The sequence below is a fragment of the Medicago sativa genome, chromosome 6, assembly GCF_051527215.1.
Source record: "Medicago sativa cultivar Bolivia chromosome 6, Bolivia_mono, whole genome shotgun sequence".
Taxonomy (NCBI): Eukaryota; Viridiplantae; Streptophyta; class Magnoliopsida; order Fabales; family Fabaceae; genus Medicago; species Medicago sativa.
Genome location: NC_140754.1, coordinates 40,263,541 through 40,335,629, shown reverse-complemented (window position 1 = coordinate 40,335,629; position 72,089 = coordinate 40,263,541). Strand labels below are relative to the sequence as shown.

General features: G+C 35.7%; 2 protein-coding genes across 2 annotated transcripts; both read right to left on the bottom strand.

The window, feature by feature from the left end:
* Positions 1–21,589: 21,589 nt before the first annotated feature.
* On the bottom strand, positions 21,590–45,250 carry LOC146915111 (uncharacterized). The gene is made up of 15 exons (XM_085721242.1): positions 45,145–45,250; positions 44,910–45,067; positions 44,756–44,806; positions 44,494–44,658; positions 43,931–44,008; positions 43,464–43,509; positions 43,321–43,364; positions 43,164–43,232; positions 42,861–43,044; positions 41,782–41,853; positions 41,461–41,646; positions 41,247–41,340; positions 41,065–41,153; positions 40,875–40,981; positions 21,590–22,066 (listed from the first exon to the last, which is right to left on the bottom strand). Exons 1-10 carry the CDS (start codon positions 45,248–45,250, stop codon positions 41,843–41,845), a joined length of 912 nt encoding a protein of 303 aa, XP_085577368.1. The 3' UTR covers positions 21,590–22,066; positions 40,875–40,981; positions 41,065–41,153; positions 41,247–41,340; positions 41,461–41,646; positions 41,782–41,842.
* Positions 45,251–60,576: 15,326 nt separating this feature from the next.
* LOC146915110 (uncharacterized) lies at positions 60,577–64,973 on the bottom strand. Its single transcript, XM_085721241.1, has 14 exons — positions 64,868–64,973; positions 64,633–64,790; positions 64,479–64,529; positions 64,217–64,381; positions 63,654–63,731; positions 63,187–63,232; positions 63,044–63,087; positions 62,887–62,955; positions 62,584–62,767; positions 61,505–61,576; positions 61,184–61,369; positions 60,970–61,061; positions 60,788–60,876; positions 60,577–60,704 (listed from the first exon to the last, which is right to left on the bottom strand). Exons 1-10 carry the CDS (start codon positions 64,971–64,973, stop codon positions 61,566–61,568), a joined length of 912 nt encoding a protein of 303 aa, XP_085577367.1. The 3' UTR covers positions 60,577–60,704; positions 60,788–60,876; positions 60,970–61,061; positions 61,184–61,369; positions 61,505–61,565.
* Positions 64,974–72,089: the final 7,116 nt, after the last annotated feature.

The window sequence follows — 72,089 nt, the reverse complement described above, 5'->3', positions numbered from 1 at the left end:
CTGTTTGACAGGAGGACATTCAGGTCTTGTCGGTATCCGATGTTCCACAATCTTGGGATCTAGACCCAGCATATCTTCATAGGACCATGCAAAGACATCTGGATAATCATGGAGAAGCTGAATGATCTTCCTTTTCACTTCTGGCTCAAGTGCAGCACCAATCTTGATCTCTCGCTTGTTCTCTTCAGTACCCAGATTGATGAGTTCAATCTCTTCCTGGTGAGGCTGAATGGCTCTTCTTTCTTGCTCAAGCAGTCGAGTGATCTCATACGGTATCTCTTCATCATCATCCTCATCTTCAGCTTCATATACAGGGAATTCAAAATTTGGAGGAACCATAGGGTCACTGTGTTCAACGGGCTTATTGTGGTTCAATCTGCATAATATGATTGGGATGATTTTAGAAAAAATGTTTTTTTTTCATGCAGATTTTTGAAATTAATAAGAAAATACAGATGTTTTGGTTTTTTATGGCATTACCATTATTTCCAAGAAAAGGCACTAAAAAGTAAAAAAAAACAAAGATTCGTGAGAAAAACGACAACTTTTATTGATAACGGCAATGCCGAAACAAACATGCCCTTACAATGATATCACTTTCGCCTTGGGCAGAGCGAAAGGATTGTTATTTTGAAAACAAAGAAAACGCGAGCAACAAGACACATTACATGGAAGCATGCATGACTAAAGGAACATCAATGGCTCCCCAATTTCTCACAGTGCCTCCTGGTACAACAAATGTAGGCACATAACTATTTTCAGCAGCATCTTCAGAAATAGCATTGATAAACCCAGCACTGTAGAAGGTTCCTGTTGAAACGCCAGAGGTTGGGGAGAATCCAAGGCCCTCTTTACGCTTGTTTTCCAGAATCTGAATCACTTTGCCCCAGCCGGCAGCTTGCCCTTCTTGAACAGCCTTCTGGGCGTCTTTCAGTGAAGCCATAGCAGTACCAGCTCTTCGAGGCTCCGCGCCTTTAACAGTCAAGCCTTGAAATGACGTCCCTTCAGCGGACCCTGCTTCAACACAAGAGAAAGATGACACTTGGCTAACCAGATATGCTTCTTCACCATGTACAGTGACAATCTTACCGTTCTTCATGAACTTGAGCTTTTGATGCAAAGTAGAAGTGACTGCTCCAACGTCATGAATCCACGGTCTTCCGAGGAGACAACTGTAAGAGGCATTGATATCCATGACTTGGAAAGTAATTTGAAATGTCTCAGGGCCAATGGTGATTGGTAGATCTACTTCCCCAAGAACATCTTTGCGAGATCCGTCAAAAGCTTTAACCAAGTAGCTGCTTCCCCTCAAAGAGATTCCGTGATGGCTCAACTGCCTTAGTGTGGATTCAGGCATTACATTCAGGGATGATCCAGTGTCCACCAGCACGTTGGATATCATGTCAGATCTATAATGTACTGAGATATGCAAAGCCAAGTTGTGGCGTTTCCCTGCTTCGGGGAGTTCATCGTCACCAAATCCCAAGTTGTTGCAAGCGGTAATGTTACCCACTATTATGTTGAATTGCTCCACAGAGACTTCATGATCAACATAGGCCTGCTCCAGTATCTTGATCAACACCTTCCTGTGAGCTTCTGAGCTCATGAGCAGAGACAAGATGGATATCTTGGAAGGAGTTTGCAGCAGCTGGTCAACGATCCTATAGTCACTCTTCTTAATAAGCCTCAGAATTTCATCCAGATTAGACTCTTCAATAGATTGGCCTGATGGGCCAGTGCTCTTGTCAATAGGAGGGTCAACTGGTGGGGTTATGGTGGCGATAGGTGTGACCACCTTCTTTTGAAACAAGGGTGGACGGACTTTCCCGCTTCTCAAAGCTGTAATTTCACTAGCAACATTATCAACTGTAGCTGGGGATACCAGAGGCACTTCCACTCCATTCTCAATTATGGTTGCATTGTACTTGTAAGGAATTGCTTTTGTAGAAGCGTAAGGTACATGACCAGGTAACCTGATCACCAAAGGCTCAACATTCCTTGTCTTAGATACACTTTCAGCGGGAGAGTCATGAAACACTGGCACAATCACACATACATCACTGGTAATCAAGTGCTTGTCATCCATCAGACTCTGGATATCATCTTGCACCACACGACAGCCCATAGGATTTTGGAGACATTCTGAACAGGAAGCATGATCGTGATTGAACAATGAAGCTTGACAAAGCTTGGCATGTAGTGGTACCAAGGGAGTAACGACATTGCGGACATCCAGCATGGGATCATCTTGAGGAACGGGGATTCCTTCGAAAGCCTCGATCATGTTAACAGCAGCATGGTTTGGAAGCGGATTGTCAAGAACATGAGGAACACTATTCTCAAAAGTCAACCGTCCTTTTTCTATCAGGTCTTTCACAATATATTTCAGAGCAAAGCAACCTTCAACATCATGACCTTGAGCACCCTGATGGAATTCACATGTTAGGTCCTGACGGAACCTGGGAGGCAATGGATTAGGCGGAGGCTTGCCTGGTCTGGTGACGCAGTGTCCCTTAGCAAGTAGGGTTGGGAGCAACTCACCATACCGCATTGGTATTGGTGGGAAAGCAGGTTTGGGTCGGGGACCCTGTTGTTGCTGCCGTTGCTGTTGAGTAGGAGGCTGTTGTTGTACTTGCTGAGCGATGGCATTGACGGGCACTGGTGGTTGGCCCGGTGGCAGGGGATATTGCTGGTAGAATGGCGGGAAGAAAGGATGTTGAGAGTACTGCATGTAGTGATAGGGCAGAGGTAATTGTGTAGCAGCTGCAGACGGGTTACCGGATACCATCCCTACTTCAGATTCTTTTCTCTTGTGATGGCCATTACCATACTTCTTTGGTGCACTGGTTGAAGATTCACCCTTCTCAAGGACAATAATACCCTCTCGGACAGCCTCCTCTAGACGGGTTCCCATAGTGACCATGTCGGAGAAGTTGTTTGGGGCAGAGATTATCATTCTTTCCTTATATTCTTTCTTCAGAGTCTTTAGGAATGTCTGTGTTAATTCTTCCTCATCAAGTCGAGGAGAAACACGGGCAGCTGCCCCTCTCCATCTCTGGGCGTACTCACGGAAGGTTTCATCTGACTTCTGAGACAGAGCCTTAAGAGAGTCCCTATTCGGCTTCAGACGGGTATTGAATTCATAATGACTTTCAAAAGCAGCAGCGAGTTCCTCAAAAGTATGGATGTTATCTTTGCTCAAACTAGTGTACCAATCTGCTGCATCATCTGTCAAGCTACTCTGGAAACAATGGATCATCAGTGCATCATTATCTGTGTAGTTAGCCATCTTTCGGACATACCGGATGACATGGTTGTGTGGGCAAGAAGTTCCATTGTATTTGTCAAATTCTGGCTCTTTGAATTTCTTAGGAACCTCAAATCGGGATACCAAGCATAGATCACGAGCTTTAGCAGGAACACCGTTGTTTCCCCGGCTAGCCTTGACTTCACGGAGTTCTCCAGCCAACTCCCTTAACTGTCTTTTCATAGCTTCCATTACAGAGTCTTGTCCACGCGGAGTGTCAACATCAATCACCTGTTGCACAGTGTGTACAATAGGGTCGGTAACAACAGTAGTCACTTGAGGCATAGCAGTGGATACAGGAATCTGTCCTTGACCAGCAAAACCAGAGACACCAGCAGCAGTATTAGGAGAATAGTAAGCTGAGAGGCCATAAGGACGGCCGTTGGGCATAACAAAGCGAGCATCAGTAGCCACAAGAGACAGTGGGATAGAGGGAATCACCTCAGCAGAAACTGGAATAGATGTGGCTGGTTGTTCCTGTGCAGCCATCATAGTGGACATAGCGTCATGAGCCTTAGCCAAGTCTTCTTTCATAGCAGCCAATTCGGCACGGAGCTGAGCATTTTCTTCTTCAAAGTTAGCCATCATCCTTCTCTTGTGAAGTCTTGTTTGATGAATTCTTTCTGGTTGATAAACTTTGCGAACACGAGCCACTTTTCAGACTGCGGCGGACAAAACCAGGAGGCAATGAGCACGAGAGAAGTTTTTTGTGACCAATGAATGCATATGATGCATGAAATGTGTTAATGCATATGCAAGAAGACTCTTTTTTGTGTTACCGAAGGGTTTTAGACAAATTAGAAACTTGTAAACATTACTAACAACAATTAACATGAACGGGAAACAAACAACCAACATATAGTTTTACAAGACAATTCCGACATAAACAAATGGAAATAACAACAGGAAAAAGAAATCCTCAAACATAGGAAGTGGAAGCATCATCCTCAGACTCAGACTCATAGTCGCAGTATTGTGCATAGAAGTCATGGGCACTCCTAGCCCTCTTGGAGTCCCTCATAAGCAACCTATCTTTTTCTTCAATCTCTCTCCTAGCCTTAGCTAACTCTTTCTTCAGTGTCAGGACCTCATGAGTCTACTGCTCGTCTTTTCCATCCAAAGTTATGATCAAGTTCTCAGCCTCATAGTATCTAGCCCTCCACTGATGCTTCTCTCGGCTCTCCATAGCTAGATGCTCCTGATACATCTCCTGGGTAGGTGGGAGTAGAGGCAAAGGCATGGTAGGAACAGATGCAGACACATATCTCATAGAGGGGTAAGGCATACCAATTTCCTCAGCTTGGTTTATCACCCACTGTGTATAGGCCTCATGAGCAACACCGGACCTTACACCCATGTGCTTCACCTCTTTCTTTCGAAGTTTAGACCAAGCTCCTATGAAATCCTCTCTTATTCCTGTGGGAGCATTGGAGTAGTGAAAGAAGTAAGGAGCTGTAGCAAGATTGATGGGCTTATCTTTCATCGGAAAACCAAATTGTCGCAAAGCAAGCTCCGGGTTATAGTTGATTCCACCCCGGGTACCAAGAAGAGGTACATTAAGAAACTTTCCACCACCAAAGATGATTTCCTTAACCCTTGAGGCGGGAGTGAGCCAAACCACTTCATTAGGAGTAAGAGCCATAATCCTCTGTGAAATAGACCAATTCCCCGGATTGTCGTGGAAAGACTGCGGAAGGTGCGAAATAAACCACCTATAGAGGAGAGGCACACAACAAAGAATGTATCCACGACCTTTGTTGGAATGATCGTGAATAGCATGGTATGTGTCAGCTAGCAAAGTAGGAACCGGATTCTTGGAGTGGAAGATCATAATAGCATTCATGTCCACGAAGCCATCAAGATTCGGAAAGAGAATAAGCCCATAGATGAGAAGTGCGAGAATAGCCTCGAGAGTGTCCTGACAAGTGGTATTGAGGTTGGCTTTCTCAAGTAGATACTTTGAAGTGAACCCTCGGATACGTGCCTTAGTGACAAGATTCTTGGAGACATCGGTGGTCTTGAGATAGAGATCTTTAGCAATAACCAATGGAGTAGGAGGATTTTCAGGTCCTGAGAAAGGTATCCCCTTAGCAATAGATAGACCCATCAAGGAAGAGTAAGCCTCTAGAGTAGGCACCAACTGAAAGTCGGGGAAAGTAAAGCACCGATACTCCGGATCATAGAATTGTACTAGAGTGTGCACAAGTTTCTCATCCACATTAGTCTGGAGAATAGTAAGTAAAGCCCCGTAACGACGTCGGAAACCAGTCGGATCCTCAATCTTGAGTGTCAAATCCCTCAAACTAGCCAAATCCACTTCCTTGAACTTATAGGAATTAGTCCTCTTCATTCCTACAATGTTTACAAATTCAATTCGTCTAAGCCCTTTGATAACAATGCATGGAAAAAGTTTATGCATGTATGCATGTATGCATGAATGCATGATTATGTTCAAGTTCGGAGAAAACATGGTGGGTTGAAGTTCAAAGTCGAGGAGTCATGGGTGGACACGGTGTCCGGTGAAACTAGGGCTTTAGGATAATAGTAACCGGGTTCTAAAAAGGTTCCCAAGTTGCAACCTCTCCGACGTATATCACGGTGTCACGAGACAACACTCGCTCCATGATTATCCGTGGAAGGTCTAACTTGAGTGTAGTATCGCGTGACGACTAAAACTCAAGAAAACACTCGGTTTAGCCTCCGCACTACATCCTAGAAAATGGCCATGGATGGGTTTGGTTATCTACGGTTCATAGCGTCATAGAACAATTAGAAGTAAAGTGCCTAAACGCGACAACACGCGCCGACAACATCACCCCCAAAATGCCTCAGCTATGTGGGATTGATCGCATAATTCAAAACACGAGGCAACCCCCGGAATGAATTGTCGATTATATCCCTCCTAAATCCTAAGTTCACTCAGCCCGGGTGCAGGACTTTTGATATTCTCACCCCACACGTTTGCAAGAAATTAAACATTTATTCACATAGGAAAGGAAGTAAAAGAAGCAAGTAAAAAGAGCGCAAGCTTGGAAATAAAGACTAGGCGTAACTCTCGAATCTCCCCAGTGAAGTCGCCAGCTGTTTTATCTTGGTTTTCGGGTGTCAAACATTGATTACGTTTGAACCTTTTAAACCGGTGATATCTTATTTTTTTCTTGGGAAGGGAAAAAGTAAGCAAAACCCTTGAGAATCGAGGTCCGGGAGTTGTTTTCGCTACAGGAAGGTGTTAGGCACCCATAACGACTATAGTATCCTATATGAACCGTCTTTAATTTCTACGCGCGCGCTTTATTTTTAAATGCTATTTTGAAAGTAATTATTAGGCCTAATGTGGTTTTCCGCACCATCGACAATATTTCTCGGCATGATTTGTCTTCTTGCATATGCCACATGGAGGATAATCATTTTGATTTTTCTTTGAGAAATTTCTTTGTTTCTAGAATTTTCGCCACTTTTCTTGTTTCCTCCAAATCCTTTATTTTGAGACTGTAACTTAAGCATTGATTGAAAAGCATTTTAAACTGTGTCTTCATCATGCTTATTCAATCTTTGCTCATAAACTTCTAGTGAGCGCCTATTAATTATGTCACCGACAAAGTTGACAAATCTTTGGTTTGCTCAATTGTAGTAACGATTGCATCATACTTACGAGGAATATAAATTAGAATTTTCTCAACAATTCTTTTGTCGAGAATATTATCCTTTGAAGTTTCCATTTGAATCACTAGTTCTTTTATCTTGGTATAATAGTCTTTTACAGTCTCAGACTCTTTCATTTTTATTAACTCAAACTCACGTTTTAGAGTCTGAAGTTTAATGGCACGTACCTTGTCACTTCCTTCAAACTCCTCCTTTTGTGTACCCCAAACATCTTTGGCACTTGTAGCTCCCATTATTCTTGGAAAGATAATGTATCCTACCACTTGTTGCAGAAAGAACAACGCATTTGCATCTTTCTGTTTATTTTCCTTCAACTCCTTTTTCTGAGTTGCATTGAGGGTTGAAATGCTTGCGAAAATAGTAAATCCTCCATCTACAATTACCTAAAAATCTTGAGAGCAAAAAAATGTCTTCATTTTAATGCTTCAAAAATCATAGTTTTCACCATTGAAAGTAGGGATAGTCATAGATGACGGTTGAATGGTATTAGCCATGTCTTAGGGAAAATTTAGAAATTGTGTAGGATATAAGGAGGGTTTGGTTCTAAATAGGTGGATAAATTTTCTACGCCCAATATATGATCGAACGTAGCTTTGATGCCATTGTTAGTAGTTTAGGTAGTAGTGATAGTTTATAGTGTAGTTAGATAGTGAAGAAGGCTTTAGTTGATAGTTGAAATATAGTAGAAAGTAGTGTGAGGGCTTGGAGCAAGAATAGATTGTATTGCTCTCCAAATTGGATTGATTACAAATGAGTACATGCTTGCCTATTGTTTTATCTTGGTTTTCGGGTGTCAAACATTGATTACGTTTGAACCTTTTAAACCGGTGATATCTTATTTTTTTCTTGGGAAGGGAAAAAGTAAGCAAAACCCTTGAGAATCGAGGTCCGGGAGTTGTTTTCGCTACGGGAAGGTGTTAGGCACCCATAACGACTATAGTATCCTATAGGAACCGTCTTTAATTTCTACGCGCGAGCTTTATTTTTAAATGCTATTTTGAAAGTAATTATTAGGCCTAAAGGGGTTCTAAGTGAAGAATTGGAGGGAGAAGAATGTTTTTGGATTTTTATTTTAGTTGAATTGAAGGAATTTTGCTCCTTGCCTACGTACCCTTTTAAGGGATCAAATCCACCGTAGTTCTCTTCCAAAAATGTTTTTGTTTTTGTTGGTTGATTTTAAGTTTGAAAATGGATTTTGAAGAATAGAGATTGAGAGGCCTCAAGGGCATGAGAATTAAGAAAAAGAGTGAGGTTTGATTAGTCATTTTGCAAAAGAAGTCAAGTATGATTATTTTTCATTGAAATTTGATTAAGAAAATGGAAAAGGAAAATACAATGGGATTTTGATCCCAAGGTTTATTAGGAAAAAGATTTGAGTGAAGTTCGTTCATATTTTTTTGGAAAATGATTTTTCTAAGTATAAAGCCTAAACGTTCATCTAAACATACAATCCTAAACATACATCTAAACATGCATATTCTAGCTATATACCTAAAGTGGTGTGTGTGCATGTGTCGGTGCTTGTGTCGGTGTACATTATTAGAGTCCATTGTCCTTATTACATCATTGGCCTAGATACATTCTATGGTCTTGCAAGAAATTAAAAATTGCATGAAGTAAAATATTACAAAAACTCCTAAGTATTACATTCTAAGCCTTGGCACCATTTAAATTGCAAGAAGATAAAAGTGAATATGAGATGAGATGGGGATGCTTGTGATGTATGGAACATGAAATAGAATGGTTAGTGGAGATGAGGCATAATAGGATAGTAGTTGTGAGCAAGCAAGATAGCACTAACAAAATGACACAAAAACTTAACAAAACAAGTATCAAAATATGCCTAAAAGTTCATCACAATAACAAGGCAAACACATGACCTATAATCCCCCCATTTTGACACTCCACAAGTATCTCACTTCAGTCCTAACGCAAGAATTATGAAGCAATGCCATGCCAAGCCTTATAGCACACTTTAAGCACATTTTATACTTTATTTTCACAAGAAAACCCCTCATTACTTGCAAGACAAGAAATTGACAATTTCTATTCACAAACAGCAAATGCAAAGATGCAAATTAGTTACCAACACATCACAAGATCCCACAATAGGCACATGCCTCAATTGGACAAAGAAATCACACCAAACATAGTAAAAACTTGCAAGAATTGAATAAGAAAACAAAATATCCACAAGACACATCACATATATTTTTTTTTTATCAATTTTAACATGTAAAACACTCATAAAATATCAAGAAACACATTAGAAAACACTCAAGAAATTTTTAGATGTTTTCATAAAAGATTTTGAGTTGAAAGAGGTGCAGGAAGCAAGAACAATGTATGAAATAGCAAAAAAACAAGCAAGAGAACAATCTGCGCAGAAATCAAGCCCAGGCCCAAGGGAGTATGGATCCTGGACTATCCAAACGTACCAGGGACGTTGGATCGATCCAGGATTCCCAAACCCTAGATCAAACGATCATAAACACGCAGCACACCGTAACAAACACATAGACGCACAGGAAAATGCCATCATGGCCGTACACGTCATCATCAATCAAAACGAGTGGTCCAGATTGAAAGGAAAAGGCTGAACCAAGTGAACCAGCAAGGTTTGGGTGAACCGGCCGGTTCAAACATGTTTATAAAGGGAGATTGAGGCCGGTTCACCTCATTCCTTCCTTTTCACTCTCTCTCTAACTTAAACGCTCTCTTCTCTCTCTCTAAAACCTCTGCAACTTTAACCTGGCCGGAAACTGGGAAGGACGGCGGAGGAACGGCGGAGGAAGATGAATCTTCATCTTCTCCGACGATCTGAAAGAGTTTTTTATATAGAAACGTCCGTCTTCCTTCCCTCTTTACGAATCCGAGGTTGTTTTTGTGAAATCATGCTGGAAACGAGGTAGATCGGACCTTTTGTTCACCGTTTTTAGGGTTTTCAAACTTTTCCTAAAATTCTTGGAATTAAACCCTGATCTAACTCGTTTTCCTCGCTGATTACGAATCTAAGCTTTGTTTCGTGAAACAAACGGTGAATCCCTGAGAATTTATGCTCTAGGGTTTCGTTTCAAAATTTTTTGGAATCTTTTCGAAATCTTTTCTTCGATTCACCGTTTACTTTCACATTCAGACCTTCGATGATGATTATATGAAAAAACGAGAAGGTTTTGTTGACTTACTTGAGCTTGATTGGAGATTTGAACTGGATTCTTCGGAAAACTTGGATTCTGAATCTTCTCTTGATGTTTGTGGTAAGTTTTACGCCGAAACTGAAAATAAATCAGTTCTTCATCTTCTTCTTCTTCGCTGGTTCAGATTCCCTTTGATCTTTCTTCTCCTCTTCCTCGAATTCTCTGTGATCACGTTGTTTCGTCCTTTGGACGATTTGGCGTTGGAATTGCAGAGCCTTCTTCGTTCGATGATGAAGATTCGTTGCGAATCTCTGAGAACTCTTTGAAACAAAAAACGCTTCAATTCGAATTGTTCTTGCTGTCAAATTCTGGATTTTAGTTTTCTGCGATGAAGTTCTTATGAATTTGTGATGAATTGGTTCGAATTTGTGAAGAATTGTTGTGATTTGGTGTTTGTTACGGTGGTTACAATTCGGTTACGGTGGTTTTTTGTGGTGGTGATTGATTCTGTTGCGGTGGTTAGGGTTTGGAAGAGAGAGAATCTGTTAGAGTTTGATGATGATGTGGCTTCTTTGGAATGGTGATTCTGCTGTGTAATGATGAGTTGGCCTTCATTTATAGGTGCCAAGTGTGATTCTGGACCAATAGTGAGTTGACATGTGGACTTGGACTTGAGCAAATTCGTCCCTGGCTTGAAATTGATTTGGGGACCTTTCTGCAAAAATAGAAACTAAAAGGACCAATCTGCAATGACTTAAAAAAGACTAAAGACAAAAAAATTTGACCTGAAAGACTGAAATTCGAACTAAAAACCTAGAAAAGAAATAAAATGAAATAGAGGGACTAAAAAGCAATTTTTGGAAGTTTGGGACTTAAAATAAAAATAATAATAAAAAAGAACTAAAATTGGTAACTGGAAAATAACGTAAAGTGAAACGATTAAAATTGACAAAACGGACTAAAACGAACCAATGGCCTAAATGAGGTACTTTAAAGTAACCTCTCTCTGCCGAAATTTCGTGTGAAATGACCAAAATGCCCCTGGGGCTAGAACGACTAAAAGTGACTCAGATACAAATTTTAAAATGGATTTTTAACAAAGAATTGAAACAAGAGTTTATTTAAACCAATTTTAAAAGACTCAGAGACAATTTTTGAGATTTGATCAGAGTTTTGACACTTGAAAAGACTAAAATGCCCCCTAAGGGCAAAACTGACTCAAAATGACTTCAAATGCAAATTTTTGAAATGGGTTTTGACATAGAATGAAACAGAGACTTATCCAAACCAACTGAACAGACTCAAACAAATTTTTAAAAGACTGAAAGAAAATTTGACATAGGAAATGACTAAAATACCCTTCTATGTGAATTTTGCAAATAAAATTGAAATAAAATGCAGAGAAAGATGCAATTGATCAGAGATAGTTCAAATGGCTTGAAATGCAAGATAAGAAGAAATGAGTTAGTATTTTTAGGTCCAAAATTAGGGTATAACACCTATTTATAGGTGTGAATGTCATATTCTAGATAGTTCTTTCTAGATTCTTCATGACATTTCCTACTACATGTGTAATATTTTTTAAATCTAAAATCTACTAAACTATTCTAGGGAAATCTAAAAATATACATTAATTTTTAACATTCTATAAGTTACTAATGCACTCTAGAGAATTCTAGAAATATGCAACACATTTTAACATTGAACCACGTGCATGATGCAGTTTTAATTTTCAAGTTCATAACAAACGAGATAAGATTTGTATTAAACATTATGAAATTTGTACAATTAACAGACCCTTCAGCAAACATACTGGTGCCTTTGTTTAATAGTTAAATTCAATTCTAACTAAAGAATATCAAATCACAAATCATCCAAAGCAATTCATATTTGCGAACTTATAATCTACTAAATGAGAATAACATATCAATTTCTCAAGCTACGATAGGATTTTTAATAATAAAGTTAGTGGTGTCGATGACATGGTGGAACAAGTCGAGGTGTTATCTTGGCATTGGTGTATGAATAAGTTGAAAATTGCAACTTGTTTGTTTTATGAGTGGTGTTGGAACCCGAGAGAGTGTTTGTCTTGATAAGGTAGGGGTGTTGGGAGGGCTTAGGTCTATCTTTTTATTTTGTGTACCTCTGTTTGGTTGAGTTGCTGATCTCACCTGTTGTTGGCGTGTTGTTTGCCATGTTGGTGCTGTTTTAGTGGTGTGTCGGGGATAGCTATAGCGCTCTCTGTTTCCTTGTAATTGCGATCGGTTCGACGGCGGTTTGATCAAAGAAATTAAAGAGGAACGCCTGAGAGAAACTAAAGCAGCAACCAAAGAAAGAAGAACGCTTGAAGCATAGACGAGGAAAAGGAAATGGAATTATACGAATGAAGAGGAAAAGGAAAAATAGGGTTTTCAGTTTCCTTCTCTCTATATACTCCTGCTAATTTTAAGTAAAATGAGGGTAATAAGGTAAATTCGCATAGATGGGTGTGGGGCGGGTGCAAGTATCTCCTTACCCCGGTCTCGACCCCGCATTAAAACTCCGGGTTTTCCCCGCAGCCGCACCCATACCCGGTTTTTTTTTTTGAATCGGCAAATATTATTAAACGTCATCCCCGCAAGACGCAGGGTATGAACGAAACAAGATACAAATGGTGCCGCATATAGACGGTACACCATAACCACCTAAGAACACCCCTGCAAATAAACCCACCAAAACACATCAACACCTAAAACAGACTCCAAAAAAACAAGCAATGTAAACACGGTATTCACCACCGCCCATCGTCACTACTCACCCCCAAAGAACACCCTCAAAATAAAACACCAATACCCCAACACCCAAGCTAAGCCACATTTCGAAAAGAACCTGACCGAAGGATCATGCAGCTGCCACAACTTCGAGACCCCTGAACCACCGAAAGAGCACAAAACAAAAGCCCAAAAACCAAACTTGAGTCAAAGACCTGACTCCCGATCTCGAATCAAAAGTGATCGGCCCACCATACTTTAGAACCAAATTAGCAGGGCACCCCTCGCCCCCGGTACACCAGAGAAAAACCAAAACAAGTCAAACAGAGATTGCAGCTGGACCCCGACTCCCGATCTCGAAGCCAAATGAACCGGCCCATCGAAAACCAGCAAACAATATGTCAGACGAAAGCATGGCATGCAAAGATTAAACAACAAACATGTCAAAAGGAAAAAGGCTCAACACAATGGGACACACACCCTCCAAACTCCGAAAACACTGAAATCACCCAAAAGGCACAAACCAGAGCTAGTGACGACGAACAAGGACCCGTGTAACAAATGTTGCTTCCAAAGGAAATCACCCCAATAAGCATCCACCGCCTCACTTAAAACACCAACCATCACCACACATCATCACCTCCACCACACTTCACCACCACCACACATCACCACCCCCACCACAATTGAATAACCTTCACCACCACTGCATCACCACTGCGCATCACCACCACGATCACTATATCACTACGCCGCCAAACATCCTCACCAAGAAACAAGCAACCACTCAAAACATAAATCTAGAGGATGACGAATTCCAAAAACAAAACACGGGCAGCGACGCCGGTTTGAAGCGGAACGACAACCTAGACCATAAAAAGGCAGCCGCCTGTGACCAGGAGAATGTGTTCGTCGCCGGAGTAAAAGAGAACCAATGGTGGAAACAGAAAATGGCGGATCTGAACAGTACTTCCCGGATCCTGAAACCCTCCTCACACCACATCACCACCATCACACAACCTAAAACAGCCTCCCCACCAAGCTCATAACACACCCCACACAACTGTGACCTCTTCACATCATTGCCCCTCCACCACGACGCCCACCATCACATCCTCAACATCTCCACACCACCATAGTCACCACCATAACAAGTTTTGTGCATCTATTGAATTGCACTAGGCTAGTGCAATACAAAAGAACCCATAAAAGTATGTTTCACGGAAGACTAAAGGCAAGCTGGGATGACAGAGTGTTGCGGAAGTTCCATTAAAGCCAATAAGTAAACCAAAGAAACCACCACCGAATCACCACCCAAAAACGCCAACCAAAACCACTTCCTCACCACCACGGGAAACACAACTCCACCACCACCACAGACCCGCTGAAGCACCGCACACAAACTGCAAGGCGGTGGCTAGGATAGAAAACTCGAAGAACAAGCTAAGAGCACCCAGATCTGGAAACACAGAAGAACCTCCGACGGGAGAGAAAACGCATCACCGGAAAACAGAGAAAACGCGTCACCGGAGGACGGAGAAGATGGTGGTGCGGAGGGCTGACGCCACTCGTCACACCATCGGTAACCATGGTCTACATCTTGAAAATCAGAGATTGGATATGAGGGAAAGGTAGGCGGCTGTGTGTTTTAGTGAGAGGACAGAGGACAAGCTTAGAGAGAGAAACTTTTTTCTTTTGTTATACTTGCACCCAGACCCGGTTAATTCGGCTTTTCTCCGTTAAAATTGGGGCGGGGCGTGTGGGACCCGACGGGTGCGGGTTGTGTTGCCATTGGAAACTTAAAAGTATCATTTTTGATATCATAAACATTCAAATTCTTATTCCTTTTCTGCGGCGCCTGATATATCATTAGCACTTGGTCATCCTTAGAAATCCATAGGGGCTTGATATATGGGTCCCACAAAGAATGTTCTATGTAATGAAAACTAAACAAGTTAGTCCAAGACTCTTCGTTTACATATTCCTTCATTAGTCAAACACTAGAATACTTACTACTATGCGCAAATATACATTAACAATTAAAACAAATCAATCGAGATACCCAATATCACATGATCCACATGCTCCCCTCCATAAGTACGCTGTGAAAGTTTTGTATACGATTCATTCACCAATTCAAAAGTAACAATGTTGTGAGTATTATCCCTATATGGAATCCAATTAAGTGGACCACTCACGAATTTCAATGATTCATGAATACCATCTGGAAGAGGTAACTCCCCATGAATCATTCTCCAAGAAGAATTAGTACCCAAAGTATGTATCATTCCTTGAGTTTTGAAACCATTCTTACCTAAACAAGCCTAAAAATAGCAAGGACCTTGTAAACACATTTTAGTAGATCATAGTCAAAGTGATACACGGTAAGACCGAATTCTTGTGAATATCTGTTAATTTTAACAATGCACACCAAAATCTACGTGTTCTTTAGATCAACATCAACCTGTCTTATTATTTTCAACGTGTTCTTTTATTTGATTCATGCTAAATAATAATAATGAATCAAAGATGGTAATTGACATATACTCAAGGCGTAACTTTCTATAATATGCAAATCAAAAGGAACATCTATTTTCTCTGTTATTCTTCTCCAAAAAATTGGCTAATTGATAAGCACTCATGACATAAAGTTGTTTCATATTTGTTATAATGATCGAAAAGTTTGCTGCCTATTTCTTATCCATTGAACCAGTCTGCACCGATTTAATCAAAGTTTTACCAATTCAATTCCATGAACTGTCTAATATAGTGACCTGACCGGTTACGTGTCCGGTTCTCGGTCAAATCGGTTCAACTGGCCAGTCCGACCTAGTTTTCAAAACTATGATAAACGATGAATGAAACATGCATTTATTATGACAGTTGACATCTCAGTTATGTATTGTAATACATGATTTCCGCAAGTGATGGGATAAATATTAACCTAAATAGGCAAAAGTGAGAAAAAATGAGATCTTGATACTCGAAATTCAATGGAATTTTTTTTGAGTTTAAAATGTGTGTGTGTGTGTGTATATATATATATATATATATATATATATATATATATTTTTTTTTTTTATATCGTGAGATATATAATCAAGTATCTGTTGCTAAAAATTTTATAGCGAATCCCGAGAATAATGCGTATAACAAGTCAGAAACCAGAATATGAAAAATAGTAGAAATTCAGGGAGAGAACATTTTTGCTTCTGCATTTTAGGTTTTAGGGCTGAAAATGAGTCGAACCGAATCGAACTCAGTTCAACTAGGATCGACTCGATAAGATTTTGTTCGGCTCGAAACTCGACTCGAGTTTGAGACAAATTTTTTTTTAAGCTCGAACTCGACTCGATTAAAGCTCACGAACAACTCGGTTCGACTCGTTAGCTCGACTCACATAATGAAAAAATTAAAAGTTTTAACTTTTTTACAAAAACTTTAAATTTTTTACAAAAACAAGTCTTAACTTTTTTACTCATTGGCTGGTGTTAATTAATAAATAACAATCAAACTAAACGAGAATGGTACACTGACTAATTTATTAGTTGTGATTCATCCTCTAACCAAGCGTGCTTTTCTCCAGTACTAGACTCTTGACCCCGCGCTGTCGCGCGGGTCTGTTATAGACTATTGATCAATATATTTTGATTACAATCAACTCAAGCAAATTGAAAAATAAACCATTCTAGGATATCATGTATCATTGATCAATGTGATATACATGGATTTTTTTTATAAGAAAGTCAAACAGTTAAACAAAAAATCAAAGTACATTTTGAAAATTTTCTTTGTAAACTACATTAGATGTGACATAACTATCTTCCCCTTCATCATTAATAATCAATATCTTAAAGTCTTTCCTTGATGTAACTCTTGACAATGCAACATATAGAATTGGTTGCCATGGATGCGCTTAAAAAGAGCTCAAGATATCAAATGTTCTTTACTGAGCTTTTGTATGCAGGTGCACTAACTTGAGATAATAGTCAAACAGACCAAATGGTATCACCAATTTATAGGAATGACATAAGGTTCTTAGTTGGCGTGAACATAACATGCAGAAACACAAAAAAAAAACCAAGAATTAAATGATGTCTCCTAGTTGTAGGTCCCAAAGGTGTGCAGCTAAACACTTCTAGAGTCTCGCGTCTTGCACGTTTTTTCATGTTTGCATTTATTATTGGCATGGTTCTAGGTAGCAAAAAACGTGCAAAATTAAATTGGTGAAGACAATGTTAAGTAGTAGTTAGTTGCTCATTAATGGGATGATTTAGGAGGGAAAAAGCTTCTTATTCAAGGTTAAATTTGTCATTTTGGGGTGTTAGGGCTGCATTAGGGTTAGGGATTTAGGGAAATCAGACCACCTTAGATTTATATTAAGTAAGACTAGTCCTTGCACCCGTGCTGCCGCACGGGTCATACAAATTGCATATGTGTAAATCCTAAAAGCAAATTTTAATAGTAAGTATCAAACCTTGAAAGTACATCTTAGTGATCACACCTCTCTTTGTTGTTATGGATAAAATATGAAAATAAAACTGTATTAGTATAAGAAAATAATGTGTTCTCTATGTATAATCTTATATGCTATATGAACTTCTTTTTGAGAAAACATATCAACCAATTTACGGACCTTTCTTAAAAAAAAACCAATTTATGGACCGAAAATGTATACTCAAACACAAAAAATAAGGAAAGGAAAGGAAAGTAAAAGGAGAACCACATCACCTTAACAAAGCAGAAAAGCATAAATGATCATGGTAGTAGAGTTGGGCAATCATGCATATATAAGATAAGTTGGGGCAAGATTTTATTGAAAATATTAAAACGTTCATTTTTAGAGTTTCCAATCTAATGAATGGAACTTTTTTTGGATATCATAATCATTTTAATCTTCTTATCATGTTAGGACTGACTTTTCCTAAATTTTTTGACAATTTGATTAGTGTATACGTTTTTTTATTTATTTTATGTGGACATATGGATTTAATTATTTAATAATTGTAGCATACATATTTTTCTTTGAGGTATATAGTACTAACTGTCAAGTAAGTCTTTGTTTTCTCCTTTCATTTTGTGTGACATGTAGAATGGGAAGTTCCTTTTTTTTTTTTTCAATAGTGGAGGAAACTATTCAATTTGATAATTAATTAATTCTTTAATTCTTCAAAGATAATTGGAAAGTCAAGTTGTTAATTAATAGTGTAAATTTTTTTTAGATGTACAAATTCAAAGATATATAAATATATAGAAGATAGAGAGATAGATGTGTAACTTGGATCATATCCTTTAACCTTCTCTATATATTGTTTTTAGAGGCCCTATTCTTTATTCATCTCAATTTTATCTATCTTTATCTTAATTACACATACACAATGTTTATATCTATCATTATACTTGGAGTAATATGTTTATTATTATTTTTATACGAAAAAATGGTAGACACTTGTCTTCACCTTTATAAAAAAACAGTATTATTTATAAATATACCCCTTATTTATATTACCAATTTGTATTAATTAATAGCCAAAAAATAAAGAGTAAAAAAGAGAAGAAAAACTATAACACCAAATTGAAGAGGAATCATCCAATAGTTTCATGGAGAAAGTGAAAATAAACAACCATTTTTAATAAGCTTCTTCCTCACCATCAATGATGCAACAAAATAAAAAATAGAACATCATTTATAATTCACAAAAAAAAATTAAAAATCCACATACACATTAAGGAATAAAAAAATATATAAAAGAAAGTTCGAAAAATAGACTAATAAACATTTGAAGCTTAACTATTTGATCAATCTAAGAGTAACTTGACTCCCTATCAATTATCATATCATAGAAATCAGTTAATAATCAAGAGATAAGAGAAAAATTGTACCTACACTAATGAATAAATCGTCATATAATCAATACCAATAAATATTGAAAAATGGATTCAAATCCAAATCCAACACCAAAACTCACTGGTTTCTAGCTTTCATCTTTTGCAGCGAATCAAGACTACTACCACCACATAGTATTATTAGAATTGTGAATATTGTTATTTCCTTTCATATTTGAAGCTCTATGTCTCCTCATGTAGCCACCTAAAGCTTGTCCTATTGCAAACTCCAATCCACAAATAGAACACTCTTGTTTTAGACTTTGATAATCAAAAGATGAAGAGTAAAAGTGAGTGGAAAAACAACAATACAAAATTGAAGATAAACTATCCAATTGTTACTTGAAAGTGATGATGAACAAAACCCAAAATATGATGCACAAAATCACATATTTATACACAATGTTTTCAATGTAGAAACTAAAAATATTGAGATCATATTAGTGGTTGTATATATAATGAGTGAGTGTATGGTCATAATTAAAAAATGAGTTACAGAATAAAAAAAAAAGCAGTTCAAAGGTTGTGATAGAAATGAATCCATCCATCCATAATCCATAATAAACATGTAAAGAATGTGTGAAGGAGGTATAACGTAAAATGAAACAAAAAGCATAACGTCAAATTAAAAGTTAATTGTGCCTTGTATTACTTGACCTTGTGTATTCTTTTTAATTGTTGATATCAACTGCTGTATTAATTCATTGTTGGTTTGTTCATGATATGCTATTCATTCATTTCAATCATAATGTATTAGTGGAAGCGATATTATAACACCAAAACAGCTACTGGTCAGGTGGTTAAAGTGCTTGGATGGAGGCTATGGGTTGCGAGTTCAACTCCCTGCAGAGACTTTTTTCAGAAAGATTTTTTAAACCTCTCAAAAAAGGCAGGATTAGGTTTAGGTTTAGGGTTTCACATTGAGCATGCATTGTGAACCTTAGTATTATATATTAAGATAAGCCGCTCCTTTTATAGATGAAGTCATCCACTCTATTTTCTAAAACAAGCGATGTGGGACAGTTTCCTTCAACCGATGCTGGTATATCAAGTATCAACATGCAAATCACTCACTTTTATCTAATTATTATTATAGATTGATTATTGGTACGTGTTGGACTTGGTTATTTTTTATTTTATAATTGGTAGATTGTTGTTTTTAATAATTGTTAAATTGTTAATTAAACTAGTTACAAACCCGTGCTTCGCACGGGGTTGAATAACATATCTTTTAAAAAATTTATTCGAAAGAAAAAATGAGCAAATTAAGGAATATTGCACAAACATTAGAAATATTTATCAAAGCCTAACCAAGTTTTGATTCATGAAAAGAGCATATATTTTGTTCATGAGACCAGGAAAACAACGTACACCCGGTCACTATTATAAGCAAAAATCAACATTTTAGATTCATTCATTAAATGATGTATGTGGTCTACAATAAAGACCATATACATCATTTAATGAATGTATCTAAAATGTTGATTTTTGCTTATAATAGTGACCGGGGGGTGTAATAATTAAGATGAAATTACTAATTGGAACCAATAATGAAACACCCAAACCCGTGCTTCGCACGGGTTGAATAACCTATCTTGTAAAAAAATTGTTCCAAAAGAAAAATAGCAAATTAAGGAATATTGCACAAACATTATAAATATTTATCAAAATATTTATCAAAGTCATACCAACTCTTGATTCATGAAAAGGGCATATATTTTGTTCATGAGAACAAAAAAAACAACATAATAATTAAGATTAAACTAATTGGAACCAATGAAGGAACCAATGATGTGCAAATTACGATTACATATTGGCTAAAATTATAAATGCGAGCGCTACTGTCATAAAATTACCAAAAAGGGGTTAACACCAATATTCACATCCTACAAAATGAACCAAAGAAACAACATCCCCAAGTGAAGATAATTTAGGATTAGAGTTAAGGTGATTCGTCAAAATGGCGGATGTTGAACAACGAAAATTAGTCCACAAGAAGAGTTTGTGTATGATTCTATTTGAATTTGTGTCTTCAACACGGGCGTCCATCATGTATTATTTTGGTAGCTCTGATATATTTTCTGACAGCTTCATCTTAACATGTTTTATTTGCTTGAATTAATCTCTTTACCTTTGGTGCCTTTTTATTAGACAAAAAAAAAAACTTATAAGGTTTTGAATATTTCATGATTCTAGATAATAAATATATATCACTTAAAATTCATTTCGTAGCTTCTGCACAACCAGAAAATTTCAAGTAGTAAAAACATTCATTTCATCAATGATATTACTATTATATAAAGAATACAATATAATATCTCAAGTGATCTATCTATTTATGAATGAATATTTTTTGATTCAAGAAATATAAAATCATGAAGTTATCCTCCCCTAAAGTTGCAACAGGAGCTTTTGTAACTCAAGAAATTAAGTTATATGGAATGCAAAAGATCTAACAAAAAATATTATCTTTGATGGACTTGGTTCAAAAAGCAAGACTTTCATGCATTATAATTACTCTTGTAGATTAGCCGTTAACAACTTGCATATATTCTATAATGTCAAGCACATAGCCCTATATAGTATAACTATAAAATAATTCTTCATGTGGTTTAATCAAGTTGTATATTTAATTGTAACCAGCTAACTGCCTCCAAACAAAACATTCACAAACATAACATAAGTAATATAACTATACCATATACAGACCAAACAACAAATTTCTATCGGCTCATCTTGTTACAATTCATAGGAAAATGAAACACGCAAGGAAGGAAAGAATTGCTTAATAAGAGAGGGAGAGTAAACTCAGAGTAGCTGCAATTTTGCAAACACAAGGGAACAAATTATAAAATTAACCATATAGGATATCTTTATACGGAAATAAATGCTACACTGTTTTTCAAAAATCATTTGATCAGACACACCACTATGTTTAGCCCAACAAAGCTAAAACACATGCATGAAGGACATCACCAAAGGTTCTACCACAGCACATCTCCAAACTCATTACTGCTGAGCACACTGTACTCTTTGAGCACCACCAGGCATCTCATCATCTTCATCATATGCCTCTTGCTGAGCTTGCTGCCTTCTTCTTGTCTCTTCTTCAATGTTGACATCATGAAGTGTTGTCTCCTCACACTCATCCAGCTCCATGTCTGTCAACTGTGATACAGACCTTGCTGGCAGAATTGTCTCCAAAGCCTTAACTTGATCAAGAGACTCAGGGAACTCCACAGTGAAATTAATGTAAAGTTTGCCTTTCATGAAAGGTCTCTGGTACATTGGCATTCCTTCATCATTGATTGCCTTGTAAGAATCTGCAATAACCAAAAATTGGAAATTTTAGTACCAAAGCCAAACAAAATTTCAATCACTCAACAATCTTTTGACAATGCAGTAAACCAGATGTCAGAGAGAAAAAAACACCTTAAATCTCAAATCCTATAGAAGCATTTGATGTCGCCCTTGGTATTATCAAGTTGGGTTTAAGTCTCAATTTTGTTTCTTTTCAATAAGAATTTTCATATAGGAACAGGACAACAATACCATAAAAAATTAAAAACACATGTAACACCCATACCAGACGTATCTACAAAGTCTAGCACGAGCGTTAATATTAGTACTGGATACATTAAACTTTACAACATAAACTACACACAAATGAATATTTATACAACAAATTGCGTCCGAACATAAATAACATAACCATCTCAACCATACATATATAATTCGTCCTTAAAATCCAATGCATCCTGCAGCGACACGAACGCACACTTGTTGAAATATCCATCCGACTTCAAGCTTGCAAATCCAACCTGTTTATCTGAAACAATAAGGATTGGGATGAGACATAATGTCTCAGTGAGTTCCCCTAAATCCTAGGCTATAGGTAACCTCAGGGGAAACCTACGGTCACCACGTGTCTACGATACAACCTGACGGTTGATTATACGTGTGTGGGGACTTGCATACTAGACGGTCGTGCATACTAGAGCCGTCATGGTCTTATCTTAACTTGTTATAGGCTTCACTTCTTATACGTGTCATGGCGGTTGAGGGGGAACCTAAAACCACATTGCCAAGAATACACTCTATGTATCGAGGCCTAAACATAACATAATCATGGCACGATTCTAAACCGGACGATTAGGGGAAACCTAAGATCGTCCTCGGTATCATGTTCTTACTTGTTCTATTCCATGCCTTGAGCTTGTCATATAGCATCTAGTGCTCTTGTTCTTAAACATAAACATGCATGGATTCTTACATGATCATAATCATAGTCGTGCATAGAATCATAATCATAACATACATAAACGTACATAAGTTCATTCATTAGGTTAGCGTTGAACAAACAATATTATCTTGATTCATTTTACGGATAGTCCCGGGTGGAGTAACCCCGAGATCAATCCCATACATGACCGATGTACGTACATCGGACTCCCTCAGTGTCGTGCGGGTCCCTTGCGGCTTAAACCGTTCCCCTTAGGTCGAGAACCTCCCGTATCCCCCTAGCGTGGATAACAAGAGACACGAGCACCTACGCCTTGTTACTCAGTGACATGCGGGTCCCTTACGGCTTAAATCGTTCTCATAAATGAGAACCCCTTGTATCCCCCTGATGTGGATAGCAAGAGACATGTCACCTACACATATTAATCATAGTCTTGTCGTGCATAAGTTAAACATATACATACTTGCTTATTTACCTCGGAACCTTAATCGATCCGATTGGCGGTAACTTATACTTATTCATACTTAACATGGTGGAGGGGTCTAACCTATCAATCCACAACTTACATATTTGCTAAGTCATTCTAGCTCATGTGCGAAGAGATTACACTTCGCGTCTTATCATTCTAGGGATTCTTGCTATCTTTCTAGTTCTCGACTAGCTAAGCCGAGGCTCTACATTCATCCCCTTTCTTAGTTCATCACTACCCCATCATGCTTAAACTTTCTTGAGCCATCCTTGTGGTACATGCTAAGATTGCCATGATTTCTGATGTAAGGATCAATTGACGATGTGTGCAAATTTCCAATAATTTCTAAAGACCGAAAATGTCATAAACCCAAGTTTCAAGCCGTTTCTAAATTCTATGATTTGATAAAGCCAAACTTGTTCCAGTAGAAAGATAAGTGAAAATTGTGAAAGAACACTTCGAAACGATCGCTACGGACCCCCACACGACTGCCCCCAAGCACCCGAACGCAGAACAACGCGAACGTTGTCCTGTCTGGGGCGCCTGGCGCCAGGAGTAGGGCGCCTAGCGCTAGCTCCCTGTGTGTGGGCGCCTAGCGCCCTTGTACAGGCGCAGCGCTGCGAATTTTGCGTTTTCGGTGTTTTCGGCCGCGGGTTTTCGCCATTCTCGACCCAAAACTCGTCCAATTCGACCCTGTAATGCACCAAATCCATCCAACAACATACATAGACTTATTTAAACATATCTCATGGCAATTTTAACATATAAATCACAAGAATTGATCAAGAGAACATTAGGGTTCTAAACCTCTCATAAACTTAATTCAATCCTTTCTAACATGAATTTACACAACCAAAGGTAGGTAAACTATCTATGGAACTCACCTAATCATGTTTTCTTGCTTTCCTTCAAGATCCAAGCTCAAACCCTATCTTTCGCTTCAATCTTGATCCTTAGCTTTCAACCAAAAACCATGCTTTAATCTTTCCTCCACTAATTCCTTGCTTGCTAAGCCACCCATAACCATGCTTGATCACACTAGGAAGAAGTTTGGATGATTTAGAGTGGAGAGGGAGGGCATGGGTTAGAGAGAAGGAGGAGAGAATTCTCTTCTCAAAACCTAGAGAGAGAAAGACAAGTGAAGAATGAATATTTTGAGCCAAAACCACTTAATTACCCCTTTGCGAGCAATTACCATTATGCCCCTGCCTCAAGCGTGTTTAATCCGACACTGATACTTTATCCGTAATATACTGACATGTCATAAAATATTACCCATGAACTTACTTTCCATGAATATCATTCCTCTGATACATTTAACAGGTAAAATTTCCATTAGCTGACGAGCGGGATGTTACACTCTACCCCCTTAAAGAAATTTCGTCCTCGAAATTTAGAGATCGACTACCAATCATCTTGACAAAAACTTACTATCTTTGGTCTGAACCATACATTTCAATTCATACACACTCAAGGGGTTCGTCATATCATGTCCTCATCTTGTTTCTTAACCCACATGCAACTGAGCATAGCCTTCTTGGTCTTAATATCACTCAAACTTAAAGTTTTCTTAGTATATCATGATTCAGAACTTACCTTGCTACACATAAACTTATTGTCTCGGTCTCGTACCTTATCCGCTTAACATAAACCATTCATAAAGGTATCTTATCTTAAACATGAACACTCAGGATTTGCCTTTTAACTAGAATCCTACCGGAAACCAGGTTTGCCCTGTAGTGCTTACTTGCAACATTAAACATCTTTTCATGCATACATAATCTTTCTTACCGCACGTCTTATACCTCTTACATTCATTACTCATATAGACGATTCCACGAATCACTTATCTCCTTTCAAAGCCTTAGGAAATTTTTTGACTTCATGCGATTTCTCTGCACCTGAATTAGTGGGTACTCACATAGCTTGACATGGAAATGTGAAATCAACTATGCCGATTCATCTTAACAATTTATTCACCAACGTTGTGGTTCTCATGCTCTTGAAACTTTCTAGCACATTGTCGTTTCCATAACATGTACATACTTTCAAGTGCTACCTCTTGTTAAATGATAACGATATGTGTCTAACATTTTTCTTGAAGAAATTTTCTTAAACTTTGATATTCGGGTTCTTGGAACGAATATATATTTGACTAAAATATTTTATCATTTCCAAAACTGAATTTGCAATAGCACCACAGAACCACCGGACGAGTTTCTATATTTCGAAAAAGATTTAACAACTCGCCCAAAACTTGTCCACGACAAGTTGGTCCTGAAGTTTTGTACGTCTTAAGTGAGTTTACTTAAAACGTATCTTGTCAGTTTCGAAAATGTATAATTTCATGAGTTAAATAAAAATTAAACATCGTTCCCAAGTTCCATAATACCAATCTTAGTTTTAAAAGTTATAAAATCATGACTTAACATGCCTTAACAAGTATCGTTTTCACTCAACAAGTATTACACGCATGAGTATAAATTTCTTTACACATCACTCAAAGTTGCTTCTCTCTCTCATGATAACATGTTTAACTTCGAAGATAAATTCTTCCCTTACAAACCGATTTACAAACCTACAATACCGCTTACATATCCGTAGAAAATCCTTGGTCCTTTTGCCATTAATTTGTCTTATGATGCTTCTGCTAAACTTGCCTTACCAACCGAACATTCTTCACGAAGCTTCATACATACTAAAACTCCCATGTGTTCCATGGCGCTACTCTGATTCCCACCGGTTGGCTTAAACTAATACTCTAACCCGTTCGAGCAATTGAGATTTCAATTCATGCTTACCACTTGAATACTTACTTCTTAAACTATTCTCAAGATCTTCCATGTTGCAAACACCATCACAACCTTACACTTGTCTTGTAAATTCAAAGCTCATGATATTTTATCTTATGCTCATAATACTTGACTTGGGGGTAAACCTTACGTTCTTGCTGGTTGCATTTACCATACATATCACACTTGAACTTGTTTCCGAGGAACTCGAATTCCTTTAGCAACTCCTCTAACACTTGAACATATCTTCCTTAAACCACTAACCTGGTACCTTCGTATCTTCACCTACTACATTTTGCTTAATCATACCAATGCTTGCTCGTTGATTTTTCTTTTAAAGTAACTATGTAAACTAGCGCACAGGTCATTGACGTTGATAATTTTCTACTTTATAAATATATTGAGTTTAGGCCCCGACCGTTACTATAAAATTATAGAACGAGTTGATAACACATACGTGTCATCAATTCTAGATTCTAGTGAGTCTAGCTCGCTCTACGAGTGTCGTAGCAAACCGGTTCCTAAAAAAAAAACCTCGTGAATTTTCAAAATGTCAACTTCAATCACCCATACGCGTAAATCTTTCTAAAATTATTTAAAATTTATGATCCAACATCATATCGAGCCCTAGCATGTCCATTAAGCAAAACATAAGTTCGAGAGATACGCCATAATTCCACATAATCCGAGAACTTTGTGATTTCTTATAACTTTGCACCAATTAAATTTCTTAATTCATACCTTCACCTCTATGACTTCCATATCAATACCGGAACTTCCAAACTCTTAATCTGAGCTCTTCCTTGACTCTTGACACATTAACTTCCAAAACTACCTTAAATCGTATCGATTCCGTTAATACTTGTCCATGCACTTTCTTCCTTAGAAATCATAGATTGTGATGTGCATTCGTCACTTGATGTCATAAAAGATTTTCGTCACATAAAATATATTATTGTGAAGACATCTCTCCAACAGTCATTGCAAGCCATAGAAACAAACTAGTAGATTTCACAAAACGGGAAGTTTCGTCCCAGGCTTGCTATTGGTGAGCTTCTCCAACTCTATTTTTCAGAAAACATTTGTTGCATAAAATTCTTATTCTCAAGTATACAATGCACATCATTCATTCCTATCGTCGTAAAATATTCTATAACATATGCATGGCAACATCAACCTTTTTCCGATACAATTCTTGGCACACCGGAAATCAATGCCTTACTCCTGATAACATAAACTTTCTCTTGAATCCTTAACTTCATTCACATACTGCTATTCCTAAGAGCCTGCTGACTCCGTCATCATATGCCGACTTATATCTATCTTGTATCCTTGTACTGACATTCCAGAATATCATAACCCGTTCCAACAACAACTCTTACCGAATCCTTCGGTCATGATTAGATACATATATATCCAACTTCTTCGCTTACGGGTACATAAAGTATCACTATCATCTTACCCGACATTGTCGGAACGTTTCTTCGTAACATATCTTATATTCCCGGAGGATTCACACTTCTACTTGATTAGTTCACCGGCCACCTTTTGGCACAATCAAACTACTTCATCACATACTTCGTTCCTCTTGGGTCCTATCCAGCTCTCAGGCATCTATCCTAATCGTCGAATGTTTAATTGAGTTGATCAGGCTCAACTAACAACAACAACTAGAACTTTTACCTGGAACCCAATGGTCCCACTACCTTAGTTGTAATTTAATGACCCAAGGCACGGTCTGAATCGACCAGCTCTGATACCAAATGTAACACCCATACCAGACGTATCTAGAAAGTCTAGCACGAGCGTTAATATTAGTACTGGATACATTAAACTTTACAACATAAACTACACACAAATGAATATTTATACAACAAATTGCGTCCGAACATAAATAACATAACCATCTCAACCATACATATATAATTCGTCCTTAAAATCCAATGCATCCTGCAGCGACACGAACGCACACTTGTTGAAATATCCATCCGACTTCAAGCTTGCAAATCCAACCTGTTTATCTGAAACAATAAGGATTGGGATGAGACATAATGTCTCAATGAGTTCCCCTAAATCCTAGGCTATAGGTAACCTCAGGGGAAACCTACGGTCACCACGTGTCTACGATACAACCTGACGGTTGATTATACGTGTGTGGGGACTTGCATACTAGACGGTCGTGCATACTAGAGCCGTCATGGTCTTATCTTAACTTGTTATAGGCTTCACTTCCTATACGTGTCATGGCGGTTGAGGGGGAACCTAAAACCGCATTGCCAAGAATACACTCTATGTATCGAGGCCTAAACATAACATAATCATGGCACGATTCTAAACCGGACAATTAGGGGAAACCTAAGATCGTCTTCGGTATCATGTTCTTACTTGTTCTATTCCATGCCTTGAGCTTGTCATATAGCATCTAGTGCTCTTGTTCTTAAACATAAACGTGCCTGGATTCTTACATGATCATAATCATAGTTGTCGCGTCATTTTTTGGAGATCAAGGCTATTTGATTAGCTTTTGACTCACTTTTTATTTCACGACTTTGAAAAATTTTATTTAAATTGGGGGGTCCGGGGGTTGGTTATATTTAGGGAAGGTATTAGCACCCTAAATATTCGTAGTACTCTACGAGAACCTCTTGATTTTATTTAACTTTTTGTGCTATAAACTTGCTTGCTTTTTTTTTAAAAAAAATGAAACTTTGAAATGATTAAAAATGGAAGACCTAATTATCTACATTTTATTGATTTGGAAGGACGAGTGTCCTCTGCCTACGTACCCGTGAGGGATCAAAACCTCGTAGTTCGGGGTAGAAATTGACGTTTGATTTGTTTTGTGTTTTTTATTAGTTTTGAAAAGGTTTTAAAGTAAAAAGCCAAGTGGCAAATGAGAATTGGTTTGTATTTTTTATATTGAAAGAAAATAGACTCCAAGTATGATTAAAATTGATTTGATATTTGATTAAGAAAAAAAATAAAAAGAACGATCACTTGATTGAAAATCAAGGTTTATTATGAAAATATTTTTTTGATTTTTTTGATTATTTGAATGTTTTTGTGGTTTTGGAATAATGAATGAAAATTAAACTAACGGAGCAATGAAATTAAAAGCGCGTGGATTTTTGTAGTGACGTTGGATCACCACAAAATCCCTAATCTATTTTTTTTGTATTTTTTGATATATATAAAGCGGTAAAGAAATAAAAGACACACACACACTTTTTTCTCATTTATATTTACATTGGACCTAAATACATTCTAATTGCTGGAAAATAAATGACAATAATTAAAATGCTAAATAGAAATAAAAAAATGTTAAAAAAGAAATAAAAATGCAAGAAAATAAAAGAAAATAAAAGGAAGGGACAAACGAAGGGACAAAATTACCGAATGGACAAAATTACGAAGGGACTTATTCCGAAGGGACAGAAAAAAGAGAGAGAAGAAAAGAATAGCTCGTCAACACAAGCTAAATGAGGGAGAAGAGAGAAAAGTTCTTTGACAACTCAAGAGAACTTTTGATGTCTGAAATTGTGAAGGATGAGAGCTCTATTTATAGGTTCTAAGGTTGATGAAAAATGGAAAATTGGTTTAATGCACTTTGATGGGGACTTGAATGAGATTGATGGTTTTGGAATGTGATTTGAATAATTTTTCAAATGGGAGAGTTGACATGTAAAAATGGTATGATTGGTGGCACACTTGAGAAAGAAAAAAAAATTGGACCTTGACACTATATTTTTTGACAATTTTTGGACTCATTAAAAAAAGTTAATAAAAATTACCTAAAGAAGTAATTAAACGAAAAAAATAAAAATAAAAAAAATATATATAAAAATCAAGACTGAATAAAAATGAACGATAAATATAAAAACTAAAAACTTAAAAAAAGACTAATAAATAAAAAAAAGTGAGAAAATGTATTGATGATGAAACGCGTTCCTGATGAAAAATGGGAAAGAACTTTCTGAGTTTGTGATTGAGGCTGTGATAGTGGCATGGTTGGAATAGAATTTTCTTTGGACCCCAGAGACAATTATTTCGGACTCATTAAAATGGTTAAAAAAAAACTAAAAGAAATAATTAGACTAAAAAAATAAAAAAGGTAAATTGGAAAATAAAGACTAAATAAAAATAAAGTATTAAAAGATGGAAACTAAAAAAAACTAATAAATAATAATAAAAATTAAAAAAAAGTGAGAGGAGGTCTGAAAAAAAAAACAAGGAATATTCCTAGTCAAAAGACATGTGTCACTGGGACCTTAGGTCAAAAATTGGGGTAAGACAGATGCCCCTATTTAAGTTTCTTCGTCCGGAGATTTGAAGATGGAATCTTTGATTTGACGGACTGAAGAGACTTAAATATAAAAGTACACCAATTTTGGACCTAAGATATAGTGAAATGCTCATGATGCAAATATGAATGTAGGACGGCAAAAATGACTCGACTGGGACTGGAAAACAACAACGGGATACCCAAGTTCGTTAAAGAAAGGGATCTGACACTGCTGGGGAATGTAGTTTTACTGGGGAAAGATTGTCTACTACCGTATTGGTCCGTTTGGGACGAAAGCTTAATGAAGACAAAACTTTTAGCGACATCACTAGAACAGCTAACGCTGGGGATTACACCTCTGAAATTGAAATTGAAATTGATTAGCGACATCACTGGAACAGCTAACGCTGGGGACGACACCATTGAAATTGAAATTGATTAGTGACATCACTGTAACAGCTAACGCTGGGGATGACACTTTTGAAATTTATTAGTGACATCACTAGAACACCTAACGCTGGGGATGACACTTTTGAAATTGATTAGTGACATCACTAAAACAGCTAACGCCGGGGATGACACTTTTGAAATTGAAATTGATTAGTGACATCACTAGAACAGCTAACGCTGGGGATGACACTTTTGAAATTGATTAGTGACATCACTAGAACAGCTAACGCCGGGGATGACACTTTTGAAATTGAAATTGATTAGTGACATCACTAGAACAGCTAACGCTGGGGATGACACTTTTTATAAGACAAGAATTTTTGCAAGCTATTCACTTGACACTGGTGATGACAAAAGAGGCTTGCAAGCTATTCGCTTGACACTCGTGATGACAAAAAGAGGGTTGCAAGCTATTCGCTTGACACACAGGTAACAAAAGATGTTTGCAAGCTATTCGCTTGACACATAGGTAACAAAAGAGGCTTGCAAGCTATTCGCTTGACACAAAGGTAACAAAAGATATTTGCAAGCTATTCGCTTGACACTCGTGATGACAAAAGAGGGTTGCAAGCTATTCGCTTGACATACAGGTAACAAAAGATGTTTGCAAGCTATTCGCTTGACACACAGGTAACAAAAGATATTTGCAAGCTATTCGCTTGACACTCATGATGACAAAAGAGGTTTGCAAGCTATTCGCTTGACACACATGTACCAAAAGATGTTTGCAAGCTATTCGCTTGACACACAGGTAACAAAATAGGTTTGCAAGCCATTCGCTTGACATACTGGTAGCAAATTATGTTTGCAAGCTATTCGCTTGACACACTGGTAACAAATTATGTGTGCAAGCTATTCGCTTGACACACTGGTAACAAATTATGTCTACAAGCTATTCGCTTGACACAAAGGTAACCAAAGATGTTTGCAAGCTATTCGCTTGACACACATGATGCCAAAAGAGGGTTGCAAGCTATTCGCTTGACACACAGGTAACAAAAGATGTTTGCAAGCTATTCGCTTGACTCATAGGTAACAAAAGATGTTTGCAAGCTATTCGCTTAACACCAAGATAACAATAGAGGTTTGCAAGCTATTCGCTTGACACAAGATAACAATAGAGGTTTGCAAGCTATTCGCTTGACACGAAGGTAACAAAATAGGTTTGCAAGCTATCTACTTGACACCAAGGTAACAAAATAGGTTTGCAAGCTATTCGCTTGACGTACCATGAGTGAAGATCGAACTGAAGGGATACGACAAAACAAGACTATGGGTGACCAATGCGGTTATGTATGAATGATGTTGTGTATATGCTGGGTATGAATGAATGTATGAATATGTGAAAGTATTAGTGTATGAATGTATGAATGTATAAATGTATGAATGTAATTCATATGACTGTATGAAGTGTATATGACAGGTGACTTGATGAAACGAGACAAGACAGGTAAGACAGAAGGCGGACTGACATCGCAGCACAAACACTCGACAAACTTCCTTGGAGATGATATTATTGTGAACCAAACGAGCCGTTGACGAGGTAAAGTCGGGCACAAGGTAGCAACAGATGCCTCCTGGGGATAAAGCCCATTGTTAACCAAAAGAATCTGGAAGAAGTCGCCATTTTGTAAACCGACGCGGAGTGTTCTTCCACTGGTATGCTTCAACAGTCATTTTTTGTATATTTTTTTTGAAAATCCCTAACTTTTGCCTGGACCGCCCTTTCAGGTTTTCAGTCCACCGGGAGTATATTCCTTTTTTATGCCCCTAATTTTTGCCTGGACCGCCCTTTCGAGTTTTCAGTCCACCGGGACGCTCTCTATTGCCTAAGCCGCCTTTTCAGGTTTTCAACTTAGCGAGCTTTTATTTTTGTAATTTTTTGTATTTTTGGACTGTGATAGCATCTTGCTCAAAGCAGAGGTCCTTTCCACATTGCTTAGCCATGTTTCTATTTCGGAGTGTAACCGTTTTCGAGGCGGATGCTGATGTACGCTTCACCTACTCATAAGTTCAAAGAGAGCGTGTTTGTTGTTCAAACTTTTCAAAAGATGTTAAAAAGTTTTATATTTTGAAAATTTTTGCTTCAAGTATTGCCATCAAAAATAGAAGAAATTTTGCAAATAGAATAAACGGGAGTTCCAAATAAATGGGCACAGGCTCAAATTTGATGAATTGAGTGGGGACCTGCCAATGGCATGGCTCCACGGATCTTTGAAAAATTTGGAAAATGGTAAATATATTGGAAGGTACATTGAACACAATAACCGTTATACTCCCTAGCAACTTTGAATTGCCCCTGTTCCGAGTCCTTGATCTGCAGATGCTTCGAATCGGAGGTTCTTTGATAACATGTATGCCCCAAGTGGATTGTGCCTGACTGATGCAGTTACTTTGTCATGATCCTTAACTTTTGCATAGATCGCCCTTTTCGGGTTTTCAATCTATCAGGATAAATCATCATTTTTTTTGTCTCTAATTTTTGCCAGGACCGCCCTTTTGGGTTTTCAGTCCACCGAGACGCTCATTTTTGCCTAAGTCGCCTTTTTAGATTCGCGACTTATCGAGCTCATATTTTTGACAGAGTATTTCTTGACTGCACCGGCATTCATAGGACGTGTGAGTTTGTTGCCGTCCATAATTGTAAAAGTCATTGCACATGGGCCTTCATAACTAGGCATCCACTTGCCCCTGGAGTCTGGTTGGAAAGTAGTACAAAGTTCCCTTCTTGAAATTCATGGGGACGGACCTTTTTGTTAGAAGCTTGTTTCAAACCTCTTTTGATATATTTGTACAAGGTCGTCATGTGTTTAAATTCGATCAAGCTTGGACTTTATCAGAACTCCTATTGACGGGACTTCGATCTTCACGGGAAGCACGACCTCCATGTTGCATATTGGGGAAGGAGGGGGGGTTGCCCCTGTTGAAATGTGTACTGAAGTACGATATCTGAGAAAAACGAATGGTAGCACCCCGTGCCAGTCTTTGTAATCGAAAGTCATCTTCTGGATAATCTCCTTTTGTTTGCAGCTTCAATGGCTAAGATGCCCCAGTATGTGAGAGATCTCATCGGGAATCTCTTCATTCTCCTTCTTCAGCTTCGGACACAGGGAACTCACAGTTGGAAGAGAGTACATGGTTAATGTGTTCAACGGGTTTATTAATGCATGATTTGATTATTGATATAAACATTATGATTATGCAGATACGTGGAAATGATTAAAGGAAAAAAATAATTTTTTTGGTTTTTTGTATTACCATTTTTTCCAGGAAAAAAAGCACAAAATAAAAACAAATTCGGGATCAAAGCGACTTTTTTAATGATGAAAATACATAAAGCAAAAAGCCCTAAACAAGTTCACTTCCATCTCGAGTGGGACGAAAGGATTTTTTTTGAAAAACATAAAGCAACAAACAAACATATTAATTGAACAGATGAGTAACAGAAATAAACATCAGCAACGACCCGATTGCAGATTAAACATTTCATGTGTCAACCTTAGATACCAAGATCTGATAGCGGATTAACTTGCACATTCAAATTCAAACTCTTTGAAAGGTATAAGGATTTTTCGGATCAACTTCTGAACTATCTTCTGCAACGCAAAACAGTGCTCGATATCATGACCTGGTGCCCCTTGATGGAAAGCACAAAAGAGATCGGGCCTGTAACGGGATGTCAATTTTGCTGGTACTGGAGGAGGTGCCTTGGTGTAGACCAAATTCCTTTCGTGTAATTTTGGAAACAAAACTGTATACTTCATGGGAATAGGGTCAATCTGTTTCTTTGAAGTCTGTTGTCGAGGATGTTGTTGACATTGTTGAAACTGGGGTTGATAACCCAGATTTTGAACAACATTTATGATAGGCATAACAGCGGCAGCAGGGTGATAAGACAGATACTGTTGTTGAGGCTGGCTTTCCACCACATTCCTTTCCTGGTCTTCCTCTTCTGAACTGTCAGTAGGAACACTTTCTTTGACCAAACGTCCTTCTCGGACCCCTTCTTCAAGACGCATTCCCGTAATCATCATTTTTGCAAAGTTGTTGGGAGCACTTCCAACCATTTTCTCATAATAAAATTGATCCAGATTCTTCAAGAAAATCTCAGTCAATTCTTTCTCTTCCAGAGGTGGACGAACTTGATCAGCAAAATCTCTCCATCGCTGGGCATATGCCTTGAAAGATTCATTATCATTCTGGGTCATGGATTGCAGGTCGTCTCTGTCCGGGGCCAAGTACAAGTTGTAGTCGTATCGTCGGACGAAGGCACTGCCCAAATCAATGAAAGTTTTGACATCAACACGACTTAGGCCCGTGTACCATTTCAAAGCGGCACCAGTCAAACTATCTTGAAAGCAGTATATAAGAAGCTCATCATTGTCGGCTTGAGGGGACATCTTTCTGGCATACATTGTCAAATGGTCCTTAGGGCAGGTATTCCCTTGGTATCACAACATTTGGTACCAAGCAGAGATCATAAGCACTTTCCCCAAACAGTTCTTCCCCATGGAGAGCTTTCAATTCCAACCGTAATGCATCAAACTTCTCTCTCAGTTCTTCTACCTGGTTATATGCAACCACGCTTCCTGGCTGATAGATGGGTTCATGAACCAAAGGAGTTGAGTAGGTCATAGCAGCTTGAGGGAGCAAAGGGCCTGATTGTTGCACAAAAGGAGTTTGAACCTTAGAGACAACACGACAGAGTATTTCACTAGCACTTAAAGGTGTACTCCAGAGATAACCTTCCAGTATAGCATGTTGAGGAGTACTAGCAAACACTGTTGAAATCGGAGTAGTGGAAGCAACCGTCTGAGCTTGAGTGCTGACGATAGGAAGAGCTAATGGCTGACTCTGCGCAACTGACACCAAAGATACTAAGTTCTTCAAAATCTCATTTTCAGCCCGGAGGGTCGTCACCTCTTCACGAAGCTTGTGGTTCTCTTGTTCAAGATGATCCATTCTGATTTGCTTAAGTGTTGTAGATGCGAGTAGACTGATGGATTGACCTTTTGTAGACAAAAACAAAGTATGAGACACGGACTAGAAACTATGAATGTGAAATGATGCATGATATGTTTATGCAAAAAATGGACACATTTTTTATTTATCGAAGGACTTGTCAAAGTAACTGTAAACATCATAAGGAACATTGTTTCATTTGATAATTTGAAATATTACAAACAGTTCCCTTAAGGGCAAAAGCAAAGTCAAGGAAAAAAGACCCTAACAAAGGCTAAGGTTTAGTTAAGACTTTTTGAAGATGTATTTCTTGGTGTTCCTCTTTACAAGGTTCACACCTCTGATGTTTATAAAAACTTATCTAAGTCCTTCGATCTTTTGATGAAAAAAGTTTTATGAATGTATGCATGTATGCATGAATATGCTAAAGAACAGAGAAAACATGGTGTGGTTAAGTCCATATGTTGGAGTCAAGGGTAACAACGCCATTTGATAAGGACTATGGTTTCATTTGTATATGTAACAAGGGTTCTACCAAGTTCCCAAAGTTTTCAACCACTTCCAAATATTTGTTAGGTGACGAGAGTACTCTCGTTCCAACAATATTCGTAGGTTAGTCTCGTTTGGGTGTAGTATCGCGTATCAACCAATACGAGAGTAGTCTCGATTAGCCACCGCACTACGTCCTAAAAGGCCAAGATGGGTTAAAGGTGACTAAAGGTTCTCAACTTCGACGGTCACTTGAAAGTAACATGCCATACGCGAGTACTCACGTCGACAAAAGTATACCTCCAAGATCCCTCCATTGAGTGGGTTATCACATGTGCCAATACCGAAGAGTACTCTTGGCATGGAAACTATGATTATACCCGGTCCTATCTTAATTTTCCCTCAAGTCCGGGTGTAGGACTTATCTCACCACTCACGTTAAAAGAAAGAAGAAAGAAGAAGGAGAGAACATATATACACGTATTTCCATCTTTTATTTTATTTTTTTTGATTTTTTTGGATTTTTTAAGCAAGTTTAAAGCACAAAATTTTAAACAAAACCAAGTTAGGCCTAACCCTCTTAAGGTATCCGCAGTGAAGTCGCCATTTCTGTCGCGTCATTTTTTGGAGATCAAGGCTATTTGATTAGCTTTTGACTCACTTTTTATTTCATGACTTTGAAAATTTTTTATTTAAATTGGGGGGTCCGGGGGTTGGTTATATTTAGGGAAGGTATTAGCACCCTAAATATTCGTAGTACTCTACGAGAACCTCTTGATTTTATTTAACTTTTTGTGCTATAAACTTGCTTGCTTTTTTTTTTAAAAAAATGAAACTTTGAAATGATTAAAAAAGGAAGACCTAATTATCTACATTTTATTGATTTGGAAGGACGAGTGTCCTCTGCCTACGTACCCGTGAGGGATCAAAACCTCGTAGTTCGGGGTAGAAATTGACGTTTGATTTGTTTTGTGTTTTTTATTAGTTTTGAAAAGGTTTTAAAGTAAAAAGCCAAGTGGCAAATGAGAATTGGTTTGTATTTTTTATATTGAAAGAAAATAGACTCAAAGTATGATTAAAATTGATTTGATATTTGATTAAGAAAAAAAATAAAAAGAACGATCACTTGATTGAAAATCAAGGTTTATTATGAAAATATTTTTTTGATTTTTTTGATTATTTGAATGTTTTTGTGGTTTTGGAATAATGAATGAAAATTAAACTAACGGAGCAATGAAATTAAAAGCGCGTGGATTTTTGTAGTGACGTTGGATCACCACAAAATCCCTAATCTATTTTTTTTGTATTTTTTGATATATATAAAGCGGTAAAGAAATAAAAGACACACACACACTTTTTTCTCATTTATATTTACATTGGACCTAAATACATTCTAATTGCTGGAAAATAAATGACAATAATTAAAATGCTAAATAGAAATAAAAAAATGTTAAAAAAGAAATAAAAATGCAAGAAAATAAAAGAAAACAAAAGGAAGGGACAAACGAAGGGACAAAATTACCGAATGGACAAAATTACGACGGGACTTATTCCGAAGGGACAGAAAAAAGAGAGAGAAGAAAAGAATAGCTCGTCAACACAAGCTAAATGAGGGAGAAGAGAGAAAAGTTCTTTGACAACTCAAGAGAACTTTTGGTGTCTGAAATTGTGAAGGATGAGAGCTCTATTTATAGGTTCTAAGGTTGATGAAAAATGGAAAATTGGTTTAATGCACTTTGATGGGGACTTGAATGAGATTGATGGTTTTGGAATGTGATTTGAATAATTTTTCAAATGGGAGAGTTGACATGTAAAAATGGTATGATTGGTGGCACACTTGAGAAAGAAAAAAAAATTGGACCTTGACACTATATTTTTTGACAATTTTTGGACTCATTAAAAAAAGTTAATAAAAATTACCTAAAGAAGTAATTAAACGAAAAAAATAAAATTAAAAAAAATATATATAAAAATCAAGACTGAATAAAAATGAACGATAAAAATAAAAATAAAAACTTAAAAAAAGACTAATAAATAAAAAAAAAAAGTGAGAAGAGGTATTGATGATGAAACGCGTTCCTGATGAAAAATGGGAAAGAACTTTCTGACTTTGTGATTGAGGCTGTGATAGTGGCATGGTTGGAATAGAATTTTCTTTGGACCCCAGAGACAATTATTTCGGACTCATTAAAATGGTTAAAAAAAAAACTAAAAGAAATAATTAGACTAAAAAAATAAAAAAGGTAAATTGGAAAATAAAGACTAAATAAAAATAAAGTATTAAAAGATGGAAACTAAAAAAGACTAATAAATAATAATAAAAATTAAAAAAAAGTGAGAGGAGGTCTGAAAAAAAAACAAGGAATATTCCTAGTCAAAAGACATGTGTCACTGGGACCTTAGGTCAAAAATTGGGGTAAGACAATAGTCGTGCATAGAATCATAATCATAACATACATAAACGTACATAAGTTCATTCATTAGGTTAGCGTTGAACAAACAATATTATCTTGATTCATTTTACGGATAGTCCCGGGTGGAGTAACCCCGAGATCAATCCCATACATGATCGATGTACGTACATCGGACTCCCTCGGTGTCGTGCGGGTCCCTTGCGGCTTAAACCGTTCCCCTTAGGTCGAGAACCTCCCGTATCCCCCTGGCGTGGATAACAAGAGACACGAGCACCTACGCCTTGTTACTCAGTGACATGCGGGTCCCTTACGGCTTAAATCGTTCTCATAAATGAGAACCCCTTGTATCCCCCTGATGTGGATAGCAAGAGACATGTCACCTACACATATTAATTATAGTCTTGTCGTGCATAAGTTAAACATATACATACTTGCTTATTTACCTCGGAACCTTAATCGATCCGATTGGCGGTAACTTATACTTATTCATACTTAACATGGTGGAGGGGTCTAACCTATCAATCCACAACTTACATATTTGCTAAGTCATTCTAGCTCATGTGCGAAGAGATTACACTTCGCGTCTTATCATTCTAGGGATTCTTGCTATCTTTCTAGTTCTCGACTAGCTAAGCCGAGGCTCTACATTCATCCCCTTTCTTAGTTCATCACTACCCCATCATGCTTAAACTTTCTTGAGCCATCCTTGTGGTACATGCTAAGATTGCCATGATTTCTGATGCAAGGATCAATTGACGATGTGTGCAAATTTCCAATAATTTCTAAAGACCGAAAATGTCATAAACCCAAGTTTCAAGCCGTTTATAAATTCTATGATTTGATAAAGCCAAACTTGTTCCATTAGAAAGATAAGTGAAAATAGTGAAAGAACACTTCGAAACGATCGCTACGGACCCCCACACGACTGCCCCCAAGCACCCGAACGCAGAACAACGCGAACGTTGTCCTGTCTGGGGCGCCTGGCGCCAGGAGTAGGGCGCCTAGCGCTAGCTCCCTGTGTGTGGGCGCCTAGCGCCCTTGTACAGGCGCAGCGCTGCGAATTTTGCGTTTTCGATGTTTTCGGCCGCGGGTTTTCGCCATTTTCGACCCAAAACTCGTCCAATTCGACCCTGTAATGCACCAAATCCATCCAACAACATACATAGACTTATTTAAACATATCTCATGGCAATTTTAACATATAAATCACAAGAATTGATCAAGAGAACATTAGGGTTCTAAACCTCTCATAAACTTAATTCAATCCTTTCTAACATGAATTTACACAACCAAAGGTAGGGAAACTATCTATGGAACTCACCTAATCATGTTTTCTTGCTTTCCTTCAAGATCCAAGCTCAAACCCTAGCTTTTGCTTCAATCTTGATCCTTAGCTTTCAACCAAAAACCATGCTTTAATCTTTCCTCCACTAATTCCTTGCTTGCTAAGCCACCCATAACCATGCTTGATCACACTAGGAAGAAGTTTGGATGATTTAGAGTGGAGAGGGAGGGCGTGGGTTAGAGAGAAGGAGGAGAGAATTCTCTTCTCAAAACCTAGAGAGAGAAAGACAAGTGAAGAATGAATATTTTGAGCCAAAACCACTTAATTACCCCTTTACGAGCAATTACCATTATGCCCCTGCCTCAAGCGTGTTTAATCCCACACTGATACTTTATCCGTAATATACTGACATGTCATAAAATATTACCCATGAACTTACTTTCCATGAATATCATTCCTCTGATACATTTAACAGGTAAAATTTCCATTAGCTGACGAGCGGGATGTTACAACACAATTATGCACAATATTAAAATTAATGATAGCAAAAATATTATTTTGTTATACATGAAAAATGAGCAAATTAAGGGAAATAGCTGCAATTTTCAAAGAAATAGTGCCTTTTTTACATTTTAGCAAATTAAAGGAAAGAGCAGAATAGAAGTATTGCACACAGGTGATCAAGTTTAGAGAATCCTTTTAATTGCGATACAAAAATATTGAAAATGCTAAAATAATAACATACCTGAAAACTATATCTGTCGTGCCTGGTTTCAATGGTAAATCATTCTTCTTCAAAAATTTCATTACTTCCACCAATAGTTTAGTATCATTGTTGTTCTTAGCAAAAAGCTGCAATAAATTGACAATAGCTTACCAAATGCAAACAGGAGACAGAATCAAAGAAATTAGAAGATTAGTATGTCTAACAATACCAGTAAATGGTGTGCAGATGCAACACTCGGTGCCAACCCATGGACATTATGCTTCCACAGAGCCTTCTTTCTTGCTCACGTATTTATGCCTAAAAACTCAATTTCATTTCATATCTTCAAATTCCAAAAATGAAACAGCACAGCATTATAAAAGACAAAATGGACACACAGATAAAGCATACCAAAATCAAGGGCTTCGGCATGAACACATGCCTTAGTAACTTCACGACAGAGGTGGCAGTTAAAATTGTTATGTATGCGAAGATTTGACAACCTCTGCTCATCAAATAGATTAAATTCATCATCATAGCGAAGAAGAGAGTAAATCAATATAAAAAAATAATAATAACTGAAAGAAAGAAAAAAAGGTGAGAGGGGAATTGAATAGAAACTAACAAATCTGGGAAGGTTTTGCAAAATGTCAAAGAGAAGACTAATATCGTGATGGTGTTTACAATTAGATGCAACATATCCTTTCCGACCTCTGGTGCTTGGTTTTGAGCTTGATGTTGGCATGGCATCTTCATCATCGCCGAAGGAAACCGGACTATCAGCTCCAGCTGCACTTCTGCCTTGAAAACCCTGTACAGAATAAAGAGATAATTAAGCTAAGAATGAAGGTAATAAATAATATCACCTGCCCAAAACCCTGCTTTTTACATAATTTTCAAATTGCAATAGCAAGTATCAATTTATAATATCATTTGTTGGGTTTACCTCAAAGGACTGAGCACCAGGAGTGAACTGTGAAGATTCCTTGAAGCGCGTCGAACGCTCCTTAACACGTTCCTAGAACAAAAAAGAAGAACGATACCAGTCACTGATCATACTTACGTGTATGTTCTGTCCATTAAATAATTTTGATCACAATGACCTAAACAAAGAATCACAAAGGCCGAGTAGTTGCAAATATTGCAAAAAGAAAAGGAGATTGATGAAGGTCGAGAGGACATAGGCAACTGTAGTACCCAGATCATCTACAATCACTATAATGTTGTTTTATGACACAGAAAGCCTAACTATAATCAGCGATAAGAACTCCTATGACACAACCTTCGCATTGATCTCCTCAACTCAATTGCACCATATCACTAATAAATAACAAATTTCGGCAAGTTCACTATTGCTATTCCAAGTTTTGAATTCTGCAGACTCCAACATAGATCTATATAAGATCTTGGATTTCGTACATCCACCATTTATTTATCCCATCCATGAAATGCAAGTTTTATGAAATTATACTTGTTCCCATCCCTAAACAAAAGGTCAAAAGAGGTATCGAAATTGTGATTGAAAGCATGCAATATTACAACAAAGATAAAAGTATGCCTCTCTTGTTCAAAATGATTAAAAGTTTAAGATATTAATCAAACTACATAATCCCCAACAAACCATTATGATCAAACTTCATACACCAATTTGTTTTATTTCAAAAAAAAAAACATTAATGTCATCATTTTATCCAAAAAATTGTGCTAAAATGACTCTGTTTAAATATAAATCTTTAAAAAGTTAGCAGTAAATGAGAGAAGATAACAAAATATTAATATTCAAATCATTAAAATGAATACAATGTCAAGTGCATTTTGTAGCAATGTGTAACCCCAAATTATAAATTAAGCAAGTTAAGATTCTAAAAGCAATGCAAATAGATCTGTGCCTTCAACTTTCTAATCAAATTATAAACACTTCAAGTATATGTCTAGTTTCCTAGTCAAACAATAATGGTCAAACAGAGCAAACAACAATCACATGCACAGTCAAGAGAAAATGAGCAAATCTGGCCAAATAGTCACCTCTTAGAAAAGTCTTCAGAAATTCGCTTTCATCCAGCCTATCAACTTTTACTAATGCTTTAACATATTTAGAAAATGCGAAAGAATCTGTATGAAGAGATGGCTGACTTTCAAATGCTCTAATCACGGATTCAGGATCATAAGAGGCTTTCTCGGCAGCTTCAAATGAAAAGCCTATTATTCCCTGCATAAATTTGAATGTAAGTGCAGCAAGCAATATCTAAAGCCAATGATAATTTCCTAAGTACTTCAAACACAAATGTAGAAAACAGGTTTACTTAATTCAATAAAATTCGAGAAAACCTCAGTTTTGCAGTCAGGAAGAATACTGATGAGAGGTGGAGTGTGGCTAGATTTTGATGTTGCACAATCCTACAATAGGTAAAAACCACTTAAAATGCTTCATTGTTTCATTCTAAAAACAAAGTAAAAAATGTAGAACAAAGATTATTATTATTACCTCAAAATAAGATTGGGCTTGACCAAAGTTGAAATCAACTTCACCTTGAATATAACAATTCTTATAGTAATGACGTCCCAATGCATCCCACAAAGTGTCTTGATAACCCAAAAAACTACAATCAAAGATAGCTGAAATATTACCGATTATAGTAGCAGCTACTGCCTTTCCATTATTTCCATGTGTGTTCTGCAATTACACAACAATTAATTATATAAGCAAGCTATTAAAATCATTGCTTAGTGAGGAAACTTCAAAAAAAAATCTACTAATTAGAATGTTGAAGGTTCAAGCACCACAAGAAACTAATATAATCATTGATTTAGTAACATTTCTTTGAAGATTTTTTTTTTGTTTTCTTGTGTTTTTACCTCAATTGTAACCTCACATACAAATATCACACCACATGTGACTTAATTCAGGGATTAGGGTCAAGATATGGATGTTTGGATTCCCGGTAAGTTAGGCAAGATCATTACCTTGCCATCTAATTGTTGTTTTGCCTTCTCAATTTCTTGTTGTTTAAAGTAGATGCAAAGCATTTCAAACATCAGCATTTCGAAGTTGCGATGAATGCTATTCAATAGAGAGTGAAATTCCTAAACATAACCTTTATCTCCTCTGGTATGTTCTCAGAAAGTGCCTGCACTCTCAGGTACAACGGCTGCAGCGCAAATACTGAGAGTGAACTGAAAGAAAAGCATATATGAGATTAGGACTTCAGGCATCTAAAAATTAGTTCTGTAATCCATTCAGAAACTCGATACATTTTAGCTGCAGACCAATTTCAATAGGTTGAGTTGGATACAAAAAATGATATACTATACTATACTACACTATCCTATACTGTATAATATGCAAGAACACCAAAGCAGAAAATATGCTAAGTTACCAACCCACACAATCAAAACATCAAAACATGAGAAAAATGTAAAATAAATTTGTTCGATAACATTGCTGCGCAAATTTTGAGAAATCTCAATACCACAAACCTTGCTATGATCCAAAAAGCTTCTATATCATGAAAAACACTAAAATCTCACCATTAAAAGTTAATTTAGTTTCCACTTCATTCCTGATATAAGTTCTTACATAATAGGATCTTATTAAGTAAACAGTAAACACTTATTTGAGCTTTTTACTCAAACACACAAAGCAGTATTAATCCCTTACTTGGTCGGCAAGTAACTCAGGCCTAGTTGTTGCAACTCTAGGTTGCTTCTCAACAATCCCATGAGCAATTTCTTTCATCCTCAATACTAAATGCATCCTCTGGTCATGCAAGCCTTCATAGGACATCCTACTTAGCATATGAACAATATCTCTAGATGCACACACCTGCAAACTACCTCAAGTTAGTTCAAAGATAGACCAAAAAAACATCAATATTAACAAAATCCATCATGAATGAATACATGAAAGAAGCAAAATCAACCATTTTCTCAATGCTGTATTGCAAGGTAGTAATCACGTCATTCTTAGTCACCTATAGAATGTAAATAGCACTCATTTAATGACGGCAATGCCAATAAGCACGAAAATTGTGTACAAAAACATAATTAACTTCTTATATATCTCTATAATCTAACCTTTCTATCTCGACCAACAACAACTCCACGCGCTATTTCTCCCATCGTCATTAAGGAGTGAACTTGCTGGTCATCTAAATTCATCAAAGACATTGAATTGATTCCTTCCAAAATCTTATGACACCCACTCTTAATTATCTCTTTGTGATGCTCCATAACTAAAAAAACCGACAAATGTAACATTCAACACACTTATTGCAGCCATCACAATACACACACAAAGAGCAGAACTTACTAGAATTCAACTTGCTCAAGGCCCTGCTTATCTTGACAGACGTGGAGTTGATTCCACCACAAATACCTTTGTCCGAAGAAACAGTAATTACACTATCCTTCGCCATTTAAACTAAGCAATTTTTGAAAGAAAAAAAAAACAATTATCGCATCAATAGCTTCCATCGCCATTTAAATGATTGTTTAATGGTATTAAATTTTGGTAATGACTTTTTTTAACTATTTTACACGTTTTAGACAATGGTCCAAAGGTAAACCCTTTTGGTCCCTATTAGACACCCTTTATTTTTTATTCTTATTATTAGATGTCTTTATTTTGGTACTAATTATGTTCTCCTTTTATAATCATATTTGTTGTAGAACATTGTAGTATGCAAGGTGTGGTCAATTTGTTAGATTGATTATTGCTTTGCTGAATTGATACATTGTTTACTAGATGATAACTTTCAAGAATATTTTGCAATCATGCATGATTCAACTTGCATTTTCCCATTATATGTTTACTTTTATTTCATATATTACTTTTCAACTCATGATATGAATTATGGGAAGTAGATAAATACTAAATAAACTTATTTATTCTCTTATGATTTGGATCTACATCATAAACACTGAAAATTGTTAGAAGTTACCACTATGTTCATTTTATTTTATTTTTCTTTTGAATTTGTAGATTTTAATTCTTTCACCATTTACCTTCAATCATAGTAATGTTTATATGAGTACAAATTGATCCAGAGTAGTTTTTAGTTATACCTAAAATAATCTATTCAAGTGATAAAACTTTCTCTATCGTAAAACATCCCAAGCCTAATTATAAACCGTGCAACGCGCGAGTCTTAGTTAGTTGTTATTTTATATTATGTTTTTAGGATATTTTTAGGACTTAAGATTACGACACATATAGATGACTAAATGTGTATTTGGATTGAGGGTTTATGAGGGAAAGGGAGGGGAGGGCTCACTTTTATAAATTGAGAAATGTTGTTAGTGTAATTTTTTTTACCTCGTTTATTCATCAATTTCGCACATATAATAAATTATTAAGTTTAGAGATTCAATTTTTTAGGATTGATAAAAAATTGATAAAAAAATTTCGCACATATAATAAATTAATAAATTGATGAATAAATGTTGTTAGTGTAACTTTTGTCGTGCAACATTTCTCAATTTATTATATGTGCGAAGTTGATTCACCTTGGGAAACACTATTAGGATTTAGTCTCTTGGTTGGCTGGGATTTGGGTAGAATTAGGCGGGAGACTTATTCTTGTAACCCATTGATATCTCTTTTGTAACGTTACTCATCATATAGTGAAACGGAGGGCTGCTCTCTCCCCCAGACTAGGTCAATTTGGACCGAACTGGGTAAACAGATTCTTTTGTGTTCTCTCTTCTTTCCTCTCGCTGTTTTCTACTTTTGTTTGTGATTATAACTTCCATACACTTTGTTTTGGTTGCTTGATTATCCCTTGCTCCACAAATCAAGTTTGTTATTGGTGTGTTTTCTCATCGAATTCGCAACAACACTTTTTGTTATAGGGTTACCTCACGCAAATCACAGCACTAACTTCTTGTCATTCTCTTCTCTTAGCATCAACTAGGTTTCTTATTGTTGCGGTTGCAGAAGTCGTCGTGGAAGAACAACAGTGGAGTATACTGAATCTTCTCATCTCCGGAAGGACCGAACAAGCACCTTTCTCCACCTTCTCAAGGTATATCTCTCTCTTCCGATCTGATCGGTTTCACATTGCTCATTACTTCTTACTATTAGATTTGATCAAATTTTTTATTATCATTACAAATGTTTTTGTTAAGTAATTGTTCTGAATCTATATGATTTTGCATGGAGATGGAGAAAATCATGCAGTTAGGATCATGTCTCTACCACTTGTATCGTGGCTGCACTTTCTGCCCTACATCAAAAATACTAGCGCCATGTTTTGTCTTCTTCAACAATGTAAGTGAGTTTATGGTAAATATTGTTTCGAACCATATTTTTTATGCCATGCTTTTGTTAATGTTTTAATTTGTTTGTGTTCTAAACCTATTTATAATTTGTTTCATTTGATGTGTGCATTTTGATATGTTCACTTTATTGTATTTTCATGTTTCTTTTTTGTTTTAAATTTGGCAACAAATTGTTAATTTTGCTGCATTGAATCATTTCTATGCCTTGCAACAATGTGGCTTCCACTTTAACATCGTAAAGTTTTGTTTTGTTTTCCTAATCTTGCAATGTCCCAAATATCACCAAAACTGATATGATTTTGGGTTATTTTTTTTATGTCAATGATGATGATAACTATATTCTTTTTCGTTTTCTATGATTTTCATATATGAATGTTTGAAGAGAAATAAGGAATACATTACCACATCAGCGAGGGAAATAAAATATTGAACTCACAATGGTAACTCGCAAAGATTGATTGAATGAGACTTACTTGTCTTTTGCCAACGTTGAAGGTATTTGCAGGGACAAGATTTTGTATTTAGATTTGTTCTGCGTATGTCAGATATACTTGGAATAGGTTGCAAGATAGAATGCTATATGTCATGCATTGTGTTGCGAATTCGATGAAAAAATCACACCAATAACAACTTGATGTGTGGAGCAAGGGATAATTAAGCAACCAAAATCAAAGTGTATGGAACAGTTATAATCACAAGCCAAAAGTAGAAAACAACAGCGAGAGAAAAGGAAGAGAGAACACAAAGAATTTGTTGACCCAGTTCGGTCCAAATTGACCTAGTCTGGGGGAGAGAGCAGCCCTCCGTTCCACTATATGATGAGTAACGTTACAAAAGAGATATCAATGGGTTACAAGAATAAGTCTCCCGCCTAATTCTACCCAAATCCCAGCCTCTTCCCGTAACCAAGAGACTCAATCCTAATAGTGTTTCCCAAGGTGAATCAACCCTCAAAACCTAGTGTTTGTTCCAAAGAGACAAACTCTATACAAACCCTAGTTTTGTTGTTGCCTTTCTAAACCCTTGTTTCAGCCCCCTCTATCTCAAGGTTTACACTGATACAATGTCTATATTTATAGTAAAAGTAACTCCCATAAAATTGTACCAAATCTGGCCCAAAAAATACGTTTCTGAAAAATAACAGCACGCAAAATCGGGCCCCGATTTTTACCATTCGGGCGCCGATTTTTCCAGCACCAAACTGCTCCCAAAGACAGCCAAAATCGGGCCCCGATTTTGCCATTCTGGCCCCGATTTGTACTTTCAGCAAACATTAATTTTGGCCTCCAAACTCCAATTTTGAGTCACTTTCACAACAATCTCCACCTTGACTCCAAATTAGTGATGATTCCCATTTAACATCAACACCTTGCTGCTCTTTCCCTTGCTTCCCACTACACCATGTAGCTCCACAAGTTTACACCCTAATCCCTTCAGCCATCGGAATGTCTTCCGCCTTCTCGAAGGTACTTGCAGTCCAACTACACTAGGAATTTTAGGTAGTTCCACAAGCCTTTACCTCAACCTCTTCAGCCATCGGAACGTCTTCCGTCTTCTCGAAGAGTCCTTGCAGTTCAACTACACTAGGAGTTTTAGGTAGTTCCACAAGCATTCACCATGACATCTTCAACACAGGACATCTCCTGTTTCCTTGAAGGTCTCCTTGCATCCAATCACCCTTGGCCTTTTTTTTTAGAGTAATCCCGCAAATCGTGCTATACATTCTTCAACCTCCGGAATGACTTCCGTCTTCATGAAGAAATCCCTTGCTCACCATAGAGCATAGCACCCAAGGTCCTCCATAGTCGTACCATTACCGGTGTGTTCAACTCCACCTCACGTTGAGCGTACTCTACCTCAACTAGCAAATGCGTACATCCCACTATGTCTTCAACCTTGAAACTCCACCTCAACAGGTAGATCATGAGTATTGTTGCCTCCGCCTCTCCAGACTGATCATGAGTATTCTTACCACCGCCTCTCCAGGCTGATGTTGAGTGTTTAACGTCTCTCCAGACGAACACCGCTCCACTAGGCATCAATCCCAAGGTGACCAACATCACCTTCATCCTCCAAACAACACCACACCATCAGAGCACCTGCATCCTCATAACCCTCAGTGACAATTTGTGCGGAGTTACCATTAATCTCCGAACAATCCTTCATGAAGTTACCCATCTTGTGACAGTTAAAGCATTCAGACTTTGACTTCTTACCACTCTTTCTCCGGTTACCACTACCTCCACCTCCACCATTCCCTCTTGAGACACTTAGGCCTTCACCGTTTTCATGAACTCTCAAGTCCTTGGACTTGGTCAACTCCTTGGTTCACAAAGCCGCTTGAACTTCTTCCAAGGTAACAGTGCCTTCTTTGCCATAGAGCATGGTATCTTTGAACGATTCATAAGATTTCGGTAGAGCACACAACAAGAGTATAGCTTTATCTTCATCCTCAAGTTGCACCTCAATATTCTCCAAGTCATCAAGGATTTTGCTGAACTCCGTAAGTTGCTCCATGATGGCCTTTGACTCCACCATCTTGAATGAGTAGAGTTGTTGCTTTAGGAATTGCCGATGAGCCAAAGACTTTGTCATATACAAAGATTCCAACTTTGCCCACATTGATGCCGCGGTTGGTTCCTTTGCTACTTCTCTCAAAACTTTATCTCCAAGGCACAAGACAATGGCACTCCTGGCCTTGTCCACCATCTCGGTCTTCTCCGCTCGTGACATGGTGACCGGTAACGAACCTTCACCCTTCAAAGCTTTCTCACACTTATATGTATATCATATTATTCAAAAATATGTATATCATATTATTCAACAATCACTCAAAGGATTTTAGAATGCATAATTTTACTATGTGTGATGAAGTTGCAACACTAACAGAGGACGACGACAATTATATTGAAAAGGATCGAAGGTTATCGTTAAGAATTTTGGTGGGGAGTTCGAACAAATTTATGAGGCATGTGTTTCATTTATGTCACTTTAATATCCATTGTTGTTTCCTTTTGGTGGAGACGAATGTTAAATGTAGAAGGAAAAGGGTTACTATGAAGGAGTTCATTTCTTATAAAATTCAAGACCATATACTGAAGGTGAGAAAAAAACACAAGAAGGGGGGTTGAGTTGTATTGTCTTTTCCAAACTTTTTTTAAGTGTTACACAAGTTCAAAGTCCGAGTGCAGCAGATTAAACAGAAACACACACACACACACACACACACACAGAGAGAGAGAGAGAGAGAGAGAGAGAGAGAGAGAGAGAGAGAGAGAGAGAGAGAGAGAGAGAGAGTAGACACAAAACAATTATACTGGTTTCTCCTACAATCCAGGAGTAATTCGGTCCCCTTGCACTTCCAAGGGATTTTAACTATAATCATAACTGATTATAATTGCTCAAGGACACAACCAAGAGATTTCCAATGCTCAAGTACACAAGTATGAGACTTCCAAATTCTCAATCACAACCGAAAGAACTTCTACAATCTAACTTAATCAAATAAAAGATTGTTTGGTTTTTACACTTGTTTTACAATCAAAGGTGTAAACAATTACAAAAAAGAGCAAAACTCTTAAGACTTTAGGATGTGTAAGATATGAACTTAGTAAAAAATACTTAAGTGTATATGCGCATTAAGTGTCGTTAAGAAGCATCAAATCAAATACTTTGAATGCTGCCTGATAAGGCGTGTAATAATTAGTACATTAATTTTGATATTAATATTGAGGAATTTTAAAGTGACAATTAAATTAATTGAAAATAATGATAATTAAGTAGAAGACTTAAAATAGCTAAAACTCCTTATGAGTTGATGTTTTTGTTTTTCTAATTATTCTTACTTTGATTGGTTGAAATAATTTCCTTGTAACTTATTCGGATATCTCTTCACGGTTTAAATATTTGTTGGATCGATCAAGTTGATTATTGATTATGAACTTGAATCAGTATATGTTAAATATTGGCCAAAATAATTATTCACTTACTTAAGTAACAGGGCATCTTTAATAAGATTTGTTGGTTAAACTTTTTCTCCGTATAATAAGGATAGCCCCCAATAGGTAGTGGGAGATTGCCTAAAGAAAAATCTATAAACTCGAATTTCATGGGAAGACTTAAGATTATTGATTCAAAATATAATGAAAATGATGTTAATTATGAAGATATGAAAAATTATATTGATGACAAATTGGATTGTTATGACATCGGATTCAACATTATCACCAGGTCCTTTGTTAACTCGCGCGCAAGTCAACGAACTTAAGAACCTCTACTAAAAATGTATTTTCGTACTAATGTCAACTAGTATGGAGCCCGTGCCAAGCACGGGTAAATAAATCACTATTAAGAAGGAAAAAAAAATTAGTTTTAGAGATTAATCTGCGTACATTGACCGTGTAAATTCTTTACATTCAATTAAATCACGTCAAATATTTTTTTATAATGTTTTAGGAACTAACTTAAAAAGTAGTATCATGATATAATTTGGCCGGGCATACAGTAAAAGATATTTCTAGTATCGATATATATATATATATATATATATATATATCAATTAAATCTTTGGTTCTATGTTATAGATTGACAAAACTACTGTCAAGAATGAGATTAAAATTCATTGACAAAATTATAAATAATTGATATTATGATTCATAAATCTATATTTTTATACAAATATAAAAAATTTAATAAAATTAATAAAAGGGTCACGGTCCATTGTTGGAGTCATTTTAGTCGTAATGTGATGAACTCAACTTTGAATCCAGTCCTAAGATAGGTAAACTATTTTTTTTTCTTCATTTTTTCTTACTTGTGAAAAGTTTATTCATGTGCCTAGGGTTTTAAATATTAATCATACTTAACAAAATATTATTTTTTTTAAAATAAAAATATGTTAATTATATTAAAAAAAAGTTATTCATAAATATCCGTCCCCGTGTATAAATTTTTATTTATATAAAAACAAAATAACATTGCTAATTTTTTACTTAAAAAAACATTGCTAATTTTTGAATAAAAAGGTGTTAATATTTTATTTCTACTAAAATATCAATTCATAGTAATTAAGATGATAATGTAACTTCATATAAAAGGTTCAAGAGTATTTTATAAAGTATTTGTTGCAGGTCGAGTCTAGTTGATTAGTTGATTGGTGGGATAGTTCAAATATTTCACGCTTTAGTAACAAAAATAAAATAAATAGTTCACGCTTTTGAACCTTTCATGCTTCCTTAGGGTCCAATCGGTTAAATAGAGATGAGAGATTTTAATAGAGGGAATGAATGAGAGATATCTAACTTATTTCTAATACTAATAACAATGTTAAGAAAAATTGCCAACCCTAATTCTACTACTCTTTGGCGCCAAAGATGCTTTGTTGTTATTGGTCCACATGATTTTGTAACTTATCTATTTACTAAATATTTCCATTTACATATATTAATTCTTATATTTATTATGTAACTCACCATTTGAGCTTTGTAACTTTCCACTATCTATTCTTACATCTTTCAACTACATCTGGCTGTTTTTTTTGTACGATTTATTCATCTACAAGTAGTGCTAACTCATTCATTTAAAAAAATAAAAATAAATAAATAAACGGTCGGTTACATTCCTATTCATATGTAAATAACAATTAATTATTGTTTGTACAAAAAAAAAACAATTAATTATTGTAACTCCTTTTATTTTTATACCATCACTATAGGATGTGTCCCTTTACATTCCTCCACGTAAAACCTAAAAAAATGTTAGGCTTTAAATAATCTTAATTCCCTTATTTCCCTTTCACGTATATAACCAACACTAATCTCTCATATTCCTTTTTTACTCATTATATGTTGCATTTGATCATTTTCCTCCTGATCTTTTGGCTTTACCACCAGGTTTGTTGTTGATGTCAATGACACAAAGTAAGCTATTTTCTACGTTTTTTTAACCATGTTATTCAAGTGTTCTAATCTTATTGTATAATCTTTACTTTCACAGGCTGGGAGTAGTTAAAAACAAAGGTACGCATACCTTTGGTGAGATAGGTCAAGTGTTTATTTCTAATATTTTTCTCTATGATTCTAAGAACTCCAACTCAATACACATGAAGGCCACAAAGGAAATAAATAGGAAATCAAAGTAGAATGCATTTAGATTTGTACCAAAATAATCTCATGGTCAAGTAATGTAATTTCCTACTTCTTATGAATTGAATTGAGCGATGACAGCTTATGTTAGTCTTAACATAATTCGTTGCAAGTGGATTTATCATGTAACATAATTTTCTACTTATTCTGAAGTTAATTGAGTGATGACAACTTATATTAGTCTAACATAAATCGTTACATGCGGATTTCTTTATTTATATATATTGCGCCTTCTACAAGAGGAATCACATTTTGTATTTTTTTAAAAATTGGCAAAGATGTATTGAAAGAACTCCGATCAAAGCACAAGATGTTCACAAATAATAGTGACGAAACCTTATATTAATCTAACATAAATGTGGATTTCTCTCTCTCTCTCTCTCTCTCTCTCTCTCTCTCTCTCTCTATATATATATATATATATATATATATATATATATATATATATTGCTACTCACAAGTTGTTTTTTAATCATCAAATATATTTTAAAAGAACTCAAATCCAAACACAAGATGTACCCGATTAAGAGATAAAGATATACAAAAATATACTCTAGCAGGAAAAATAAAAAAAAAACCCATATAATCAAAATAAGAAAGCTACTAAGTAACAAAAATAGGGAGATGGTGTGACGACAAAAAAAAAAAAGCGGAATAAAATGACTGAGAATATATTGACTTTTTTTACATTCCTAATTTTAATTATATGACATAGGTAATTGAACAATTGTAGTTTTTTTTTTTTTTTTGGGAATTTTCAAGTGTGAATCACATATTCTATTATAAAAAAGAAAGATGTCAAACCACATTTGATTATAAGTTAAGTTTTTGAATAACAAAGCCAGTCATAAGCATAGTTCATATGATCCGAGAGAAAGACAAAGAAAAATTGACAAAGTTGCCTCAAGGTGGAGTGGCTGTCCGAGAATACATTAGTCATGCTATTATTGGCCATTGAACAATGCATTCATTATATGCAACTTCTTGCAAGCTTCATTTTTTCTCTATTGATGTTATGGTGTAACAAATTTGTGAAACTAATGTTTTAATTTGTCACAAGTGAATCTAAACTTATTTCACAAGACCGGTCCTAATATTTTTTTCTTCAAGGGAGACTGGTCCTAATATATGTGACTATCTTTTATGTTTGGTCATGTATGTATTGGTAAAATATTTCTGAAACAACTATTATCGCAAAACTCGAACTAATTTTTTTTCTTGCAAAAGCTTCATTTTTTCTCTATTGATGTTAATAGGTAACTCCATGAAGTCCATCACATTTATTTTCATATATTACTTTTCAATGTAAATGACCCGTGCGGTAGCACGGGTAAACGGTCTAGTTTTAATTCAATATATGTTTAGTTTAAAAGAGGGGAGATGAAAGAAGGGAATGAGGTGAGAGAATCTTAACTAAATACATGTTTGATTCATAAGAGTAGAGGAGACTTTTAAAACTAAATTATTTTTTATCCTTAAAGTCTTTAATTTTAATATGACTTCCTCTTCTCCAACGTTTCTACCTTGCTTGTTTCATCCCTTATCTAATTGTCCACCACTCTCCACTATGTCACATGTTTGCTCTCTCTCTCTCTCTCTCTCTCTCTCTCTATCTTTCTCTATCTCCACCAATCGCCTCTGACATGACCCTGCCTCTCTTCCTTCTCTCCCTCCTATCCTATTTCTCTCCCTTTATCCCATCGCACACTGCCACCCTTTCAACTTCTTTTGATCATGTTATCCTTTTTTTTATTTTGTTCCTGAATGTTTCCAAAACATGCACTTTAATTTTGCTCATATTTCAATCATCCAAGTTCTACTTAATATAAAATCTTCCAATTCCAAAATATGAGAACAACAAATTGATCATCCTAGTTTGGCAATACAGTTAACTAACACATGTTATGCTCTCTTCAATTGTCTACGACTTCTCCAATTTGAGCAAGTTCTATAACAATTGGTATTCTATCACAATTGGTATGGACAACATGATTTTCTCTTGAGTACTAATTTAGCTGCCCCTAATCAAGAAAGTTTTTTCAAATCAAGAGATATTGTCGTTGTTGATTTAATAATATAGTTAATATCATTTTTGTTATTAAGTTCTTGAATGGGATTTCATCTTATCATTGGAGAAGATACATAATTAAGGAATTTTTAACTCTTGATTTACCAATCAACAATCTTCTATCGACAATCCGTAACAGGAAAAAATGAAACAGATAGACGTCGTTGTATCGTTAAATCATTGATGGCAGAGATATGTTGCTCATGGTCTTTATATACAATTCAATTATTCTTTATTTCGACCAAACTTGTCAAATTACAGGCAACATTTTAATAAAACAGACTCCATGATGAAATTCAAAATATAATATATTTGTTTCACATTTAAAATTGTTGACTGAACTCAAATTTAACTTTTACAGTGTGTTTGGTTGAAGAGAAATAAGAAAGAGAGAAAGAGGGAAGAGAGAAATAGAGAAGAGATAGTAACTTTCTCCTGTTTGGAATGCAGAGAAAGAGAAGAGAGACTAAAAAACTATGGGGCCCACTGTTTTTTGTTTTCTCCACGGAATAGAGAAGAAATGGGAGAGAGAAGTGTCTTGTTTTTGTTGTTCCATTTTTACCCTTGTATTTGAATTTCAGTTATGATTTATTATCTTTCCTGCAAATTGCAACAATGATTATGGAATATGAAGGATAAAACAAAGGGAAGTTGTAGAAGACAAGTTGAAGGTATCATTTGTCACCGGTAGACGAACGATTTTTGAAGCAAAATAGAAAAATAGTAGTAAATGCACATGAAGGCAGTGGTGTTGAGATTGGAAGAACTCTCTGGCACACATGAAATGGTGAATGCCATATATAGAGTAGGAGCATGGGTGAAAGATGAAGGATGTAGATAATTAAGGCTTTTTTTTAAATATTTTTATTCATACTTATTCCTTCGCTCTTTTCTCTTTTTGTTCTTATTAATAAGAGTTTCAATAAGAATAAAAAAATGAATTCAAATTTATTTGGATGAAATAACAAATTAATGAAATAATCTTCATCATTTGTAAAAAAAAAATCAACAGTTTAATAAAAAAATTGGATCAAGTTATTCAATAAATTAATTTTGATTGAAGGTTTATTAATCAGGGACATTTTGGTACTACTAAAAATAATCAACACTTCTTTCTTCTCTATTTCTTCTATATCTCTCTTCTACCAAACAATACATCAAATCTACTCTATTTCTCATCTTTTTCTCTCTTCTCATTCTCTCTCTTACCTATTTCTCTCTTCACAACTTCTCTTCTTAACCAAACACACCCTTAAAGTGATTACTATAATGATATACAAAGAAGTACTATAAGTTTTGGCCCAAAAACTAAAGCAGCAGAGAATGTTTTTGCATGGATTTTGAATAGAATAGCTAAATTGATCTGAAGTTCCACTTCCATGCATACTTGTATTGAATATATAATTTAAATTAACTATCGAAAAGTTTGTAGAGAATGTTTCGTGCTATATATTCCTTTATATATTTCCTTTAGGAGATGTATAATACAAAAAGAAAAGAGTAGAAGATACCGTAGGTTTATATAATTATTTTCATCGTGAAATTACTAAAAATGAGACAGACAAATCTTTAAAATCTTGTATAAGGGAAAATGATGAAGATGAGCTTGTTAAGCACAAGAAAAGTTTACCAGGTTATTTGGAGAGAGGAGAAAAAAATTCCAGACAAAGTTTTGAATGTTGGTGTCCTTGATTGGACCAGTTTGGAACATAGGCAGTACAGCAATAAACTTGTACCCTCGAGAAGTAGCCGGAGCTCGACCTCTTCTAGCAAGCAATACATCAAAATTTATTCGTACTATCCTTCAAGTCATAAATCAACTATCCTTCAAGTCATAAATCAAAGTATATGACAACGTAATGGACGAAAACAAATTCATAAAAACAATAAGGCTTTGAAAAAGTGAATAACACCAAACAAAGAATCATATCAAGCATGCATCTTAAAGCACAAAACCAATAGAAACATGATAATCACATTAGTGCTTCTTTGATACTAAAAACTTTCAAGTCTCAAAGAAACAAATTAACTTATCTCAGAATTATGAGGATTTATCTTGCAGAGTAGAGTAACAAGTGATTTAGTGCACAAAATCAGAGTCTGTGACATTTGAGCAATAGTGGTACATCTAACATTACATGGATTAAACAGGAAACATTCGAAGACTCAAGTCGATAACAGAAACAAAATTAAAGAATAACAAAAATTTACACTCATTGTGATATAGTGTTTAGATCTAATTTCTACCTGTTATAATAACTGGAAATCAAGAATCTTTCATTTGCATAACCACAAATGAATGTCGCAACAAATACCATAAAAAAATCTAGAAATCAGAGTGCGAAGTTTAAAATTGATATTACATAGATGTTATATTGTTTAATTTGAATCGCTTAACTTGAATTGAAAAGTAAGATTAAACATCGCAACACATAAAATCAAAAAAGGGTATCATACTCTTATGGAAATACCCGCCACAGATGAGTTATTGCTTGTTATCACCTTAACACATTAATATCATACTTCAAGTAACTGCAACAAAAAGAAAAAAATGAACATATGATTTCATTGAAAATTAAAAAACTAGGGTTAATTATGTTTCTAGTCCCTATAAAATAGCGACCTTGTAAGTTTAGTCCTTACTTAATTTTAATAGCATTTTTAGTCCCTATAAAAAAAATTTACTTATAATTTTAGTCCCTGCTAAAACAAAGTTTGATTAATTATCCTTAAACTCTTAAATTTTTGAACGATTTTTTTGAGACAAGATTAGAGCACTATGAAAGGTTCGTTTACTAAAATTTAGAATTTTCAGACATGAAATGAATTAAATATGAATTTTTTAAAACGACAAAAGTTAAAGATAAAAAGTAATAAAATCTGGATGTAGAAATCAAATTTTGCGATAATTTTTTGCGGAGGAACTTTTAGTAATGTTCTAAACATGTCTGCAAAAAATTGTTCAAAAATTTAAGAGTTTAAGCATAAATTAAACAAATTTGAATTGAGTAGGGACTAATACTCAGGGCAAAAAAACAAAATTAGGGACTAAAAATGCTATTAAAATTAAGTAAGGACTAAACTTACAAGGTCGCTATTTTATAGGGACTAAAAACATAATTAACCCAAAAAACTATAACCAATAATACCTAGATCTAAAAAATAAAAATTTTAACACTTGTGACCGAAAGGGTCATCATTAAATGAATGAAATTCATCAAAATTATTCAGATCACGCAGATGTGGAAAAAGAGGGAAAATGAAGAAGAAAAATAGCTTTATAAAATGTTTTGAAGCATTTTTTACTGGCCTCTAGTTTTGAATGTTTGCCTAGACTGTTTTCGTGCTCACGTTTGATTAGATTCTGTTAACATTCAAAAAATCAAAAAGAAATAGTGCCATTTACTTATAAATGTATATGGAAAATAACCACCAAATTCATAGGGTGAGCCAAAAAGTAAAAGATCTTAAAAATCACTTAATATTGAACATTGATTTTCATATGGAGCATCCTTTTTCTATCGACCAATGATACCTTGGATTTGACTTGAAATTTTTTGACTTTTGTAGCTTACTGTGTTGTTGCTACCGAGTCTATTGAACCGTGGATTCCAATCGCTTGCATTAGACGTATCAAAAAGGAATTTACTTCTTGATACATCCAAGGAAAGCATTTGGAACACACATTTCACCAGACTTAATAACAATAACATAGTAAGCGACAAACGTCAACAAATTTTAAGTCATTTCCAAACTATCAACGTTCCATGGAAAAAACAAAACAAACATTTCGCTGAGAAAACACTAAATTATAAAAACAACCAAGTTATTAACAAAAAATATAAACATCATCAAATAAAAATCGAAAAATTTACGTAGATCAACAAAAAGATGAGCGAAGCGAGTTACTCAATCGGCTATCAACGAGGTAATTGAAGTCGTTGTCAGTAAAAAAAAAAAAAAATTCGAGGAAGGAAGATTCTTGAAATTATCCCTGGTGGGTTTTGTGGTGTGGTCGAGGATTTCATCGAGGTAACCAATGTAGTAGGCAACAACATCGTCGTGAGCAACAAAGCTATAAATTAATGAATATAAGTAATTATAGCCATTCTAAGTATCTATAACAGTCTATAGTTTTCTATCTTGCAACCTATAAATCTTGTCACCGCAAATACCTTCAACATTGGCAAAAGACAGGCTAGTCTTATTCAATCAATCTTTGTAAGTTACCATTGCGAGCAAGGTAATTATAACCAGACTGAACCTCTATCAGGTTGAATTGGGAACCGGCCCTCTATCAGATTTGAGTGACATTAAAAATTGACAGCTTTTAAAGCGGTTGGACAACTTTTTTGGTTTTAAAAAAAAAATTATAACTAAGTTGTTTCAGCGAGAGTAGTTTTGGAAGAAAAAAAAAGGTAAAATTAGATAGACCTCCCTCGAGAATTGATCAAGAATTGATCAAGAGAACATTAGGGTTCTAAACCTCTCATAAACTTAATTCAATCCTTTCTAACATGAATTTACACAACCAAAGGTAGGGAAACTATCTATGGAACTCACCTAATCATGTTTTCTTGCTTTCCTTCAAGATCCAAGCTCAAACCCTAGCTTTTGCTTCAATCTTGATCCTTAGCTTTCAACCAAAAACCATGCTTTAATCTTTCCTCCACTAATTCCTTGCTTGCTAAGCCACCCATAACCATGCTTGATCACACTAGGAAGAAGTTTGGATGATTTAGAGTGGAGAGGGAGGGCGTGGGTTAGAGAGAAGGAGGAGAGAATTCTCTTCTCAAAACCTAGAGAGAGAAAGACAAGTGAAGAATGAATATTTTGAGCCAAAACCACTTAATTACCCCTTTACGAGCAATTACCATTATGCCCCTGCCTCAAGCGTGTTTAATCCCACACTGATACTTTATCCGTAATATACTGACATGTCATAAAATATTACCCATGAACTTACTTTCCATGAATATCATTCCTCTGATACATTTAACAGGTAAAATTTCCATTAGCTGACGAGCGGGATGTTACAACACAATTATGCACAATATTAAAATTAATGATAGCAAAAATATTATTTTGTTATACATGAAAAATGAGCAAATTAAGGGAAATAGCTGCAATTTTCAAAGAAATAGTGCCTTTTTTACATTTTAGCAAATTAAAGGAAAGAGCAGAATAGAAGTATTGCACACAGGTGATCAAGTTTAGAGAATCCTTTTAATTGCGATACAAAAATATTGAAAATGCTAAAATAATAACATACCTGAAAACTATATCTGTCGTGCCTGGTTTCAATGGTAAATCATTCTTCTTCAAAAATTTCATTACTTCCACCAATAGTTTAGTATCATTGTTGTTCTTAGCAAAAAGCTGCAATAAATTGACAATAGCTTACCAAATGCAAACAGGAGACAGAATCAAAGAAATTAGAAGATTAGTATGTCTAACAATACCAGTAAATGGTGTGCAGATGCAACACTCGGTGCCAACCCATGGACATTATGCTTCCACAGAGCCTTCTTTCTTGCTCACGTATTTATGCCTAAAAACTCAATTTCATTTCATATCTTCAAATTCCAAAAATGAAACAGCACAGCATTATAAAAGACAAAATGGACACACAGATAAAGCATACCAAAATCAAGGGCTTCGGCATGAACACATGCCTTAGTAACTTCACGACAGAGGTGGCAGTTAAAATTGTTATGTATGCGAAGATTTGACAACCTCTGCTCATCAAATAGATTAAATTCATCATCATAGCGAAGAAGAGAGTAAATCAATATAAAAAAATAATAATAACTGAAAGAAAGAAAAAAAGGTGAGAGGGGAATTGAATAGAAACTAACAAATCTGGGAAGGTTTTGCAAAATGTCAAAGAGAAGACTAATATCGTGATGGTGTTTACAATTAGATGCAACATATCCTTTCCGACCTCTGGTGCTTGGTTTTGAGCTTGATGTTGGCATGGCATCTTCATCATCGCCGAAGGAAACCGGACTATCAGCTCCAGCTGCACTTCTGCCTTGAAAACCCTGTACAGAATAAAGAGATAATTAAGCTAAGAATGAAGGTAATAAATAATATCACCTGCCCAAAACCCTGCTTTTTACATAATTTTCAAATTGCAATAGCAAGTATCAATTTATAATATCATTTGTTGGGTTTACCTCAAAGGACTGAGCACCAGGAGTGAACTGTGAAGATTCCTTGAAGCGCGTCGAACGCTCCTTAACACGTTCCTAGAACAAAAAAGAAGAACGATACCAGTCACTGATCATACTTACGTGTATGTTCTGTCCATTAAATAATTTTGATCACAATGACCTAAACAAAGAATCACAAAGGCCGAGTAGTTGCAAATATTGCAAAAAGAAAAGGAGATTGATGAAGGTCGAGAGGACATAGGCAACTGTAGTACCCAGATCATCTACAATCACTATAATGTTGTTTTATGACACAGAAAGCCTAACTATAATCAGCGATAAGAACTCCTATGACACAACCTTCGCATTGATCTCCTCAACTCAATTGCACCATATCACTAATAAATAACAAATTTCGGCAAGTTCACTATTGCTATTCCAAGTTTTGAATTCTGCAGACTCCAACATAGATCTATATAAGATCTTGGATTTCGTACATCCACCATTTATTTATCCCATCCATGAAATGCAAGTTTTATGAAATTATACTTGTTCCCATCCCTAAACAAAAGGTCAAAAGAGGTATCGAAATTGTGATTGAAAGCATGCAATATTACAACAAAGATAAAAGTATGCCTCTCTTGTTCAAAATGATTAAAAGTTTAAGATATTAATCAAACTACATAATCCCCAACAAACCATTATGATCAAACTTCATACACCAATTTGTTTTATTTCAAAAAAAAAAACATTAATGTCATCATTTTATCCAAAAAATTGTGCTAAAATGACTCTGTTTAAATATAAATCTTTAAAAAGTTAGCAGTAAATGAGAGAAGATAACAAAATATTAATATTCAAATCATTAAAATGAATACAATGTCAAGTGCATTTTGTAGCAATGTGTAACCCCAAATTATAAATTAAGCAAGTTAAGATTCTAAAAGCAATGCAAATAGATCTGTGCCTTCAACTTTCTAATCAAATTATAAACACTTCAAGTATATGTCTAGTTTCCTAGTCAAACAATAATGGTCAAACAGAGCAAACAACAATCACATGCACAGTCAAGAGAAAATGAGCAAATCTGGCCAAATAGTCACCTCTTAGAAAAGTCTTCAGAAATTCGCTTTCATCCAGCCTATCAACTTTTACTAATGCTTTAACATATTTAGAAAATGCGAAAGAATCTGTATGAAGAGATGGCTGACTTTCAAATGCTCTAATCACGGATTCAGGATCATAAGAGGCTTTCTCGGCAGCTTCAAATGAAAAGCCTATTATTCCCTGCATAAATTTGAATGTAAGTGCAGCAAGCAATATCTAAAGCCAATGATAATTTCCTAAGTACTTCAAACACAAATGTAGAAAACAGGTTTACTTAATTCAATAAAATTCGAGAAAACCTCAGTTTTGCAGTCAGGAAGAATACTGATGAGAGGTGGAGTGTGGCTAGATTTTGATGTTGCACAATCCTACAATAGGTAAAAACCACTTAAAATGCTTCATTGTTTCATTCTAAAAACAAAGTAAAAAATGTAGAACAAAGATTATTATTATTACCTCAAAATAAGATTGGGCTTGACCAAAGTTGAAATCAACTTCACCTTGAATATAACAATTCTTATAGTAATGACGTCCCAATGCATCCCACAAAGTGTCTTGATAACCCAAAAAACTACAATCAAAGATAGCTGAAATATTACCGATTATAGTAGCAGCTACTGCCTTTCCATTATTTCCATGTGTGTTCTGCAATTACACAACAATTAATTATATAAGCAAGCTATTAAAATCATTGCTTAGTGAGGAAACTTCAAAAAAAAATCTACTAATTAGAATGTTGAAGGTTCAAGCACCACAAGAAACTAATATAATCATTGATTTAGTAACATTTCTTTGAAGATTTTTTTTTTGTTTTCTTGTGTTTTTACCTCAATTGTAACCTCACATACAAATATCACACCACATGTGACTTAATTCAGGGATTAGGGTCAAGATATGGATGTTTGGATTCCCGGTAAGTTAGGCAAGATCATTACCTTGCCATCTAATTGTTGTTTTGCCTTCTCAATTTCTTGTTGTTTAAAGTAGATGCAAAGCATTTCAAACATCAGCATTTCGAAGTTGCGATGAATGCTATTCAATAGAGAGTGAAATTCCTAAACATAACCTTTATCTCCTCTGGTATGTTCTCAGAAAGTGCCTGCACTCTCAGGTACAACGGCTGCAGCGCAAATACTGAGAGTGAACTGAAAGAAAAGCATATATGAGATTAGGACTTCAGGCATCTAAAAATTAGTTCTGTAATCCATTCAGAAACTCGATACATTTTAGCTGCAGACCAATTTCAATAGGTTGAGTTGGATACAAAAAATGATATACTATACTATACTACACTATCCTATACTGTATAATATGCAAGAACACCAAAGCAGAAAATATGCTAAGTTACCAACCCACACAATCAAAACATCAAAACATGAGAAAAATGTAAAATAAATTTGTTCGATAACATTGCTGCGCAAATTTTGAGAAATCTCAATACCACAAACCTTGCTATGATCCAAAAAGCTTCTATATCATGAAAAACACTAAAATCTCACCATTAAAAGTTAATTTAGTTTCCACTTCATTCCTGATATAAGTTCTTACATAATAGGATCTTATTAAGTAAACAGTAAACACTTATTTGAGCTTTTTACTCAAACACACAAAGCAGTATTAATCCCTTACTTGGTCGGCAAGTAACTCAGGCCTAGTTGTTGCAACTCTAGGTTGCTTCTCAACAATCCCATGAGCAATTTCTTTCATCCTCAATACTAAATGCATCCTCTGGTCATGCAAGCCTTCATAGGACATCCTACTTAGCATATGAACAATATCTCTAGATGCACACACCTGCAAACTACCTCAAGTTAGTTCAAAGATAGACCAAAAAAACATCAATATTAACAAAATCCATCATGAATGAATACATGAAAGAAGCAAAATCAACCATTTTCTCAATGCTGTATTGCAAGGTAGTAATCACGTCATTCTTAGTCACCTATAGAATGTAAATAGCACTCATTTAATGACGGCAATGCCAATAAGCACGAAAATTGTGTACAAAAACATAATTAACTTCTTATATATCTCTATAATCTAACCTTTCTATCTCGACCAACAACAACTCCACGCGCTATTTCTCCCATCGTCATTAAGGAGTGAACTTGCTGGTCATCTAAATTCATCAAAGACATTGAATTGATTCCTTCCAAAATCTTATGACACCCACTCTTAATTATCTCTTTGTGATGCTCCATAACTAAAAAAACCGACAAATGTAACATTCAACACACTTATTGCAGCCATCACAATACACACACAAAGAGCAGAACTTACTAGAATTCAACTTGCTCAAGGCCCTGCTTATCTTGACAGACGTGGAGTTGATTCCACCACAAATACCTTTGTCCGAAGAAACAGTAATTACACTATCCTTCGCCATTTAAACTAAGCAATTTTTGAAAGAAAAAAAAAACAATTATCGCATCAATAGCTTCCATCGCCATTTAAATGATTGTTTAATGGTATTAAATTTTGGTAATGACTTTTTTTAACTATTTTACACGTTTTAGACAATGGTCCAAAGGTAAACCCTTTTGGTCCCTATTAGACACCCTTTATTTTTTATTCTTATTATTAGATGTCTTTATTTTGGTACTAATTATGTTCTCCTTTTATAATCATATTTGTTGTAGAACATTGTAGTATGCAAGGTGTGGTCAATTTGTTAGATTGATTATTGCTTTGCTGAATTGATACATTGTTTACTAGATGATAACTTTCAAGAATATTTTGCAATCATGCATGATTCAACTTGCATTTTCCCATTATATGTTTACTTTTATTTCATATATTACTTTTCAACTCATGATATGAATTATGGGAAGTAGATAAATACTAAATAAACTTATTTATTCTCTTATGATTTGGATCTACATCATAAACACTGAAAATTGTTAGAAGTTACCACTATGTTCATTTTATTTTATTTTTCTTTTGAATTTGTAGATTTTAATTCTTTCACCATTTACCTTCAATCATAGTAATGTTTATATGAGTACAAATTGATCCAGAGTAGTTTTTAGTTATACCTAAAATAATCTATTCAAGTGATAAAACTTTCTCTATCGTAAAACATCCCAAGCCTAATTATAAACCGTGCAACGCGCGAGTCTTAGTTAGTTGTTATTTTATATTATGTTTTTAGGATATTTTTAGGACTTAAGATTACGACACATATAGATGACTAAATGTGTATTTGGATTGAGGGTTTATGAGGGAAAGGGAGGGGAGGGCTCACTTTTATAAATTGAGAAATGTTGTTAGTGTAATTTTTTTTACCTCGTTTATTCATCAATTTCGCACATATAATAAATTATTAAGTTTAGAGATTCAATTTTTTAGGATTGATAAAAAATTGATAAAAAAATTTCGCACATATAATAAATTAATAAATTGATGAATAAATGTTGTTAGTGTAACTTTTGTCGTGCAACATTTCTCAATTTATTATATGTGCGAAGTTGATTCACCTTGGGAAACACTATTAGGATTTAGTCTCTTGGTTGGCTGGGATTTGGGTAGAATTAGGCGGGAGACTTATTCTTGTAACCCATTGATATCTCTTTTGTAACGTTACTCATCATATAGTGAAACGGAGGGCTGCTCTCTCCCCCAGACTAGGTCAATTTGGACCGAACTGGGTAAACAGATTCTTTTGTGTTCTCTCTTCTTTCCTCTCGCTGTTTTCTACTTTTGTTTGTGATTATAACTTCCATACACTTTGTTTTGGTTGCTTGATTATCCCTTGCTCCACAAATCAAGTTTGTTATTGGTGTGTTTTCTCATCGAATTCGCAACAACACTTTTTGTTATAGGGTTACCTCACGCAAATCACAGCACTAACTTCTTGTCATTCTCTTCTCTTAGCATCAACTAGGTTTCTTATTGTTGCGGTTGCAGAAGTCGTCGTGGAAGAACAACAGTGGAGTATACTGAATCTTCTCATCTCCGGAAGGACCGAACAAGCACCTTTCTCCACCTTCTCAAGGTATATCTCTCTCTTCCGATCTGATCGGTTTCACATTGCTCATTACTTCTTACTATTAGATTTGATCAAATTTTTTATTATCATTACAAATGTTTTTGTTAAGTAATTGTTCTGAATCTATATGATTTTGCATGGAGATGGAGAAAATCATGCAGTTAGGATCATGTCTCTACCACTTGTATCGTGGCTGCACTTTCTGCCCTACATCAAAAATACTAGCGCCATGTTTTGTCTTCTTCAACAATGTAAGTGAGTTTATGGTAAATATTGTTTCGAACCATATTTTTTATGCCATGCTTTTGTTAATGTTTTAATTTGTTTGTGTTCTAAACCTATTTATAATTTGTTTCATTTGATGTGTGCATTTTGATATGTTCACTTTATTGTATTTTCATGTTTCTTTTTTGTTTTAAATTTGGCAACAAATTGTTAATTTTGCTGCATTGAATCATTTCTATGCCTTGCAACAATGTGGCTTCCACTTTAACATCGTAAAGTTTTGTTTTGTTTTCCTAATCTTGCAATGTCCCAAATATCACCAAAACTGATATGATTTTGGGTTATTTTTTTTATGTCAATGATGATGATAACTATATTCTTTTTCGTTTTCTATGATTTTCATATATGAATGTTTGAAGAGAAATAAGGAATACATTACCACATCAGCGAGGGAAATAAAATATTGAACTCACAATGGTAACTCGCAAAGATTGATTGAATGAGACTTACTTGTCTTTTGCCAACGTTGAAGGTATTTGCAGGGACAAGATTTTGTATTTAGATTTGTTCTGCGTATGTCAGATATACTTGGAATAGGTTGCAAGATAGAATGCTATATGTCATGCATTGTGTTGCGAATTCGATGAAAAAATCACACCAATAACAACTTGATGTGTGGAGCAAGGGATAATTAAGCAACCAAAATCAAAGTGTATGGAACAGTTATAATCACAAGCCAAAAGTAGAAAACAACAGCGAGAGAAAAGGAAGAGAGAACACAAAGAATTTGTTGACCCAGTTCGGTCCAAATTGACCTAGTCTGGGGGAGAGAGCAGCCCTCCGTTCCACTATATGATGAGTAACGTTACAAAAGAGATATCAATGGGTTACAAGAATAAGTCTCCCGCCTAATTCTACCCAAATCCCAGCCTCTTCCCGTAACCAAGAGACTCAATCCTAATAGTGTTTCCCAAGGTGAATCAACCCTCAAAACCTAGTGTTTGTTCCAAAGAGACAAACTCTATACAAACCCTAGTTTTGTTGTTGCCTTTCTAAACCCTTGTTTCAGCCCCCTCTATCTCAAGGTTTACACTGATACAATGTCTATATTTATAGTAAAAGTAACTCCCATAAAATTGTACCAAATCTGGCCCAAAAAATACGTTTCTGAAAAATAACAGCACGCAAAATCGGGCCCCGATTTTTACCATTCGGGCGCCGATTTTTCCAGCACCAAACTGCTCCCAAAGACAGCCAAAATCGGGCCCCGATTTTGCCATTCTGGCCCCGATTTGTACTTTCAGCAAACATTAATTTTGGCCTCCAAACTCCAATTTTGAGTCACTTTCACAACAATCTCCACCTTGACTCCAAATTAGTGATGATTCCCATTTAACATCAACACCTTGCTGCTCTTTCCCTTGCTTCCCACTACACCATGTAGCTCCACAAGTTTACACCCTAATCCCTTCAGCCATCGGAATGTCTTCCGCCTTCTCGAAGGTACTTGCAGTCCAACTACACTAGGAATTTTAGGTAGTTCCACAAGCCTTTACCTCAACCTCTTCAGCCATCGGAACGTCTTCCGTCTTCTCGAAGAGTCCTTGCAGTTCAACTACACTAGGAGTTTTAGGTAGTTCCACAAGCATTCACCATGACATCTTCAACACAGGACATCTCCTGTTTCCTTGAAGGTCTCCTTGCATCCAATCACCCTTGGCCTTTTTTTTTAGAGTAATCCCGCAAATCGTGCTATACATTCTTCAACCTCCGGAATGACTTCCGTCTTCATGAAGAAATCCCTTGCTCACCATAGAGCATAGCACCCAAGGTCCTCCATAGTCGTACCATTACCGGTGTGTTCAACTCCACCTCACGTTGAGCGTACTCTACCTCAACTAGCAAATGCGTACATCCCACTATGTCTTCAACCTTGAAACTCCACCTCAACAGGTAGATCATGAGTATTGTTGCCTCCGCCTCTCCAGACTGATCATGAGTATTCTTACCACCGCCTCTCCAGGCTGATGTTGAGTGTTTAACGTCTCTCCAGACGAACACCGCTCCACTAGGCATCAATCCCAAGGTGACCAACATCACCTTCATCCTCCAAACAACACCACACCATCAGAGCACCTGCATCCTCATAACCCTCAGTGACAATTTGTGCGGAGTTACCATTAATCTCCGAACAATCCTTCATGAAGTTACCCATCTTGTGACAGTTAAAGCATTCAGACTTTGACTTCTTACCACTCTTTCTCCGGTTACCACTACCTCCACCTCCACCATTCCCTCTTGAGACACTTAGGCCTTCACCGTTTTCATGAACTCTCAAGTCCTTGGACTTGGTCAACTCCTTGGTTCACAAAGCCGCTTGAACTTCTTCCAAGGTAACAGTGCCTTCTTTGCCATAGAGCATGGTATCTTTGAACGATTCATAAGATTTCGGTAGAGCACACAACAAGAGTATAGCTTTATCTTCATCCTCAAGTTGCACCTCAATATTCTCCAAGTCATCAAGGATTTTGCTGAACTCCGTAAGTTGCTCCATGATGGCCTTTGACTCCACCATCTTGAATGAGTAGAGTTGTTGCTTTAGGAATTGCCGATGAGCCAAAGACTTTGTCATATACAAAGATTCCAACTTTGCCCACATTGATGCCGCGGTTGGTTCCTTTGCTACTTCTCTCAAAACTTTATCTCCAAGGCACAAGACAATGGCACTCCTGGCCTTGTCCACCATCTCGGTCTTCTCCGCTCGTGACATGGTGACCGGTAACGAACCTTCACCCTTCAAAGCTTTCTCACACTTATATGTATATCATATTATTCAAAAATATGTATATCATATTATTCAACAATCACTCAAAGGATTTTAGAATGCATAATTTTACTATGTGTGATGAAGTTGCAACACTAACAGAGGACGACGACAATTATATTGAAAAGGATCGAAGGTTATCGTTAAGAATTTTGGTGGGGAGTTCGAACAAATTTATGAGGCATGTGTTTCATTTATGTCACTTTAATATCCATTGTTGTTTCCTTTTGGTGGAGACGAATGTTAAATGTAGAAGGAAAAGGGTTACTATGAAGGAGTTCATTTCTTATAAAATTCAAGACCATATACTGAAGGTAGAAAAAAACACAAGAAGGGGGGTTGAGTTGTATTGTCTTTTCCAAACTTTTTTTAAGTGTTACACAAGTTCAAAGTCCGAGTGCAGCAGATTAAACAGAAACACACACACACACACACACACACACAGAGAGAGAGAGAGAGAGAGAGAGAGAGAGAGAGAGAGAGAGAGAGAGAGAGAGAGAGAGAGATAGACACAAAACAATTATACTGGTTTCTCCTACAATCCAGGAGTAATTCGGTCCCCTTGCACTTCCAAGGGATTTTAACTATAATCATAACTGATTATAATTGCTCAAGGACACAACCAAGAGATTTCCAATGCTCAAGTACACAAGTATGAGACTTCCAAATTCTCAATCACAACCGAAAGAACTTCTACAATCTAACTTAATCAAATAAAAGATTGTTTGGTTTTTACACTTGTTTTACAATCAAAGGTGTAAACAATTACAAAAAAGAGCAAAACTCTTAAGACTTTAGGATGTGTAAGATATGAACTTAGTAAAAAATACTTAAGTGTATATGCGCATTAAGTGTCGTTAAGAAGCATCAAATCAAATACTTTGAATGCTGCCTGATAAGGCGTGTAATAATTAGTACATTAATTTTGATATTAATATTGAGGAATTTTAAAGTGACAATTAAATTAATTGAAAATAATGATAATTAAGTAGAAGACTTAAAATAGCTAAAACTCCTTATGAGTTGATGTTTTTGTTTTTCTAATTATTCTTACTTTGATTGGTTGAAATAATTTCCTTGTAACTTATTCGGATATCTCTTCACGGTTTAAATATTTGTTGGATCGATCAAGTTGATTATTGATTATGAACTTGAATCAGTATATGTTAAATATTGGCCAAAATAATTATTCACTTACTTAAGTAACAGGGCATCTTTAATAAGATTTGTTGGTTAAACTTTTTCTCCGTATAATAAGGATAGCCCCCAATAGGTAGTGGGAGATTGCCTAAAGAAAAATCTATAAACTCGAATTTCATGGGAAGACTTAAGATTATTGATTCAAAATATAATGAAAATGATGTTAATTATGAAGATATGAAAAATTATATTGATGACAAATTGGATTGTTATGACATCGGATTCAACATTATCACCAGGTCCTTTGTTAACTCGCGCGCAAGTCAACGAACTTAAGAACCTCTACTAAAAATGTATTTTCGTACTAATGTCAACTAGTATGGAGCCCGTGCCAAGCACGGGTAAATAAATCACTATTAAGAAGGAAAAAAAAATTAGTTTTAGAGATTAATCTGCGTACATTGACCGTGTAAATTCTTTACATTCAATTAAATCACGTCAAATATTTTTTTATAATGTTTTAGGAACTAACTTAAAAAGTAGTATCATGATATAATTTGGCCGGGCATACAGTAAAAGATATTTCTAGTATCGATATATATATATATATATATATATATATATATATATCAATTAAATCTTTGGTTCTATGTTATAGATTGACAAAACTACTGTCAAGAATGAGATTAAAATTCATTGACAAAATTATAAATAATTGATATTATGATTCATAAATCTATATTTTTATACAAATATAAAAAATTTAATAAAATTAATAAAAGGGTCACGGTCCATTGTTGGAGTCATTTTAGTCGTAATGTGATGAACTCAACTTTGAATCCAGTCCTAAGATAGGTAAACTATTTTTTTTTCTTCATTTTTTCTTACTTGTGAAAAGTTTATTCATGTGCCTAGGGTTTTAAATATTAATCATACTTAACAAAATATTATTTTTTTTAAAATAAAAATATGTTAATTATATTAAAAAAAAGTTATTCATAAATATCCGTCCCCGTGTATAAATTTTTATTTATATAAAAACAAAATAACATTGCTAATTTTTTACTTAAAAAAACATTGCTAATTTTTGAATAAAAAGGTGTTAATATTTTATTTCTACTAAAATATCAATTCATAGTAATTAAGATGATAATGTAACTTCATATAAAAGGTTCAAGAGTATTTTATAAAGTATTTGTTGCAGGTCGAGTCTAGTTGATTAGTTGATTGGTGGGATAGTTCAAATATTTCACGCTTTAGTAACAAAAATAAAATAAATAGTTCACGCTTTTGAACCTTTCATGCTTCCTTAGGGTCCAATCGGT

Bases quoted from the DNA above. Each gene is read 5' to 3' on its own strand.
- LOC146915110 (XM_085721241.1), bottom strand. From the start codon at position 64,973: ATGGCGAAGGATAGTGTAATTACTGTTTCTTCGGACAAAGGTATTTGT. The intron at 64,382-64,478 runs GTTGATTTTGCT...GGTAGTTTGCAG, and splicing joins AATACAGCATTGAGAAAATG to GTGTGTGCATCTAGAGATAT. The intron at 63,233-63,653 runs GTTATGTTTAGG...GTGTAATTGCAG, and splicing joins ACATACCAGAGGAGATAAAG to AACACACATGGAAATAATGG.
- LOC146915111 (XM_085721242.1), bottom strand. From the start codon at position 45,250: ATGGCGAAGGATAGTGTAATTACTGTTTCTTCGGACAAAGGTATTTGT. The intron at 44,659-44,755 runs GTTGATTTTGCT...GGTAGTTTGCAG, and splicing joins AATACAGCATTGAGAAAATG to GTGTGTGCATCTAGAGATAT. The intron at 44,009-44,493 runs GTAAGGGATTAA...TTTTCTTTCAGT, and splicing joins CTGAGTTACTTGCCGACCAA to TCACTCTCAGTATTTGCGCT.